General features: G+C 39.9%; 4 protein-coding genes across 4 annotated transcripts; 2 read left to right on the plus strand and 2 right to left on the minus strand.

The window, feature by feature from the left end:
• The first annotated feature begins 13,434 nt into the window (after positions 1-13,434).
• Positions 13,435-22,938, plus strand: LOC106093855 (chitooligosaccharidolytic beta-N-acetylglucosaminidase). Its single transcript, XM_059367667.1, has 7 exons — positions 13,435-13,581; positions 18,194-18,449; positions 18,634-19,034; positions 21,303-21,396; positions 21,466-21,684; positions 21,742-22,547; positions 22,615-22,938. The coding sequence occupies exons 2-7, from the start codon at positions 18,346-18,348 to the stop codon at positions 22,794-22,796; spliced, it is 1,806 nt and encodes a 601-aa protein (XP_059223650.1). The 5' UTR covers positions 13,435-13,581; positions 18,194-18,345; the 3' UTR covers positions 22,797-22,938.
• Positions 22,939-26,709: 3,771 nt separating this feature from the next.
• Positions 26,710-29,034, minus strand: LOC106090573 (uncharacterized). The gene is made up of 5 exons (XM_013256808.2): positions 28,940-29,034; positions 28,313-28,496; positions 27,846-28,236; positions 27,568-27,745; positions 26,710-27,508 (listed from the first exon to the last, which is right to left on the minus strand). Exons 2-5 carry the CDS (start codon positions 28,486-28,488, stop codon positions 27,006-27,008), a joined length of 1,248 nt encoding a protein of 415 aa, XP_013112262.2. The 5' UTR covers positions 28,489-28,496; positions 28,940-29,034; the 3' UTR covers positions 26,710-27,005.
• A 2,372-nt stretch (positions 29,035-31,406) lies between these two features.
• On the plus strand, positions 31,407-45,854 carry LOC106090574 (serine/threonine-protein kinase fused). The gene is made up of 11 exons (XM_013256809.2): positions 31,407-31,561; positions 38,878-38,936; positions 38,999-39,583; positions 39,646-39,821; positions 40,229-41,059; positions 41,125-41,275; positions 41,340-41,468; positions 44,299-44,859; positions 44,914-45,330; positions 45,426-45,632; positions 45,700-45,854. Exons 1-9 carry the CDS (start codon positions 31,510-31,512, stop codon positions 44,962-44,964), a joined length of 2,595 nt encoding a protein of 864 aa, XP_013112263.2. The 5' UTR covers positions 31,407-31,509; the 3' UTR covers positions 44,965-45,330; positions 45,426-45,632; positions 45,700-45,854.
• LOC106090571 (low choriolytic enzyme) lies at positions 45,139-51,398 on the minus strand. Its single transcript, XM_013256806.2, has 5 exons — positions 51,251-51,398; positions 50,997-51,170; positions 45,709-45,869; positions 45,374-45,649; positions 45,139-45,318 (listed from the first exon to the last, which is right to left on the minus strand). The coding sequence occupies exons 1-5, from the start codon at positions 51,396-51,398 to the stop codon at positions 45,139-45,141; spliced, it is 939 nt and encodes a 312-aa protein (XP_013112260.2).
• Between the last annotated feature and the right edge of the window lie 20,691 nt (positions 51,399-72,089).

Here is a 72,089-nt window from a genome sequence, read left to right on the forward strand (position 1 = left end):
TTGTAACTATTCTAAATATTCGTCTGAGACCCCATAAAGTATATATATTCTTGATCGTCGCGAAATTTTATGTCGATCGAGCCATGTCCGTCCGTCTGTCTGTCGAAAGCACGCTAACTTCCGAAGGAGTAGACGTAGCCGCTTGAAATTTTGCACAAATACTTCTTATTAGTGTAGGTCGGTTGGTATTATAAATGGGTCATATCGGTCCATGTTTTGATATAGCTGCCATATAAACCGATCTTGGATCTTGACTTCTTGAGCCTCTAGAGTGCGCAATTCTTATCCGATTCGAATGAAATTTTGCACGACGTGTTTTGCTATGATATCCAACAACTGTGCCAAGCATGGTTCAAACCGGTTCATAATCTGGTATAGCTGTCATATAAACCGATCTTGGATCTTGATTTCTTGAGCCCCTAGAGGGCGAAATTCTTATCCGATTTTATTAAAATTTTGCACGTAGTTTTTTGGTATCACTTCCAACAACTACGCTAAGTATGGTTTAAATCGGTCCATATTTTGATATAGCTGCCATATAACCGATCTGGGGTCTTGACTTCTTGAGCCTCTAGAGGGCGCAATTCTCGTCCGATTTAACTAAAATTTTGCACGTAGTGTTTTGGTATTACTTTCAACAACTGTGTTAAGTACGATAAAAATCGGTTCATAATCTGGTATAGCTGTCATATAAACCGATTTTGGATCTTGACTTCTTGAGCCAATTGAGCGCGCAATTCTCATCCGATTTGGCTGAAATTTTGCATGAGGTGTTTTGTTATGACTTCCAATAACTGTGCTAAGTATGGCGTAAATCGATATAGAACCTGATATAGCTGCCATATAAACCGATCTGGGATCTTGACTTCTTGAACCTCTAGAGGGCGCAATTCTCATCCGATTTGGCTGAAATTTTGTACAAGGTCTTCTCTCATGACCTTCAACATACGTGTCTAGTATGGTCTGCTTCGATCAATAGCTTGATACAGCTCCCATATAAACCTATCTCCCGATTTTGCATCTTGAGCCCCTACAAGGCGCAATTCTTATCCGAATGAACTGAAATATTATACAATGACTTCTGCAATGTCAACCAGCATTCATTTATGGCCCAAATCGGACTATAACTTGATATAGCTCCAATAGTTCTTATTCAATATTCTATGTTTGTCTAAAAAGAGATACCGCGCATAGAACTCGACAAATGCGATCAATGGTGGAGGGTATATAAGATTCGGCCCGGCCGAACTTAGCACGCTCTTACTTGTTTTTCCCTTATCAAATACCCAAACAAAAGCGATATGCTTGTTCATTGTTCTTGCTTTTTAGAGTGCGATGATCTCCATCCACCATCCATCGAGGAGTTGATTCTTATGAAATGAAAATATAATCAACAGATGTGTGATGTGAACATTGTTTAGTTGCAAATATTAATTTTAATATTTCTGATTACATATTCATCAACCGAAAACAAAGGAGAAATAAAGTGGTGGGTGGGAGAAAGGATACGATTCTCTCTCTCTAAACGAGGGTGCAGCACTGGTGGCCCGTGACAGAATCTGGACAATAGAGAATGTTGTAATGTTGGAGGTACAAACGACGAATGAGTATGGCTGCAGCTTAAGGGGTCAGGGATGTTTAAACCGTATGTGTGTATGTAAATATGCGAGAATGTGTGTGTGTGTGTGTGTGTTTCTGTGTGTGGCGGCATTATGATTACAATCATTATTAGAAGAATTATGCACCATAGTCATAGGACGGACATTTGGTCATATGTGATGTGTCCGAATGTGATTACTTTTGGTTGTAGGTTTCATCGCTTCTCATCTCATTTGGCCACACCACATATTTGTTCGTCCGTCCGTCTGGCCGTCGGTGCGCGACCATTCTTTATTCCCTGTTCATTGAGAGCTTTGGCTGTTGGCTTTCCAGCCCTCTTCTTTCAGTTCAGTCCATTATTATTTGAATACAATATCATTGGATAACAATGGAGGCACAAAAAAATAGAGATCTGATTCGATGCTGTGATTGCTGGAAATTGGTGTGGTGCTCTGTTTCTAGGTTGGCTGGCTTCATTGGATTTTTTTAGTGATTTTGTGTGATGATTTTTTGATTATTTCATTTTTTTTTTCTTCTTTTGTAAGTATTAATTTTTATTCTTGCTATCAATTACAACGATTCGCTGCTATAAATGATTCGCTTTTCAATGAAATAGTTGTTGGGTTTTTTTGAATAAAATAAATGTTATAGTTGGAAAAAAATAATTAACAATTCCCTATGGTTTGCTTGGAGACTTAATGGTAGAACAAATTTTGCGATTATCCTTTTTGGTCATAGTGTTTGTGGATATCTATATGTTCTTTGTAATAGGTTTATGGTCTGGTTTATTAGTCTTTCCAAGCGTTGACCAAAGTTTGGGAAAAGTCTTTCCCCAAATCAGGAGGAAAGGCTTTTAAAATAAAGCACAAACATTTTCAAAATTCTCTCCAAAGGTAAATGATAAAAAAAAATTTATTTGATTTATTTAGAAAGGATCATTGAATTTTTTTAAAGACCAACTTTAAATATAGATTTTTTAAAAGGTAAGATTTTTAATACTTCAAATTGATATTGTCTTCAATCAAGTTTACACTAATCATTTAAACCTGTTTTAGTGGCACAATCATCTGTATTCCCTTTATAAAATCAGCTGATGTGGGCTCTAAATCTGGATCTGGAATATGTCTAATTAAAATTTCTTCATTTGTGCTTTGAAGTTGGAATATTAGATCAATAATTATTTTAAGAGATTAAAGCGCATTCTCTGAGAGCGACAAGATCATCATAGTTTGTCGCTTATAGCCCATGCCTTAACTTGGGCGACCATATAGCACTGTAGAACAATGAAACGGTCTGAAGGACGAGCAACATCCTATATGGGGAGGCGGATCGTGAGAGAACGAGGCTATTACTGAGAGATTACTAAGAGAAAGTAGGAAGGAGAAAAGTATGATATTCTGTATTCTTACGGGTTAAATAAATAAACGACTACAAAAAAAAAACAAGTAAGAGCGTGCTAAGTTCGGCCGGGCCGAATCTTATATACCCTTCACCATGGATCGCACTTGTCGAGTTCTATGCTCAGCATCTCATTTCAGGCAAACAAAAAATATTGAATAAAAACTGTTATGCTATTGAAGCTATACCAAGTTATAGTCCGATTTGGACCATTAATGACTGTAGAAGTCATTGTGTAATGATTTCAGTTCAATCGGAAAAGAATTGCGCCTTGTAGGGGCTCAAGATATACCCGATTATGAATCGATTTGAATCATACTAAACGCAGTTGTTGAAAGTGATATCAAAACACTACGTGCAAAATTTCAGTCAAATCGGATGAGAATTGCGCCCTCTAGAGACTCAAGAAGTCAAGACCCAAGATCGGTTGATATAGCAGCTATATCAAAACATGGACCGATTTCAATCATTTCAGACTTTCAGACAAATCGGATAAGAATTGCGCCCTCTAGAGACTCAAGAAGTCAAGACCCAAGATCGGTTGATATAGCAGCTATATCAAAACATGGACCGATTTCAATCATACTTAGGGCAGTTGTTGGAAGTGATACCAAAACACTACGTGAAAAATTTCAGACAAATCGGATAAGAATTGCGCCCTCTAGAGGCTCAAGAAGTCAAGACCCAAGATCGGTTTAGATAGCAGCTATATCAAAACATGAACCGATTTCAATCATACTTAGCGCAGTTGTTGGGAGTGATACCAAAACACTACGTGAAAAATTTCGGTGAAATCGAACGAGAATTGCGCCCTCTAGAGGCTGAAGAGTTCAAGACACAAGATCGGTTTATATGACAGCTGTTTAAAAACTTGAACCGATTTGGCCCATTTACAATCCCAACCGACCTACACTTATAAAAAGTATTTATGCAAAATTGCAAACGGATAGCTTTACTCCTTCGAAAGTTAGCGTGCAGACAGACAAACAGACAGACGAACGGACGGACATGGCTAGATCGACTTAAAATGACATGACGATCAAGAATATTTATAACTTATGGGGTCTCAGATGCCTATTTCGAGGTGTTACAAACAAAATGACAAAATTAGTATAACCCCATCCTATGGTGGAGGGTATAACAAGTAAAAAGCGTTAAGTTCGGCCGGGCCGAACTTTTGATACCCACCACCTCGGGTATATATGTAAACCATCTTTCGTCAAAAGCCGGTGAAAATGCATACCTTATAGCAGCTATATCGAAATAAGTTTCGATTTGGACCAAATACTAATAAGTACAAGTCATTGTTTAATTGTGTATAACAAAATATTGATACCTTTAGTAGCTAGATCTAAAAATAAACCGATCTGAACCATATACGACATGGATGTCGAAAAGCCTAACAGCAGTCACTGTGTCGAATTTCAGTGAAATCGGATTATAAATGCGCGTTTTATGGGGCTAAGACTTTAAATCGAGATGTCGGTCTAAATGGCAGCTATATCCAAATCTGGACCGATTTGGGCCAAATTAAAGAAGAATATCGAAGGGCCTAACACAACTCACTGTCCCGAATTTCGACGAAATCGAACAATAAGTGCGCCTTGTACGGCCCCAAAACCTTAAATCGAGAGGTCGATCTATATGGTAGGTATATCAAAATCTGGACCTATCTGAGCCAAATTGAAGAAGAATGTTGAAGGGCCAAACACAACTCACTGTTCCACATTTCGGCGACATCGGACAATGAATGCGTCTTTTATAGGCCCAAAACCTTATATCGAGAGATCGGTCTATATGGCAGCTATATCCAAATTTGGACCGATCTGGGCCAAATATCAGAAAGATGTCGAGGGACTTAACCTTACTCACTGTCCCAAATTTCGGCGACATCGGCCAATAAATGCGCCTTTTATCGGTTCAAAACCTTAAATCGAGAGATCGGTCTATATGACAGCAATATCCAAATCTGGACCGATCGAGCAAAATTGAAGAAGAATATCGACTGGCCTAACACAACTAACTGTCCCAAATTTTGGCAAAATCGGATAATATATGTGACTTTTATGGGCCTAAGACCCTAAATCGGCATATCGGTCAATATGACAGCTATATCCAAATCTGGACCGATCTGTGCCATATTGCAGAAGTATGTCGAGGGACTTAACCTAACTCACTGTCCCAAATTTCGGCGACATCGGACAATACATGCGTCTTTTATGGGCAGAAAACCTTAAATCGAGAGATCGGTCTATATGGCAGCTATATCCAAATCTGGACCGATCGGCCCAAAATTGAAGAAGAATGTCGACTGGCCTTACCCAACTCACTGTCAGAAATTTCAGCAAAATCGGATAATAAATGTGACTTTTATGGGCCTAAGATCCTAAATCGCCATATCGGTCAATATGGCAGCTATATCCAAATCTGGAACGATCTGTGCCATATTGCAGAAGTATGTCGAGGGACTGAACCTAACTCAATGTCCCACATTTCGGCAACATTTTTAGGGTCGGAAATGGATATTTCGATGTGTTGCAAACGGAATGACAAAATGAATATACTCCCTTCCTTCGGTGGTGGGTATAACAAGTAAAAGCGTGGTAAGTTGGGACGGGTCGAATCTTGGGAACCCACCACCATGGAAATTTTGCCCATAATCATTCCACTATGAAACAGGGGCAAACTTCTCACATATCAATGAGTGCAGTCCGATTCAAGTTTAAGCTCAATGAAACGGGGCCTTCTTTTTATAGCCGAGTCCGAACGGCGTTGGTTAGTGAGACACCTCTATGGAGAGAAGTTTTACATGGCATAGTACCTCACAAATGTTGCCATCATTAGGAGGGGAATCACTGCTGAAAAATTTTCTGATGGTCTCGCCAGGATACGAACCCAGACGTTCAGCGTCATAGGCGGACATGCTAAACTGTGAGCTACGGTTTAATGGCATAATTTTACCCTACATAACAAACTTCTGTCAAACCAGCAAAAAATAAAGCTTCTAGGAACCGAACCCGCAAAGATAACCGGGAGATAATGAGAGCTATATAAGGTTGACGACTGACTTGAACAGTGATTCGCACATTTGTTGGAAGTCATAACAGAAGACTACGTGTGGAATTTCAGCAAAATCGGATAAAAATTGCACCTTGTTAGGGCTCAAGAAGTCAAATCGGAAGATCGGTTTATATGGGAACTATATCAGGTAATAGACCGATTTGGACCACAATTGGCACAGTTCTTGGAACTCATAAAACAACACTACATGCTAAATTTCATCCAAATTTGCCAAAAAATGTGACTTGTAAAGGCTCAAGGAAGCAGCTAGAAAGATCGGTTTATATGGGAGCTATATCCAAATCTGAACCGATATGGCCCATTTGCAATCCCCAACGATAATGGGAGCTATATCAGGTTAACGACTGACTTGAACAGTAATTCGCACAGTTGTTGGAAGTCATAACAGAACACTACGTGTAACATTTCAGCAAAATCGGATAAAAATGCGCCTTGTCAGGACTCAAGATGTCAAATCGGGAGATCGGTTTATATTGGAACTATATCAGGTTATAGACCGATTTGGATCACAATTAGCACAGTTATTGGAAGTCCTAACACAACACTACATGCTAATTTCAGCCAAATTGACCAAAAAATGCGGCTTGTAAAGGCTCAAGGAATCAACTAGGGAGATCGGTTTACAGGGGAGCTATATCCAAATCTGAACCGATATGACCCATTTGCAATCCTCAACGACCTACATCAATATTAAGTAACTGCGCATAATTTCAATCGGCTTGATTAACGCGTTCGACCGCTATCGTGATTTCGACAGACGGACGGATGGATGGACTTGGCTAGATCGTCTCAGAACGCCGAGACGATCAAGAATATATATACTTTATGGGGTCTTAGACGAATATTTCGGGGTGTTACAAACGGAATGACTAGTTTAGTATATAAACACAAATTTTGCCCATGAACATTCCACTAAGGAATGGGGTCAAACTTCTCACCTACCTACCCTGATAAGGGGCCTCCTTTTTATAGCCGAGTCTGAACGGCTTGCCGCAATGCCACACCTCCTTGGAGAGAAGTTTTACATGGCATAGATACTCACAAATGTTGCCAGCATTGGGAGGGGAAAACCACCGCTGAAAATTTTTTCTGATGGTCTCGCCAGGATTCGAACCCAAGCGTTCAGCGTCATAGGTGGACATGCTAACCTCTGCGCTACGGTGCCCTCTAGTTTAGTATACCCCCATCCTATGGTGGTGGGTATGAAAACAGTATTTATTGGGTTGCCCAAAAAGTAATTGCGGATTTTTCATATAGTCGGCGTTGACAAATTTTTTCACAGCTTGTGACTCTGTAATTGCATTCTTTCTTCTGTCAGTTATCAGCTGTTACTTTTAGCTTGCTTTAGAAAAAAAGTGTAAAAAAAGTATATTTGATTAAAGTTTATTCTAAGTTCCATTAAAAATGCATTTACTTTCTTTTAAAAAAACCGCAATTACTTTTTGGGCAACCAATATTTGTGGCTTTTAGTAAGCCAGTGTAAGTTGCGTTTATTCTCAGCCGATTAAAAAGTCCCACTTCAACCACGTTCTATGTATACATCTTGTTATGGCATGGGTATGTATAATTAGCAGTTCCACACGACTCGGTTCTGTCTTGTCCCTGTCTGTCTCTCTTACTGCTGTCGGATGACAAGTGTATATGACATGCTACGTTCTTCTTGCGGACCATTGAGAAGCGAGTGACCCGCATACATGTGTTCGTTTAGTCGATTAACGTCGAATGAAGTGTTCGTATTAATTTCATGTTAATGAAGATTTGATTTAATTTTTTGTAGCTTAAGGTACATTTAGATTACATGAAAGAAAAAAAACTCAAGAAAGAACAAAGTCGTAATGCTTTAAGTACGGCAGAGCTGAATTTTGGATACCTCCTCACAATGGATATATTTATTATTAAAAATGATAATAACAATCTTCCACATCCATATTAGAAACTAATTGTCATGGGTATAGAGAGGTCGAATGCCTCCATTTATTTAAAAACACCAGAGAATCCACTAAAAATAGGATTTTTTATGGGCTTAAGGCCCTAAATTTGTGAATTGGTCAATATGACAGTTATATTCATATATGGTCTGATCAGAACCATATTATACGAAGATGTACGGAGAGGCCTAATACAATTCACTATTCTAAATTTCAGCGAAAATGGTTCATAACTGCGCCTTGTTTTGAGCTTCAGATCCTCAAACGATAGATATATCAATTTGACAGCTACATACATCGAAATATGGTCCGATTTAGATCATTTTACTACAACTCCCCTGCGGCATGGAGTGTAGATACCTTTTTATTTGGTTTAATCAATTTTGAGATTCTTGTGTGTAAAAAGTAAATTATTTCAACAACTCTCATAGTTTATTCGAACCTTTCTCCCTCCCTTATTTAGGAATTTCATTTGAATTATTTTCTTCTTTTGTTTTATTGCCAGTCACTATCACTGAATGGCCTGCTGATTTGTCTGTCTTTGCGTGGTTAGTTGTGAATTGCGATGAGTGGAGTTGAATTAATTTATCTTTTATGTTGATATACGCATGTAGTATATCTGAACGCCCCTTTACCGCAAGTGGTAGGTAGATTCAACTTTTCGTAATGTTCGTAACAGGGGCTGTAGGAGAATTATAGCATATAAAGAAATGCTGTAAACATAACCTCAACATATCCAGAGGATACATAATCAAAATCCATAGACCATAATTGCGGTACTATAAGTTATTAGTGTTTTATTATACCCTCATTATACCCTCCTCCACAGGATGGGGGTGTACTAATTTCGTCATTCTGTTTGTAACTCCTCGAAATATTAGTCTTAGACCCCATAAAGGTTATATATATTCTGGATCACCATGACATTTTAAGTCGATCTAGCCATGCCCGTCAGTTTGTTTGTCGAAGGCACGCTGACTTTCGAAGGAGTAAAGCTAGCCGCTTGAAATTTTGCACAAATACTTGTAAGTGGGCCAAATAGGTCCATGTTTTGATATAGCTGTTATATAAACCGATCTTAGATCATGACTTCTTAAGCCTGTGGAGGGCGCAATTCTCATCCGATTTGACTGAAATTTTGCACGTGGTGTTTTGGTGTCACTTCCAACAACTGCGCCAAGTATGGTTCAAATCAGTTCATAATTTGGTATAGCCGTAATATAAACCGATCTTGGATCTTGACTTCTTGCGCCACTAGTTCTTATCCGATTTGGCTGACATTTTGCATGAGGTGTTTTGTTAGGACATCCAACAACTGTGCTAAGTATGATTCGTATCGGCACATAACCTGATATAGGTGGCATTTAAACCGATCTGGGGTCTTGACTCCTTGAGGCTCTAGAGTGCGCAATTCCTATCCGATTTGGCATGAAGTGTTTTGTTATGACTTCCAACTACTCTGCTAAGTATGGTGGAAATCGGTCCATAACCTGATATGGCTGCCATATAAACCGATCTTGAATCTAGACTTCTTCAACCACTAGAGGGCGCCTTGAAGGTGCCTTGTTATGATTTCCAACAACTGTTCTTAGTATGCTTGAAATCGGTTCATAACCTGATATAGCTATCATATAAACCGATCTGGGGTCTTGATTTCTTGAGCCTCTAGAGGGCGCAATTCTCGTCCGATTTGAATGAAATTTTGCACTACCTGTTTTGGTATCACTTCCAACAACTGTGCTAAGTATGGTTGAAATCGGTCCATATTTTGATATAGCTGCTAATTAAACCGATCTTGGGTCTGGACTTCTTGAGTCTCTAGAGGTCGCAATTCTCGTCCGATTTTGGTAACACTTCCAACAACTGTACTAAGTATGATTCAAATCGGTTCATAATCTGGTGTAGCTCCCATATAAACCGGTCTTGGATCTTGACTTCTTGAGCCACAAGAGCGCGCAATTCTCATCCGATTTGACTGGAATTTTGCATGAGGTATTTTGTTACAACTTCCAATATCTGTGCTTTATACGGCGCAAATCGGTATGTAACCTCTTATAGCTGTCATATAAACCGATCTGATATCTTGACTTCTTGAGCATCTAGAGGACGCGATTCTCATCTGATTTGGCAGAAATTTTGTACAACGGCTTCTCTCATGACTTTCAACATACGTGTCTAATATGGTCTGAATCGATGAATAGCTTGATACAGCTCCCATATAAACCTATATCCCGATTTTACTTCTTGAGCCCCTACAAGGCGCAATTTTTGTCCGATTTGGCTGAAATTTTGCATGCGATGTTCTGTTACGCCTTCCGCCAAGTACGGTTTAAAAATGCCAATAAAATCATACAGCTCCCATATAAACTGGCCTCTCGATTATCCTTGTTCGGTTCCTAGAACCTTTAAGTTTTGTTGGTTTAACAGAAGTTTAGTATGTAAAATGAAATGCCCTTCAATTAAATTTATTTTGTATAAATTTTTAGCAGAATCCATGGTGGAGGGTTCCTAAAATTCGTCCCGGCCGAACTTAGCACGCTTTTACTTGTTATACCCTCCACCATAAGAAGGGGGGGAATACTAATTTCGTCATTCTGTTTGTAACTACTCGAAATATTCGTCTGAGACCCCATAAAGTATATATATTCTTGATCGTCGTGAAATTTTATGTCGATCTAGCCATGTCCGTCCGTCTGTCCGTCCGTCCGTCTGTCCGTCCGTCCGTCCGTCCGTCCGTCCGTCTGTCTGTTGAAAGCACGCTAACTTCCGAAGGAGTTAAGCTAGGCGCTTGAAATTTTGCACAAATACTTCTTATTAGTGTAGGTCGGTTGGTATTGTAAATGGGCCATATCGGTCCATGTTTTGATATAGCTGCCATATAAACCGATCTTGGGTCTTGACTTCTTGAGCCTCTAGAGTGCGCAATTCTTATCCGATTGGAATGAAATTTTGCACGACGTGTTTTGTTATGACATCCAACAACTGTGCCAAATATGGTTCAAATCGGTCCATAACCTGATACAGCTGCCATATAAACCGATCTTGGGTCTTGACTTCTTGAGCCTCTAGAGTGCGCAATTCTTATCCGATTGGAATGAAATTTTGCACGACGTGTTTTGTTATGTTATCCAACAACTGTGCTGAGTATGGTTCAAATCGGTCCATAACCTGATATAGCTGTCATATAAACCGATCTTGGGTCTTGACTTCTTGAGCCTCTAGAGGGCGCAATTCTTATCCAATTTGAATGAATTTTTGCACGTAGTATTTTGTTATGATATCCAACAACTGTGCCAAATATGGTTCAAATCGGTTCATAACCTGATATAGCTGCCATATAAACCGATCTGGGATCTTGACTTCTTGAGCCTCTAGAGGTCGCAATTATTATCCGATTTGCCTGAAATTTTGTACGACGGATTCCCTCATGACCATTAACGTGTTTATTATTGTCTGAATCGGTTTATAGCCTGATATAGCTCCCATATAAATCGATCTCTCTATTTTACATCTTGAGCCCACAAAGGGCGCAATTCTTATTCGAATTGGCTAATATTTTACACAGGTCTCCAACATATAATTTAATTGTGGTCCAAACCGGACCATATCTTGATATCGCTCTAATAGCAGAGCAAATCTTTTCTTATATCCTTTTTTTGCCTAAGAAGAGATGCCGGGAAAAGAACTCGACATATGCGATCCATGGTGGAGGGTATATAAAATTCGGCCCGGCCGAACTTAGCACGCTTTTACTTGTTTTTATTGTATTATTTTTATTGTATTATATTTTATTCGTGTATCTTAGGGGTATCACCAATTCACTCTGAACGAGTTTGTTTTCTTTGAGCGTTTATTTTTTCTTTTTGCCATGTTGTTGCTTACTCGTTTATTCGAAAGTTTCATGTTGTGTGTAATTTTAGTTTTCTTCGTATCAATCGAACTTGTAAACCACAACAGCAATGGGCCAATAAAAAGCATTGATTGTACCAATGCCCTCAGCCTGACATGATATTTTTTGGTATAAGTTCTTAACTTCTAGTTGCCTTCTGAGTACCACGATTTGTGGATGATATCTCCCCATTACACTACGTGTGGATATTGGCTGGAGGATTTCCCTCTGCATTCTAGTCTTGGTAACATTCTGACCATCCAGGTCATATCATGCGCCCTTGGAAAAGGCTTATGGTATCGAGGTATGGTTTATACCATGGAGCGGGCAAGACTTTGGCATTATTCGGACTGAAGAGTTTTCTTCCAGTAGTCGGCATACTCTCCGGAGCAGAAGCCTTCCTACCAGTTCACAAATTCTAATATCCATTTCCCGTTCGTTCTACTATAGAGTTAAAAACAAGTAAAAGAGTGCTAAGTTCGGCCGGGCCGCATCTTGGGAACCCACCACAATGGATTCCGATAAAAATTTATACAAAATAGATCTAGTTTAAGGGCATTTATTTTATTGTACATACCAAACTTCTGTCAAACTAGCAAAAATTAAAGCTTCTTGGAACATAATAAGGATGATCCGGAGACCGGTTTATATGGGAGCTATATCAGGTTATAGACCGATTTGGAGCGTATTTGACATAGCTTTTGGAAGTCGTAACAGAACACCACATACAAAATTTCAGCCAAATCGGACAAATATTGCGGCTTGTAAGGACCTAAGAAGTCAAATCGGGAAATCGGTTTATATGAGAGCTATATCAGGTTCTTGATAACAGAACACTACATGCAACATTTCAGCCAAATCGGATAAAAATCAAATCGGGAGATCAAGAAGACAAATCGGGAGATCGGTTTGTATTGGAGCTTTATCTAAATCTGAACCCATTTGCAATCTCCCACATTGATATTAAATATCTGTGCAAAATTTCAGGCGGCAGCTTTACGCTTTCGACTTCTATCGTGATTACGAAAATTGGACGGACGGACATGGTCAGATCGACACAAAACGTCGAGACGATCAAGAATATATATACTTTATGGGGTCTTAGACGAATATTTCGAGGTGTTACAAACGGAAGGACTAGTATTCCCCCATCCTATGGGAGTTTACACATCTTCTCTACATCGAATTTTTCAAATCTAGCCCGAAAACACAAGTCTGCGCTAGAGAAACATTAACTAAAATCAGTGACATTTACTCACTTGTGTGTTGCAGACTCAAAATAGTATTTGAATTCTTTTACATTGTAATAAAAGCGCTTTTCAATGTCATGCATGTAATTAATTTGTATTACCGCACACCTCCACACTCTCGTACATGCAATACATTGCCTTTGGCAATCTCTGCTATTATTTTCTTTCTCACTGTTGAGTTTTTGGTTTTGCCTATCAAAGAGCACAGCTTTTGAGTATGTGTTTGTTGCTTTGCTTTTGCTTTTACTTTTAAACCTCAACCTGGGCTCAAATGTTTAGTTTCTTTTCGCCGCAACAAACAAATCCGCATCAGTACAAGTTGTGAAGCGTTAGCAATTACACTAAACAGCGTCCGTTTCGAAACGAGACGCCATCGAAATCGCTAATTGTTCATTCATGCAACGCTCTCAATCACTGCGCCATCTATCAGACACTGGTATGTTAATGTCTCTACGGGTTGTTATCGCGCGAAGTTTTCAAAGTCGGATAAACTACACATCAAACATTCGTTAAAGATTAACTCGCAACGAGTTTCGTTGCATGTGCAAGTGAAATTTTTGGAATTTGTGTGTTGAGCAAAATTTATATCCTAACGAAAGTGAAACTTTATCCAAAAAATACGCCTACCTTGTGTGTTTGTGGTTATTACAAAAAAATACAGCTACTTACATTCTATTCTAGCTAATAAAATTAAAAATAATTAAAACCAACAGATGATAGGGGCCAGCGCAAATAAAAAAAAAATCACATCACAACGTCATTATCAACACTCTTTGTGCCCAAGTGCTGCTTACAAGTGATACTAGAGATTTGCTGTGGGGATTTTTTCTTTTTTTTGGCGCGACAAATATAATTCGCCTTCTTACTTTGTCAAGAGTGCACATGTCATGATGCCATTGTTAGAAATGCACAAAAGAACTGATTTTGAGATAATGCGATGCAACTTAGTGGAATGTTGTTGTTGTTGGTGATCAACACTCACACTTTTGCACAATTTCCTTATAACGAACGCTTGCTGGAAGTGGGATTTATTAAGTAGAGTGAATTCAATACTAACACATCCGCTAGAGTGGTTTTCGAAACGGATACCCTCCAATTTTTTGTCCTTTTGATACCAATAAGCAGGATCATAAATAGTATGGGGATCAGTTACCGAAATCCCGTGCCGACACGACGTTAATGGGCTAGTTAATGCTAGTTCGACTTAAAATGTCATGACGATCAAGAATATATTGGGTTGCCCAAAAAGTAATTGCGGATTTTTCATATAGTCGGCATTGCCAAATTTTTTCACAGCTTGTGACTCTGTAATTGCATTCTTTCTTCTGTCAGTTATCAGCTGTTACTTTCAGCTTGCTTTAGAAAAAAAGTGTGAAAAAGTATATTTGATTAAAGTTCATTCTAAGTTTTATTAAAAATGCATTAACTTTCTTTTAAAAAATCCGCAATTACTTTTTGGGCAATCCAATATATTCTTGATCACCGTAAAAATCTAAGACGATCTAGCCATGTCCGTTCGTCTGTCCGTCTATCTGTTGAAATCACGCCACAGTCTTAAAAAATAGAGCTATTGAGCTGAAACTTTGCACAGATTCTTTTTTTTTTTTTGTCTATAAGCAGGTTATGTTTGAAAATGGGCTATATCGGACTATATCTTGATATAGCCCCCATATAAACCGATCCGCCGATTTAGGGTCTTAGGGTCATAAAAGCCACATTTATTATCTGATTTTGCTGAAATTTGGGACAGTGAGTTATGTTAGGGCACTCGACATCTTTCTTCAATTTGGCCTAGATCGGTCTAGATTTGGATATAGCTGCCATATAGACCAATCTCTCGATTTAAGGTTATGGGGCCATAAAAGGCGCATTTATTTTCCGATTTTTCAAAAATTTTGTGCAGTGAGTTGAGTTAGCCCCTTCGACATCCTTCTTCAATTTGGTGCATATCGGTTCAGATTTGGATATAGCTGCTATATAGACATATCTCTCGATTTAAGGTTTTGGGCCCATAAAAAGCGCATTTATTGTCCGATGTCGCCGAAATTTGGAACAGTGAGTTGTGTAGGGCCCTTCGACGTTATTCTTCAATTTGGCTTAGATCGGTCCGGATTTCAATATAGCTGCCATATAGACCGATCTCTCGTTTTTAGGTTTTGGGGCCATAAAAAGCGCATTTATTGTCCGATGACAGAAATGTTTATTTTTAGATATAGCTACTAAAAATATCAATATTTTGTTATACACAATTGATCAATGACTTATACTTATTAGTATTTGGTCCAAATCGGAACATATGGGGGCATAAGGTATGCATTTCTCATCAGATTTAGAGGAAAGGTGGTTTACATATATACCCTAGGTAGTGGGTATCCAAAGTTCGGCCCGGCCGGATCGGGAGTCATAAGAAAATCCTTCTTGATTAAAATCGGAAGTCATAAGAAAGTCCTCGAGAGAATCGGTTAACAAATGACCAATTTATTGCAATATTACTGCAAATTGGACGATCATATGTATATGGGAGCTATAACCAAATCTAAACCGACTTTTTTCAATATCAATAGGTTTCGTCTCTAGGCCAAAAAACATGCCTGTACCAAATTTTAAGACGATCAGATGAAAACTGTTACCTGCACTTTATATACAAATTAACATGGACGGACGGACAGACAGACAGACGGACATAGCTAAATCGAATTAGAAAGTGATTCAGAGTCGATCGGTATACTTATCAATGGGTCTATCTTTCTTCCTTCTGGGTGTTACAAACAAATGCACTAAGTTATAATACCCTGTACCACAGTAGTGGTGTAGGGTATAAATACACATTTGTATAGCATTTATGACTAAAAATAACCTGTACCCTGTATGGGGTAATAAACGCAGCTTCTAAACCATATTCGAGACCGATGTCGTCCTAAGATAGGACGACGCCCCATGTCATTATGGACATACACCTAAGCCAGTAATCGGCTTGTTGTGCGCTCTCAATACTAACAAGTAAAAGCGTGCAAAGATCGGCCGGCCGAATCGTGGGAACCCACCACCATCCTGGGATCCTGCTAAAAATGTATACCAATTAAATTTAGGTAATGCGCATAATTTTATTCTACATACCAAACTTCTGTCAAACCAGCAACAATTAAAGCTTCTAGGAACCGAACAAGAATAATCAAGAGACCGGATTATATGGGAGCTATGCCAGGTTATAGACCGATTTGGACCGTACTTTTGTTGGAAGTCGTAACAGAACACCGCATGCAAAATTTCAGGGCTCAAGAAATCAAATCGGCCGTTCGGTTTATATGGAAGCTATAACAGGTTATAGACCGATTTTAACCGTACTTGGCACGGCTGTGTGAAGTCCAATTTTTTATCCAAATCGGAAAACTTGTAAGGACTCAAGAAGTCAAATCAGGTTATTGACTGTTTCGCTGTTCAACAGAGTTGCATGCGCATTCGTCGCCCACACCCTTAACTCGGACTGCGTCGAACCGACAGGCTTTGGGTTAACCATGTTTATTGACGGCAGTCCTCTGGCCGTCACTGCCAAATCGTCTGCCCTTTTATTTCCAAACGATGCGGATTATGCCATCCTCAAAGAAGGCGTTTATATCCTTCTTATACTCCAAGACCTTTCGTAATCTTACCGTCCATATTGTTGTTGCCCTGATGGCAGGTTTACTGTCCGTTGAGATGTTTACACTCGACGTCCCCGCGTGAACACCACACCACCTCGCGCATTCCGTGATCTCCCGGATATCCGCCTGCAAGATCGTATTATGGTCAGGCAGATCTCAGTGCTTGGGTTCTCAATGTAGACCCCCAGGCCCACACTGTCCTCTAGATTTGATTCATCTATATAGCATGATATCCCAGATGGCAATACTAGAGTTCCGTCAATCCCAGATTGTGGTTATGGCAGCAGTGTTCGTTCGGAAATCGCTTCTAATCCATCCGGGGTTCCTATCATCGCCTCAATTATACCACGATTGTATGACCTGCTCCTATCCTTTATCCATTTTTCCATCGCCCCAAGTGTCATAGCCGCAGTGGCTGCCTTACAATTAATCTGTATGTCAATGGGTCGGATATCGAGAATAGTCTTCAGTGCCCTAGTGGACGTGGTCCTCATCGCTCCGCCTATTCCAAGACAACATGTTCTCTGAAACTATTGTCTGGTTCTTATGTTGCACTTTTTTACCATAGCAGTTCACCAAACTACTGAGGCGTAAGTAAGCATTGGTCTAATCACACTCCTTTAGTAGGCTAATCTCGGATTCAAGCCCCATTTCGAGCCTAGGGGCCGTCTGCATAGTGCCCAACATCTGTGAACCTTCTCCGTATGCTGTTGAATATTATATTTCCAATTTAGTTTTCTCTCTAAGATTTCTCCTAAGTATTTGACCTTGTCAGATATCAAAATCGTTATATTGACCCTCCTTGGTTTTCCACGTGAACAGGCAGGTTTCAGTCTTCTCTGGGTTAAAATTGAAACCTCTCAGTCTAGCCCTGCCGTATGCCTTCTCGAAGACTCTTTTGGCATTAAAGATTGGATCAGTGTATCGGTCCGCATATTATTAAATTCTATTTATGAATTATGCTCGTTGCTCTTTAAAGGAATGTTCGCGGCAAATTGTTATTTCTCTCGTATCGACAGAAAGGTCTTGAGACTATAGAAAGAGAATTTTTTACCAAAAATCAAGGATATTTCAAAAAGTGATTTTTTATCCCCCGGTGCCCTAATCAACTTCTTAACTTAATGATTGCTTTTTTTATTGGTAAATTTTCCCATATCTGCCGTACAGGAAAATTTCTCATATAAGACATACCCCTCCGCTCTAACCTGGATAGATGGCCATCTCAGTAATTGCAGCACTGCTAATGCTGCTCGCATTGTTTTTGTTTTGTAATTTATTATCAGTGAAACGTTAAAAGTCAATCACCATTTGACACCATTAAATCTATTTTAAATATTCAAATCATCCACGTACCATGGTTTCTGCGTGTACTGTGCTATTTCATGCATTCCCTCTTTGCAATTACAGGCCAGACAATTCTCTGCTCAGACAATTTTCTACTATAAAACAATACCACTGGGACGATATGGAATAATAGAATCAGTGCAGCAACAACAACCAGCAAGTGTAAATACCATCTATTCGGAAATTTTGCGAGCGGGAAAAGAAAGAAAGTCAAAATGAAATTTAAAAATGAGGTGGCGCTACTTTTGGCCGCCGCATTCATTGTGGCTATAACACCAGCAAGTGGTATGGGTAGTCCAGCAATAGAGCCAGATACCAGGTAAGTGAAATTCAAAGTAGATGCATAACAACTGACCATGGGCAATGAAGACAAAATTGGGGCAAAAGAAAGCTCAATGACCAACAAACCTAATAACATTCTTCGAACTTTGGAAGAGGTTTTATTTGAACGCCTTCTAACAACTCTTAAACGCTGAATTTTTTAACCCTTTTCTATTTTCAAGCGATAAATGGATTTGCAGTTCCACAGAGATGTGCCAGTTAGATGATGCCTCGAATATTGGCGATGCCAAGCGTTATGAGACCCAACACGATTGCCGCATGTCTTGCGGCAAGTATGGTGCCATCTGGCCCATGCCCACCGGTAATTGTGTGCTCGGTCAGGAGCGTATACATTTTGATCCATGGAAGGTACGCTTCAATGTAGTCGCTCCCAGTGCTGCCTCCACACAATTCATACGTGAAACAAATCGAATTTTTGTCAGCAACATCATCAAGGAATGCCTAAGAAATTGTACACTGGAACAGAGTAAAGAAGTATTGGTCAAGGCCACAATAAATTCAACAGATTTAACATTGGATTGGTCAACAGATGAATCATATCAGCTGACAATACGCACAACAGGTGAGTAAAAATCAAGTGAAAGACATTACATTCGGCCGGGTCGAATCTTGGGAACCCACGAGTAAAAATCAAGTGAAAGACATTACGTTCGGCCGGGTCGAATCTTGGGAACCCACGATCATGGATTCTACTAAAAGAAAAAAAATTTAAATTTGCCCATGAGCATTCCATTAAGGAACAGGGGCAAACTTTTCACACATCAATGAGGGCTGTCCTTTCCAATTTTAAGCTCGATGATAAGGAGCCTCCTTTTAATAGCCGAGACCGAACGGCGACACCTCTTTGGGAAAATATTTTTCGCATGACATTGTACCCGACAAATATCGCCAGCATTAGGAGGGGTAACCACCGACGAAAACTTATTTTCTGATGTTGTCGCCAGGATTCGAAATCAAACGTTCAACGAAATAGGCGGACATGCTAACCTTTGCGCCACGGTGGATTCTTCTGCAAAATCAAGCCAAAATTTTAGATTATAGGCGCCGTAGAGGACAAATCGGGAGATCGATTTATATGGGATCCATTAGCGAAGCCAGCCCAGCTAATCGGAAGATCGATTTATATAGGAGCTATTAGCGAAGCTAGCCCAGCTTTCTGGAGTGGGGGGGGGGGGGGCTAAAGCCCTTTAAATACCAATAAAATGAGCAAATTTTACCATAAACAATGTATTTTTTAAAATACTAAGGGGGCTAAAACTTTTCTGGGAGTGCTTTGCCCACCCCCCAGAGGGTTTTCTAAACTTATAGCTCCACTTATAGGAGCTATATCTGGTTATAAAGCGATTTGGACCACTCTTGGCGCGATGTAAAATACGGTCAGCAATCATTTTATGCTTATCACCAAAAACACTTAGAATAGCTCAACCAATTCAAAGGAGTATTTTATGTTTTGGTCGTTGAGAGTCGCAAGCATCAGTAACGATAGCTAGTATAAGATGTGAACTTGCCATCTACCTGTATCTGCACGTCTACCATGGGTACTTTATTTTAAGGTGGCTTGCTGTTGTTCTCTGATGTGAGCCACACCTAAGCCTCAAATTTTTTCTGCATTTCATATGACAATTCACAATTTCAGACTAAATCAATTTGAACCATGCAAGGATACACAATCTCGCAAGGGGTTCAAACCATTCAAAACCAACATCGGCCCTTTAAATTGAACCACCCTTTATATATTAAAGTGTGGTTACATTTTAAAAGCCGTTGATGAATGTAAACCGCGCTTAAATGTCTTGATTTTTACTGCATTTCATTTGACATTTCTCAATTTCAGCCAAACTTAATTAAAACCATAGAAAAATACAGAATCGATCAACACTCTAAAGAAATACAAAATCAATATCAGGCCTTAACATTTAACCAACCTTTATCTCACCTCTTAATAACTATATAACCGCATTTCACTCACTCACATTCCATTTCCACTTGTTAATACAACAATAACTATTTATAATTACTCCCTCATCTTACCACAAAGCTCAGTTAAATCAAACTATTAAGCATTAACAGCAGCAACACGTGTAACAATTATCTGACCTCTGGGTTCACAATCACCATGAGAGCTACATACAATACTCACCTAAACTTATATAATATGATACCCACCCATCATATCTGTCATACTCTCTTCTACACATCATTTCTTATATTCTACCAAAATTATTTCACCAAGCGAAATTGCTTTGCTTTTTCAACACAACCCACTTCACCAAATATATAATTCACCACCCTTTTATCTGATAGTTATGTTGATCTCAATTTTTTAAACTCTCTCTCTCTCTCTTTCCCCCATCCATAATCAATCCACCTAATCTCATTCAGTGGTTAACGGTAATTCATTAATAAACCACCCACACACAACACAAATTGTTGTTGGTACAAGATGGGTTTTACATTTTGTTGCCTACATATACACTCACTTGACATCCATTCATTCAAACAATCGCTGTCTCCCATAATAAATATTTGGTTATTGGATGGGTGAAATGTTTTTTAGAATTTCCGTTGAACTCATCAACAAATCAGATAATGACTCCGCACAGATTTGGGTAAATATTTGTCGATCAATATAATACTTGCCACAGTTTAATGCACAAAAAGCTGGCAATCGGTTCGAGATTCTTTTTCTATTATGATGATGGTGATGGGGAAGAGGGGAAATATTGCCACTGAAAACTATACTTGACAAGTCGATATCGTTTAGTCAGTCGTCCTTTAGCTTATATATTTTTCCCCTATGTCTTATAAACCAGCTCATTGTCTTTTACAGGTACTGCCACTTTTGTCGACATCAAAGCGCCAAATGTTTATGGCGCCCGACATGCCTTTGAAACTTTGAGTAACTTAATCACTGGGTGCAAGGGGTAAGTTGTCATTTCAATCTTTCAATACAACCACCCTATCTAAAACTGCCGCTTAAAATTTTCTTTAAGAAATGGTCTATTGATGGTTAGCAATGCTCAAGTGACAGATCGGCCCAAGTTTCCGCACAGAGGTGTTCTCCTGGATAGCTCCAGGAATTTCATGCCTCTAAAGCAGATACGAAATACCATCGATGCCATGGCAGCATCCAAAATGAATGTCTTCCACTGGCATGTGGTGGATACGCATAGTTTTCCCTTGGAAATAACCCGTGTACCGGAAATGCAACGGTAAGTGAATGGTCATAGAATTGGACATGGGTTATTGAGCTAACATTTGTTTTTCAGTTTTGGTGCATATGGTGCACCATACACCTACTCCAGCGCTGAAGCTTCAAATTTGATTAAATACGCCCGTTTGCGTGGCATACGTGTGCTCATTGAAATAGATGGTCCTTCGCATGCAGGCAACGGTTGGCAATGGGGTCCCTTGGCCGGCATGGGCAACATGGCGGTGTGCATTAACCAAAAACCTTGGCGCAATTATTGTGTTCAAGCTCCCTGCGGTCAATTGAACCCACTCAACTCCAACATGTATTCGATAATGAAGGAAATCTATGAGGATATTGCTCAAATTGGTCCTCCCGAAGAAACCATTCACATGGGTGGTGATGAGGTCTACATTGCCTGCTGGAACAATACCCCGGAAATAACCAAGCATATGCGCGAAATTGGCTATGATCTATCACTGGATAGTTTTTACAAATTATGGTCGAATTTCCATGAGAAAAACTTGGAATCTTGGGATGAAGTAAATCAACGCCAATATCCTCACTTAAAAGAACCCAAGCCCACAATTGTGTGGTCTAGTCATCTAACCGATCCTCAACACATTGAGAAATATCTGCCCAAAGAAAGATTCATCATACAGACTTGGGTATCCGCCGATGATCCTTTGAATAATGTTCTACTTGCCAAAGGATATCGACTGATACTCTCCACCAAGGATGCTTGGTATTTGGATCATGGTTTTTGGGGACGAACCCAATACTACAATTGGGCCAAGGTGTACAACAACAAAGTTGACAAGAATGCCAATATTCTGGGTGGGGAAGTGTGTATGTGGAGTGAATTTGTGGATCAGAACTCTGTGGGTAAGTCAAAAGGTTTTATTTTCTCGCTTGAAAATGTGGCAGTACTATTTCGCCTTTTTATTTACAGAGGCGCGCATTTGGCCCCGTGCTGGTGCTGCTGCTGAACGTCTGTGGTCAAATCCTAAAACGAGTTCCTTGCAAGCCCAATATCGTTTCTATCGCTACCGCGATCGTTTGATATCCCGAGGCATTCGTCCCGATGCTGTGGTCCCCAAATGGTGCATTCTCAACGAAGGCCATTGCATGTAGCCTGAAGACACAACCATATCAAAAGTTTGATTTTTTTGTTTTGTTTTATTTTTAGAAAGCCTTGATCTTTACAGATCAAAATTTAAGTGCCTTAACATAAGCCAAAAAATTTTACAATAAATAAATATTTATTACAATTTTATTCCAAAGGATATAAAATAAGTTGGATTATTTTCCGTTAGGTTCAAAGTATCTCTAAGGTCCGGCACCCAGGACAGGGATATTTTGTTATATTTAGCCATCTCGTTGAGGGATCCAAGTAAATAATACTCGGGGTTTGGCGCTGCTACGTTGGCATGCCATCTTGCAATAAGGCAGACTACGTCCGTGAATGCACCCAACTCATGTACCAGTTACACCTCTCTATACGGACGTTCTCCTCAGTTTTGGCACGAACCAGGAGTATACGAAGCAGGCACCCCGGGATGTGTTTTTTACAAGACAAACAAGTAAAGTTCGCGTGTGTGGAACCTTGGATATCCGTGAATATTTTTTATACCCTCCACCATAAGATGGGGGTATACTAATTTTGTCATACCGTTTGTAACACCTCGAAATATACGTCTAAGACCCCATATAGTATATATATTCTTGATCTTCATGTCATTTTAAGTCGATCTAGCCATGTCCGTCCGTCTGTCTGTCGAAAGCACGCTAACTTTCGAAGGAGTAAAACCAGGCGCTTGGGATAGTAAATGTAAATGTCAGTCCTTGTCTTAATATTGCTGTCTTATAAACCGATCTTGGAACTTGACTTATTGAGCCGTTAATTTGGCTGACATTTTGCAGGTGGTGGTTTGGTATCACTACCAACAACTGTGCTAAGCATGGTTCAAACCGATTTGGTATCTTTATTTCTAAGGCCTCTAGAGGGCGCAATTCTTCTCCGATTTGGCAGAAATTCTCCATGAGGTGTTTTGTTATGACTTCCAACAACTTTGCTAAGTATGGTCTAAATCGGTACATAACCTGATATAGCTGCCATATAAACCGATCTGGGATCTTGACTTCTTGAGCCTCTAGAGGTCGCAATTCTCATCCAATTTTACTGAAATTTTGTACAACGTTCTTGGATATTGACTTCTTGAGCCTCTAGAGGGCGCAATTCTTATCCGATTTGGCAGAAATTCTGCATGAGGTGTTTTGTTATGACTCCCAACAATTTTGCTAAGTATGGTCTAAATCGGTACATAACCGGATATAGCTGCCATATAAACCGATCTGGGATCTTGACGTCTTGAGCCTCTAGAGGTCGCAATTCTTATCCGATTTGGTTGAAATTCTGCATGAATTGTATTTTTATGACTTCCAACAACTGTGCTAAGTATGGTTCAAGTCGGTACATAACCTGATATAGCTGCCATATAAACCGATCTGGGATCTTGACTTCTTGAGCCTCTAGAGGGCGCAATTCTCATCCGATTTGGCTGAAAGTTTGTACAACAGCTTCTCCCATAACCTTCAACATTCGTGTCCAATATGGTATGAATCGATCTATAGCCTGCCATATAAATCAATTTCCCGATTATGCTTGAGCCCCTACAAGGCGCAATTCGTATCCTAATGCACTGAAATATTGCATTACCCAATGACTTCTACTATGGTCTTCAACATTCAGTTCATTTATGGCCCGAATCGGACTATAACGGCCGAACTCAGCACGCTTTTACTTGTTATAAAAGATTTCATCTCAGTTTATTTTTATACCCACCACCGAAGAATGGGGGTATATTCATTTTGTCATTCCGTTTGCAACACGTCGAAATATCCATTTCCGACCCTTTAAAGTATATATATTCTTGATCAGCGTAAAAATCTAAGAAGATCTAACCATGTCCGTCCGTCTGTCTGTTGAAATCACGCTTCAGTCTTCAAAAATAGAGATATTGAGCTGAAACTTTGCACAGATTCGAAGATGGGCTTTAGCGGACTATATTTTGATATAGCCCCAAATATAGACCGATCCGCCGATTTTGGGTCTTAGGTCCATAAAAGCCACATTTATTATCCGATTTTGCTGAAAATCAGGACAGTGAGTTGTGTTGGGCGAGTCGACATCCTTCTTCAATTTGATCCATATCGGTTCAGATTTTGATATAGCTGTCATATAGACCGATCCGCCGATTAAGGGTCTTAGGCCCATAAAAGCCACATTTATTATCCGACTTTGTCAACAATTTGGGACAATGAATTATGTTATGGCCTTCGACATCTTTCTTCAATTTGGCCCAGATCGATCCAGATTTGGATATAGCTGTCATATAGACCAATCTCTCGATTTAAGGTTTTGGGCCCATAAAAGGCGCATTTATTGTCCGATATCGCTGAAATTTGGGACAGTGAGCTGCGTTAGGCCCTTCAATGTTCCTCTTTAATTTGGCTCAGATCGGTTCAGATTTTGATATAGCGGCCATATAGACCGATCTCTCGATTTAAGGTTTTGGGCCCATAAAAGGCGCATTTATTGTCTGATTTTGCTGAAATTTAGGACAGTGAGTTGTGCTAAGCCCTTCGACATTCCTCTTCAATTTGGCCTAGATCGGTTCAGATTTGGATATAGCTGCCATATAGACCGATCTCTCGATTTAAGGTTTTGGGCCCATTAAAGGCGCATTTATTTTCCGATGTCGCTAAAATTTGAGAAAATGAGTTGCGTTAGGCCCTTCGATGTTCCTCTTTAATTTGGCTCAGATCGGTTCAGATTTTGATATAGCTTCCATATAGACCGATCTCTCGATATAAGGTTTTGGGCCCATAAAAGGCGCATTTATTGTCCGCATTCGCCGAATTTTGGGAAAGTGAGTTGCGTTAGGCTCTTCGAAAACTTTTCTGCAATTTGATCCTGATCCGTTCAGATTTGGATATGGCTGCCATATAGACCGATCTCTCGATTTATGGTTTTGGGCCCACAAAAGGCGCATTTATTGTCCGATTTCGCCGAAATTTGGGACAATGAGTTGTGTAAAGCCCTTCGACATTCATCTTCAATTTGGCCCAGATCGATTCAGATTTGGATATTGCTGGCATTTAGACGATCTCTCGATTTAATGTCTTGGCCCCATAAAAGGCACAATTATAATCCGATTTGACTGAAATTTGACACAATGACTTATGTTAGACTTTTCGATGTCCGTATCGTATATGGTTCAGATAGGTCTATATTTGGATATGGCTACCAAAAAACCAATATTTGTTACACAAAATTAAATAATGACTTGTACGTATTAGGCTACTCAATGTCCGTGTCGAATTTGGTCCAAATCGGACCATGTTTCGATAAAGGTGATATGGGGGCATAAAATATGAATTTTTCACCAGATTATGACGAAAGATGGTTTACATATATACCCGAGGTGGTGGGTATCCAAAGTTCGGCACGGCTGAACTTATCGCCTTTTTGCTTGTTCATTGAAAATTTCTTCGAAATTTTATTTTCATAATTTTTTTTATTTTTTTTGAGGCCACCGTAGCGCAGAGATTTGCATGTCCGCCTATGACGCTGAACGCCTGGGTTCCAATCCTGGCGAGAATATCAGAATAATTTTTAAGCGTTGGTTATCCTCTCCTAATGCTGGCGACATCTGTGAGGTACTATACCATGTTCCCAAAGAGGTGCGACACGCCTTTCGGACTCGCCTATAAAATTGAGGCTCCTTATCATAGAGCTTACAATTTGAATCGGATAGCACTCCGTGATATGTGAGAAGTTTGCTCCACTTCTTTTATGGGATGTTCACGGGCAAATTTGTAATTTGCAAAAAAAATTGTTGGAAATTACATTTTTATAGAAAATTTTGTTGAATTTGTGGAATTTTGATTTTCATTAAAAAATTTTTGTCGAAATTTGATTTTGATACAGATTTTGATTTTTGATCAGAATTTGATTTTTACTAAAAATTCAACTCTCAATAAATTCGGTGCGTTTTGGTAATTAATTTATTTTGGCTATTGCAGGAACGATTGCTATGAAATATAAAATAATTTGTACCCCAAGAGATTTAAAACAAATTTCTTCTATGGTTAAACTTATTGGCTTAAAATATGTAAGTATAATTTGTACATTTATATAGAAACATGTAATACCTCCATTCCTTTATACATTTATAACATCTATCAATTGTCAGAGCAGTGGTAGTGTAAAGGTTTTAATATCATTAAATGATATTATATAAAAATATAAAAATTATTTATATATAAATTATATAAAAATTATTTTATATAACCCTGATCTATGGCATGTTTGAACATATCGGCAATACGTTGACGTTTTTCCGGTTGCTCGAATGGTTTCAAATTCCAAACATCAACCAATACTGAATCGGCAGTGATTTCATCTAAATCGGCAATCTCATCTTCTTCCAACATGGACATGGGCAACGATTCAATGCCCATGCCACAACCAAAGCGGGCAAATTCTTTCAATTCATCCATTAACGCCTGCCAAGGCAGTACTGTGTCGGGATCAGCACCCAGATCTTTGATGAGGTCACAAGCACTCTCGTGATAGGCTTTGAGCAGTGTGTCATAGTCTTTTTCACGCAACTCTTGACTGGTACATGAGTATATGAAAAATGAAATATCCACAACGACTGAAGCGCAGCGGGCCAATTGGAAGTCGATAATCTTAATGGCCTCAGGTTGTCCTTCGGCTGTATAGCGTGTCAGGAAATTCGGGGTCCAACAGTCTCCATGGCCAAAGACAGATAGTTTGGCTGTGAACAAAGCAGAAACATGTTCAACGGTTAAGGTAAACTACAAATTGTTAACTCACATCTGGTGGATACCAAATTGATTTGATCATCGTATAATTGTTCTTGCAAATAATTGCTGGCTATTGTCTCATATTTAGAGTCAGGATACATTTTCGTAACAGCATCTTTGGCCACATTGCAAGCCAGCTTTAGGAAGTCAATATACCAAGAGCGATTGGTGTCAGAATAATAAGTTTCCTAAAATTGAATACAAATCAAATCAAAGTCTCTGTAACCGATCACCGGTATTAGGCTACATTAAGTTTTGCGAATACGACTAAATATCAACAAGTCTTACCTCTAAGCATTTGGCAGTTTTTTCAAATAATTCTGGCTCCAATGCCTTCATGGCCAAAGTTATGCCATGGAATCTACCCAAGGTGCGCATAGTCAGCAGACATTCCTCCAGGCTAATATAACCCTGACGATCGGGTGAGCCATAACCCAAAAAACTGACATCTTGTAATGCCACAAAATCATTTTCTCCATCACAGTGCGTAGCATAGCATATGGGATATTCATTAAAAGGATTTTTCGGTTTATGACGACTTTGGAATTCCTCCCAAGCAGGGACAATTTTATTATAAAAATTTATTTCGTTGCGGAAAAAGTCTGCAGAGCGAAATACTTTGCGGCGGGCCATATTGTCCGGCATGCCTTTGCATATCAGGTTAACTTCGATATTGGAGCTGTGAGGGAAAAAATGAAACACTAGTCATACTTCTTCCGAAATAATGGTAAATAAGTTCCTATAACTCTACTCACCCACTGTCCTCGTTTATACCATACACACACAAGCGGAAGACACGGCTCAAATAGGAATCGCCTTTTTTAAAACCCTTGCCAAATTTGTGTGAGGTATATTTAGTGCCTCCAGCTTTCTTAATGATGTCCTCCAACACCGCCTCAGTGAATTTGCTTGAGATATCAGATAAACTCATTTTGTCCACTGAAATAAAAGAAAATATATTTTCAATACATTTTAACAGGTATTTTCCCTAAATGGGCACTATCTAATCAATCTTATCTCGAGGGCTTCAATTTTATAAGTGGTCAGATTTTTAAAATGCTACATGGTCTATGTTGTTGTTAAATGTCTCTGTTATTTTCCAAAAGGTTCATGCAACGGATAATTGTTTAATTTACTGCCTCAAGAGGCCGCCATTAATAGTGGTTTATAAAAAGCCTAAAACAAAACCAACTACCAAAAGCGTATACTGAACCGCCGCTATAACTGTTTTTTAACGCCGTTACCGGCATATTGAAGTTGGCACTGTTTTCCTTCGTCTCAAAGCACAATTGGAACCAAAAAACAAAACTGGCAAACAAATGTAAGCAACCAATACACACAAAAATCCACTACACAATAACTTCGAATATCACATCACTTGCCTTTGTATACAGTTTAAATGAGTAAAATTGTATTTGGCTTTATTTTATTAAACAAAAATCCAAACTGTGGTAGTTTAAGTCCACATCAGCTAACAACTCAGCAAACAATAGTTCTAACCACGGTTGCTAACTTTCGTACTATTCTAATATGAATATAATTATTGTGAATCGTTTATTGGTTTAAATTAATTTTATTGTGAATTATTACTTTTTTATAATGGATTAAATTGTGAATTGTTACCGTTAGCTTTAAATGGTATTAATATAGTCCACTTTACATGACATAAGATGCAGTCGTCATTCCGGCACCTAGAGGAGAGCCACTCCCAGGAGTTGTATACATGACCAAGGTCCTCAAACTAAGGTTCCTAGAGCAAAAAAGAAATGTTAGACTAATCGGACAAAAATTGCGCCATATATGAGTTGGTATTCTATTCTGCTTTCGGTATAGCTGCGGAAATTTGAAATTGTTTCGCGATCGAATGTTTTTGTTTGCATACCAAAATACCTTTATTTATCTGCACTTATTGTTTACTCTATTTAATAATTTTTTTACAAATAAATAAAGAAATATGAACCATTGAAACAAACAAAAATGATGCCGGCAATAGTTTGAAGTGTTGCCTCTATAATATTTTTTGCCACTTTCCACTCTATAAGCAGAGTACCACTTATCCGCATATTTTTAGCCAACATTTCGCCGACGTTTTATTTTATATGGAGTTTGACAGCATTCCGCTCGAAAAGCTTAGCACAATACTCAGCTTATAGGTTCAAGAAGTAAAAACGGGAGATTTAATAAGGAAGCTATATCAGCTTATGGGCCGATCCGAATGGTACTTGAAATACACAACAAGACGTTTGAAAAATTTATGAATGAGATACATTCACTATCGGATCGCTAATTTTTTGTTCAATTTTACAAATAGTGTAACTTTGCCGATAGTATCGATATAAAAAATACCAATCGATATTTAGTTATAAACTAAAATATCGATAGTGCCATCGATATTTTGCCAGCTCTAGGGCACACAAAAGGTGCTCCTTCTTCTCGTTATCGCACACCCTGCAGAAGTACGCCACTCTTTGAGGCCATAGTGATGTCAGAAACCGTACGTTGCAATAACTATTCAGGACCAATCCCATGGCAGCCGGTTGTACGTACCGGATTGACCCGATGAAGTCCATAAAACAGTACAAGTACAACAAACTATTCAGGACTCCTTTCAGCAATCCGAAGTCATGCTCCCTCCACTCTAGTATAATCGATGTCCTGTTTCGCAAACTACTCGGGTACAGAGCCTTCGACGTTTCATTACAGAAAGCGCACTTCCTACTAAGAATCCCGCACAGGGACCCGCTGCTTAAGCCTTCAGCGCGCCTAACTCTCGTGACAGTTCGATTGAGCCGCAACTCCTGCATCGACATCCAGTGCCTTCAGGATAGCGAAAATCTCCGCCTGAAAGACGCTAACCTGTTCAGAAGCCTGTATGGTTTTTAGATTCGCGGGAACTCGATAAAAATCCTGCCCTCCTCATTTAGACCCAATCGTGTACTCAGAGGATTCCGGAAAGGGCGTAGTACCCCCCGTCCATAAACTACGTCCAACCCGTGCACAGTGAAAGACTCCCCTATGCCTTATATAACATGCCAACTACCATGCAACACCTCCCCCCAACTAGACAGAACAAGCCCAAAGTCTGAGCACCGTCAGGTTTCTGACCCTCTCAGTCCAAGTAAAATCTTCGCTGCCATGCACGCAACTGTCAAATAAACCAACTTAAATTTTGTGAATTAGGCCGTTATTATTTAAATTTCTAATTTGGACTTCTATAATCTTTAAATCTTGTGACCGCTACACATGATAATGCAAATAAAAACTAAAATATAGAATTGACAGTATACAAAAATTTGACAGCCTAATGAGAATTTGTATACTTGATTTCGTTGTTTTTGGGATAGCGACTTGACTTTGTTTAATTTGCCTAGCAGTGGATTTGTAAGGTGGTCTCACATGGACTACTGAAAACAGGCGGCCAGTTTGACGGTATTAAGATGTCAGAGTTTTGTTTGCATTTCATTTGGTATCATCATATTTTTGCTCATGTTTAGATTTTTAATTTTTTTTCACATTTTGACAGAAATTTGACAGCCTAGTGGGAATTTGCTCCACCATTGCCACAGGGTTGTATCGTTGATTTCGTTGTTGTTGGGCAAGTGACCCAACCTTCTTAATTCAACCTGCTAGGTAAAGCGCAGAATGCTCTTGTACAATGGTAGAGCGTATTCATTCCTGACGCGAGTATATTGCGCTGTTACGTTGAGTATGCGTTACATTTATAATTACAATCCGGCTATTGTGAATGGCCTAAATTTTATCCACAGTGATTTTTGCATTTCTCCGTATTTCGTAAATAATTGTGCCTTCCGTCATTTTCTCAACATTCGTAAATAGACTTAATAGAAATGCAACAAGTTAGCTAGTTTAACTAACACTGACGGTAAAAAGTTCAATAAATTGTAAAATAAAAACAGATATTAGAACAAAAGAGAATTGAAAGACCAAGAAAATGCATCGCTACAAGGTGAATGCCATGGTGGGCGAGGGTTCTTTTGGTCATGTCTAAGTTATCATGAGGAACCCTCGTGTTCCCGTATTCCCACAGTTTAGCTGCACCAAGGCAACCAAAAACCCCACACGAGCTGCTAAGTCAGCGCATTGGACACCTTATTCTAGACACCTTATTCATTTGGTTGCACCCAAACCAACTACTTACAACCATTCATGGGAAACCTTCATGCTCCCGTATTCCCACAAGTAACACGAGCCGCCTATTCAACACCCCACTACAGGTTAATAGCCCAATATTCTACACGGGCCACTGTGTCAGCAAGAAATGCAATGGCAACGTTGGCAGAGCGACAGCGGCGCAACATAATGTGGTGGCTTAGTTTTAAGTAACAGCATTATTGTAAGTTCAGTTTTTAACTCATACTCAATGAATAAAGTTTAATTCATTCATTAAGAATAATTGGCGCCCAACGTGGTTCACTTCGCGAAAAGAACTCTAAAAAAAGTTAGAACTGCGAAAAGTGAAACTACAAAATATAAAATAAAAATACAAATCCTAAAAAAGGAAAAGTAAAAACGTACGTGGTTCACTTCGCGAAAAGAACTCTAAAAAAAGTTAGAACTGTGAAAAGTGAAACTACAAAACATAAAATAAAAATCCTGTGAGAAAAAAAATATAAATAGGAAAGAAAGCTCAGTCAAAACTGTACCAAAATACCCTTAAGAAAAAAGGACTCAATTGAAAGGACTCAATTCGAAAATAAGCTTAAGTCACCAAGGAACGAATATCCTTGGGCAGCGAAAGGCAACATCGAAGACGATCTACAGAATCACCAAGGAACGAATATCCTTGGGCGGCGAAAGAAAGTGAAAAACAATCAGAGGGCTCATCAAGAAACACACATCCCGAGCCAAGAAGTGGAAGAAGCTACCGAAAATCAACAACAGAAATTAATTTTAATTAATTTACCTAACATTTAAGGATGATAAGGTAAGTGAAGTGCCAAGTGAAAATTGAAATAAAAAAGGAGAAAATTTAACCAAATTCATTCAAATATATTTTTTTTTTTTTTTTTTGGGAATACTCCATTTTTTGCGAATAATTTATGAGTCAGGAATTAGAAGACTTATTAGGCAAGTTAAGTTTAGAAACAAAAGAAACCATGAACGCCGAACAAGTAAGTGAGCTAGTTAGAGCAGAAGTGAGCAGAGCATTGGCCGCTCAAAAATTAGAATTCGACAGGAAAATAACTGCGATTAACAGTAGACTTGCTACTGACAAACCTAAAATTGAAAAGTTTACGAAAGTTCGGATAAATCCGCTGGTACCTTGTGATATCACCTTAGATGCCATAAAGTCTCTTCCGGAATTTTCGGGACAGCCAGGCACCTATGTGTCATGGCGCGAGGCAGCGCACAATGCATACGAGTTATTTGAGAAATACGATGGCAGCGAACGCCACTATCAAGCGGTGATTATTCTTAGAAATAAAGTGCGAGGTGCCGCCGATGCAGTACTTTCATCCTTTAGCACGGTATTAAGTTTTAAAGCAATCATTGCCCGTCTCGATTTTACTTACGCGGACAAACGTCCGATATATCTGATCGAACAAGAACTGTCCACGCTGAGGCAGGGTTCGATGCAGTTACTAGATTTCTACGATGAGGTAGAAAAGAAATTAACCTTGTTAGCCAATAAGACAATCATGTCATATGAAAATAGTGTAGCAGACACTATAAACGAAAAATACAGAGCCGATGCACTTAGGGTTTTCATATCAGGTTTAAGGAAACCCCTTTGTGATATCCTGTTTGCCTCAAGACCAACAGACCTCCCTTCTGCATTGGCCTTAGCACAAGAAGTAGACGCTAATAACGAGCGCTACGCTTTCGCGAAAAATTTCGCAAATAGATCTGATAGTTCTTACAGCAGAAAGGCAAGTTCTGCCCAAAATTCCCCTAATACGGATCACAATGTGGGACAGAAGAACCCACATTATTCGGTTACCAAACAGAAACAGGCTGGTCAACCGCAGAACAACTTAAATAACCAAAAGCCACACACCAGTGGTAACTTCGCCGATCATAGACGTGTCGAACCTATGGAAGTAGACCCTTCCCTATCCCAATTTAGACAAAAAAAAAACTACCAAAGTCATGACTATAATGACAGGTCACAGGGAAATACACAGAAACGAGCGTCAAATTCAGGGCGATACACAGGACCAAAACTACAACGTGTGAATCATCTTAGCGAAGAACACGAATCAATGGACGAGCCAACGTATGATGAAGATGCGGAACAGGCCGTAGACGAAATTGAGAGCGACGAGCTTAATTTTTTAGGGGAAGGTCCCTCCTGCCTTGGATTTCAAGGTCAATAGGAGGGAAAGAAATCAAACTCCTTGTCGACACGGGGGCTTCAAGGAGTTACATCAAACCCTTACCGGAACTAAAGGGAGTAAAGGAGGTCCAAAATTCATTTGCAGTAAAATCAATTCATGGAGTTACTCCCATCAAACTTAAATGCAAAATTAGAATTTTCGGCGTTACAGAAGATTTTTTTATTTTACCCGAGTTGAAATCATTTGATGGCGTTATTGGCCTTGATTTATTGAATAAGGTACACGCATCCATTGATTTAAAAACTAACACAATTACACATGACCATGGAAAAGAAGTTATTTTATTTATTACCAGCCAGGATATAAATCATTTACAACTTCAGGCTAAGTCGGTACCAAGGGAGTTCAAAGACGCATTCTTTAGAGTAATTGCCAACGTAAACGGAGTATTTGCAGACCCCAATGAAGCACTCCCATACAATACGAATGTGGTTGCGACCATCCGCACGGAGAACGAAGACCCAGTTTACTCAAGACTGTACCCGTACCCACTGGGCGTTGCGGATTTTGTTAATAAGGAAATTCAGGATTTACTGGCAAACGGTATCATTCGAAAGTCTAGGTCCCCCTATAACAACCCAATATGGGTCGTTAAAAAAAAGGGCTTTGATGAAAATGGACAGGAAAAAAAGCGATTAGTTATAGATTTTCGAAAACTTAATGATAAAACTGTCAGTGATAGGTACCCGATTCCAGAAATAACGGAAACTCTATCCAACCTTGGTGGGAGTAAATTCTTCACTACACTAGACCTAAAATCAGGTTTCCACCAAATTCAGTTGTCTGAACCCGATAGAGAAAAAACCGCATTTTCTGTAAAAAACGGAAAATATGAATTCTGCAGACTGGCCTTCGGTCTGAAGAACGCGCCCAGCATTTTCCAAAGGGCGATAGACGATGTGTTAAGAGAACACATCGGTAAGAGATGTTTCGTCTACGTCGACGATGTCATTATATTCTCGAAAAACGAGCAAGACCATTTAACAGATACGGAAGTAGTGATGCGAAGTCTATTCGAAGCCAATATGAGGGTATCGGCAGAAAAATCAAAATTTTTCCAAACCGAGGTCGAATACTTAGGGTTCTTAGTTTCACAAGGAGGAATTAAAACTTGTGCTGAAAAAATTGAAACAATTCGGAATTTTCCTGAGCCCAGCACCTTAAGAGGTCTAAGGTCATTCTTAGGCTTAGCGGGATACTACCGCTGCTTCATACGCGACTTCGCCAAGATTGCGAAACCACTATCAAACATACTGAGAGGAGAGTACGGCCGAGTTACTGCAACACAGTCGAAAAAAATCAAGATTGATTTGACTAGTGAGCAGAAAAAAGCCTTTATTAAAATAAAAGATATACTTGCCTCCGAAGACGTAACCTTAACATACCCAGATTTCCGAAAAGCGTTCGATTTAACCACAGACGCATCCTCCCATGCTATAGGTGCTGTCCTTTCACAGGAGGGAAAACCTATAACCATGATTTCCCGCACTTTGACAATTAGCGAGGAACATTACGCTACTAATGAACGGGAATTATTAGCCATTGTCTGGGCACTTAAAACGCTTAGAAACTACCTTTATGGTGTATCAAAATTAAACGTATTCACGGACCACCAACCATTAACCTTTGCCGTTTCGGACAGAAATCCGAATTCTAAAATTAAAAGGTGGAAAGCTTTCATTGATGAATGCAACGCAAAGCTAATCTATAAACCAGGCAAGGAAAACGTAGTTGCAGATGCGCTGTCCAGACAGCACATTAATGCTTTAGACAATGCGAGTGTTGAAACAATCCACAGCGAAGAATCATCTACCAACACGATTGAGAGAACCGATAAGCCGGTAAATTGCTTCCGTAATCAGATACTTGTTGAGGAAGGCACAGAACCCCAGAAAAAAACTTTCATTATTTTTGGGAAAAAGACGAGACACTTGATTTCATTCCGAACCGATGACGATTTAATTAAAAATCTCCAGGAAGCCGTGAACGTAGATGTAGTAAATGCTCTGCAGTGTGATCTACACACATTGGCACGATTCCAGCATAAATTGATCGAACTCTTTCCAACCGTGAAATTCAGGCACACAGAAAAGTTAGTTATTGATATATCAGATCCTAACGAACAACAGGAAATTATCGCAGCCGAACACAATCGAGCACACCGAGCAGCCCAGGAAAACGTGAAGCAAATAATTGAAGACTATTTTTTTCCAAAAATGGAAAAGAAGACTAAACAATTTGTAGCAAATTGTCGCGTATGCTCTCAAGCGAAGTATGACCGCCATCCAAGAAAGCAACTCATTGCTCAAACGCCCATACCCACATATTGTGGAGAAATTCTCCACATTGATATATTTTCAACAGGGTCGAAATATTTTTTGACTTGCATTGACAAATTTTCAAAATTTGCAATAGTACAGTCTTTAAAGTCTAGGACGATAGTAGACGTTAAGCCTCAGCTTCTGCAGTTGCTCAATGTGTTTTCAAATACGAAAACTATTTACTGTGACAACGAGAAGTCGCTCAATTCACATAGCATCAAGGCCACGTTAAAGAACCATTTCGACATCGATATTGCGAACGCTCCACCCTTGCACAGTACCTCAAATGGACAGGTAGAGCGATTTCACAACACACTGATGGAAATATCTAGATGTCTTAAACTTGACAAAAATTTAGATGATATCGAAGAGATAGTTCTTTTGGCTACCATCGAATATAACAGGTCAATACATTCGGTAACTGAGACGAAACCTATTACAGCCTTTCATTCCTCGGAAGCCGACGCACAAATAGTATCGCGTATAAAAAACACTCAGATCAAAAACTTAGAAGCGCACAATAGGAATAGGCAAGATAGGGATTTTGCCGTTGGGGAGAAGGTGCTCGTAAAAAATAACAGAAGGCTAGGTAATAAACTTACACCTCTTTACACCGAAGAGGAAGTTGAAAAAGACCTGGGTACCACCGTTCTCATAAGGGGGAGGAGGGTCCATAAGGACAATCTCCGCTGAATTTTCTTCCTTTCTAGAATTAACACAACGTTATATGCGGGAGACGATTAAAAAAAAAAATTTTTATAACTTACGTTTTCAGAATCGCTTTAAAATTGGTTATAGCCATATTGGTATCAGCAACATCTGGACGACTAATAGACTACTCAAATGCAGGATACATTCCGGTGGCCGGTGGTGACCTTGTTATCTGGGAAAGTTATGGACACATCAAACATGTTACGAACCTGACTCTGTACGAACGACTAAAGGACGAGACAGCTAACGCTGCGGACCATTTTCCTCAAACACACATGAGGAAGTTGCTAGACGCAGACATAAATCAGATAAGTAGACTAATACAGACAGTAAATACTCATCACAGACAAGCGAGAAGCTTGAACTTTATAGGGACGGTACTGAAATATATTGCAGGGACCCCAGACCATGACGACTTTGACAGACTAACAAACAAGGCAGAACAACTAATCGACTCCCAGGACAGACAGTTTACTATCAACACGGAGGTACAAAAAGAAATTAATAGTCTCACCATTACAGTAAATAAAATCTTGAAGACAGAAAAACACAGAGAAATAGACACTAGCCACCTTTACGATATTCTATTAGCTAGAAACAGAGCAATAATAACAGACTTAGACAATCTTATCACTTCTATCACATTCGCAAAAATTGGAGTCTTGAACCCCATCCTTTTAGACAGTAACGAAATAAACTTCATAATAAAAAATGAGCACTTCACGAACCTCTCCGTGGCCGATGTTATGGCTGTAGCTAATATTAAGATTTTGCAATACGATAATGTAATTTACTTCCTAATAAGATATCCTATTCCTAAGCTTAGATGTAAGAAAATTACTATTTTACCAGTAGCTCACGGCCACCAAATGCTCCACCTACAAGAATCCACCTTAGCGGTATGCCATAATCGTACCTTAGCGGTGAGGAACTGCAGCGACACGATACCAACTTTTTGCCTACCGTCATCAGCCACATCATGCGCTCTACAACTACTGACAAGTAACACTGCAAGCTGCAGCACCACATTCAACAATCTCACGCCGATTACACCAATAGGCGATGGATTGGTAGTCATAAATGACCAACTGGCAATAGTAGAAGAAAGTAATGAAGCTCCTGTTACAATTAATGGCACTTACCTGGTCATTTTCAAAGATCATGTAAAAATCAACGATTCGGTATATTACAACGAGAATTCGACGACTCCTCTGCAACCTGAAACTCCATGGGCTTCTGAGATCAACCTGACACAACACACTGAGATACTAAGTGCCCCCTATCTGCATCACGTGAACCAACGGAACCTCCAACACATCCGCCATTTACAACGTGTGGTCGATCAGGGCCAAATCGCAGGTTTATCAATCATTGGTGGTTTTGCGATTGTGGGACTGGCAGGTTACCTATTACGACGAAGAACCATCACAAAAAAGAAGATCATCATAACCAGGTCAGTTGAAGATGCAATCAAAAACGCTATTACAAGGACCGAGGACGGCCCCCACTTAGAAGGGGAGGAGTTATCATGAGGAACCCTCGTGTTCCCGTATTCCCACAGTTTAGCTGCACCAAGGCAACCAAAAACCCCACACGAGCTGCTAAGTCAGCGCATTGGACACCTTATTCTAGACACCTTATTCATTTGGTTGCACCCAAACCAACTACTTACAACCATTCATGGGAAACCTTCATGCTCCCGTATTCCCACAAGTAACACGAGCCGCCTATTCAACACCCCACTACAGGTTAATAGCCCAATATTCTACACGGGCCACTGTGTCAGCAAGAAATGCAATGGCAACGTTGGCAGAGCGACAGCGGCGCAACATAATGTGGTGGCTTAGTTTTAAGTAACAGCATTATTGTAAGTTCAGTTTTTAACTCATACTCAATGAATAAAGTTTAATTCATTCATTAAGAATAATTTCTACAAGGCAGTGCGTAAAGATGACAATCAAATTGTGGCCATAAAAGTTATATCCAAGGTAATTGGGAGAGGGTGAAAATTTTATATGAGTTTTTTTTATTACATTCTTTGCATTTAAAGCGGGGCCGTACTAGTCGTGATTTAAAAACCTTAAGACGCGAGTGTGAAATACAGGCCCATCTCAAGCATCCCAATGTCATTGAGATGCTGGAGTCATTTGAGACAAAACATGATTTGGTAGTGGTCACGGAATTTGCCACCATCGATTTACATCGCTATATGGAACGTAATGGCTATTTGCGTGAGGATAAAGGTCAACGTTTGATTTGCGATTTGGTATCGGCCCTATACTATCTACACTCCAATCGTATACTTCATAGAGATTTGAAGCCACAAAATGTTTTGCTGGACGAAGAGCTGAGAGCAAAGCTGTGCGATTTTGGTTTGGCACGCAACATGACCATGAGCACCCACATGTTGACTTCAATAAAGGGCACACCCTTGTACATGGCCCCCGAGCTGTTGGAAGAGAAACCCTATGATCATCAGGCGGATATATGGTCTTTGGGTTGCATATCCTATGAATGTTTAATAGGTCATCCACCGTTTAGCACAACCTCCATATTGCATTTGATAAAAATCATTAAAAAAGATGAAGTAACCTATCCGGGATACTTGAGTAAGGATAGTCGCTCATTTTTGCAAGTAAGTAAATTATTTTAAAAGAAAATAAAGAGTAAAGGTTTTATTTATATTATTCTTTATAGGGCTTATTGGAGAAAGAGCCCACCATGAGGGCTAGCTGGGCCCAAATCTTGTGCCACCCCTTTGTCGAAGGCAGGTTGTACATAAAGGCTGGAGTTAAAGCAGAGAATTCTCCCTTTGTAAATCCTCAGAATATAAAGACCAAATCCACCAAAGCGTCAAATTTGAGCAAGGAAAAGTAAGCAATACATACAGTAAAGTCCAATGAAATAGGTTTATTCGACCTGTCAAATAGAACTGTCAAATAAACCTATTTCAAGGCTTCATAAAGTTTTGTAAATAAGGCCGCAAAAGTATGAACACAAAATCACATAACCTTGATCGGTTTTATGTTGTTGTAGCAGTGTGTTGTACACTGAGGCGACAGCCCTTGCCGATGAATGAATCCATCGAGTCAGTCCAGTTCGTACAATCGCAAGGAAGCTGTTTAGCAAAATCCACTGGCCAAAGGTCGTTATCCCCATATGCAAGTATGAGGCTCCAAAAATAACAATGACACAATTTTGTTTAATACTTTTGACCACCTTTCCTTTGTAATGCTACTCTATGTTTTTTTATATCATATTTTTATTTTTACTTATGCAGCAACGTAGCTCAGCTCAATAATAAGCTGCGTTCCATTAAATTGGATGAATCTCAAGACAACATGACTTGCTCTCGTGATAGTATCAATGCCATACCTCCCAGTGATGTGGAGAATTTGGAAACCGATCTTGAAGACAATATCATTGTGCCATTTGCCAATGAATCATTCCAAGGAGATAGACTGGTGAATAAAATCAATAGCGATAAAAATTCCACACATTTAACAAGGCCACCCACCATAGGTGGTGATATGTTTCAAATACCTGGAGTCCATATGCCCATCATTAATTCACAAACATGTTATGTTAATGGCAACAATAATATGATTCTAAATAATCTCGAAGATAATTTCACATTTGGCAGCGACTCGCCAGAGGAAACTTTAGACAAGGAAAACGAAATTAAAGAGCAAAACAACAGCAATATGGTTGTTAATACCTTGCAAGAGAATTTCGCCTTAAATGATGTTACCAATAATGGGGATAATCTAAGTTTCTCACGTAGACGCAGTGAATCGGAAGAACTTAAAAAGACATCACCTAGAAAAAATCAATCACTTGATGTAGTAATGACAGAGAAACCTAAACAAACCCTACATTTGGAAAAAGACTGCTTTAGGGAAAATACCCATCGTGTTAATAATGAAAATTTACAACAACAAACATCACAAGAAAAAATGAAGCAATCCAAAGCAGGAAACCAGGCAGGGGAAAATGAATGCCCAAAATTAAGACATTCAAAGAAAGAACAAGAGAACTTGGGAAACAGTGAACAAAGGACTATCTCAGTGAAGGTCTCAAATCAATCGTTGGAGGGAAAACATAATACACAGTAAGCAACTCCCCTTTTTTACCCTTTTACCCTTTTTAGTAAAATTTTTTTTGTTTTTTTTTTAGAAACACTCCCCCTTGCCTTATGCCTGGCTGGGATTCTTGTGATGAATCTCAAAGTCCACCCATGGAAAGTGACGAATGGTTGGCATTTTTAGAACGCACCATACAAGAAGTTCTGGATGGTGAATTGGATTCATTAAAACAAAAGAATTTGGTACGAAAAGTTTTTATGGTGCTGGAACAGTTTTTTTTATTAAAGTTTGTTTTTCCTTTACTAGGTGAGCATTATTGTGGCTCCTTTGCGTAATTCCAAAGCAATACCCAAGGTAGTGGAAAGCGTGGCTCAATTGCTGTCGTTGCCATTTGTACTTAACGAGCCTCTAAGTATTATGGAATCCATTAACAAGGTAATTTGATAGACATTCTGTTAAAAAAATCTCAGATCTGAAATCGATTAAAATAGATTCATCCTGGCCTGGCGAATACCTGCCATGAGACCATATTTTCCAGCCGAAGATGTGAGATTAGCAAATGAACGTGATGAGATTTTCCGAATTAACACAAGAGATTAAATTAACATACTAGGATAAGTGAACTTAAGCAGGAGACTATCAAGTTGGTCAGTGATCCCAACAGGAAAATATGGTGGGAGCATTGCGGAAACTGCTAAATAGGATGCGGAGCCAATAAGCTGTGGTCGATGGTCTAATAACTTACACGTCGCGACAGTCTTCAACCGACAACAGGAATCGGATTCGAAACGATTTGCAAGACACTTTAGCTGCCAATTTGTCGAGCACCCAGTAAGAAACCAAATGAATAGGAGATTACTAAGGAAGACAAACAATATATAAGTCATGTTGGAGTAAGCTACCTGATGGAAACCCTTTGTTCTGTCCACATCCATCCTAGTAATATGAAAAATGGTTCGGGGGCCCCGGCGGGCCTATTGAGGGCAATCCATCTTCAATGAAGTCATAATCAGCCCAATCATCCCTGCCCTCAATAAGTGATGTGGGAACCTCCCCTATGACACACCTGGACATCTTCGATCAGCCATCCAAGACTTTATTCCAAGTAATGTCGAAGACACTGACTGAAACGTGTACACAAAGAAGCGGTAACCCTGTGTTAGGTCAATTGTAGGTTTAACTGAATACAGCGATCCACGATGAACAAAACCATAGCTCAGCTTCCATCATATTGGAGATCCTTGTTGGAATATTACTAAACTCCAGTACTATTCAAATAGAAGCCCAAATTTTTCGACTATCAAAAGGTTGTTGTTGTAGCCACACATCTACATGTGGAGATGGCGATCCTTGTCTAGCTCCTATAGGTGAGCAAGCTCGTATCGGTCCAAAAGACCAAAAACTTTGGTTATTTGAAGACGCCAAAAACTCGCCTTGCCATATCGACCATCATAGGCACTTAGTTTTATGCAAGAGCCGCTGCCGCCCAGCCACTCACTGAGACTCTCCGCTCAATACCGCCGATTGTCCGCCACTGCAGTTGCAGGTACTCCGCATGGAGCATTCCACTATCCGCAACCTGTAGACGCGCCCGGTAGCTCATAGCTAAGTTTCTCGTGGTAGCAATTAACACCACACAGGCCGGAGCTCAAAGTTCCGGCCTGAGTGGTGCTCGTAGTTATCCAGTGCCGGGACTATCAAATGGTTACACTGTGCAATTTGTTGTAACAGAATGCTGTGTTTTCATCCTATAAATCGATTTATGGGATGGGATGTTGTCATCCCATAAATCGTTTGCTGGATATTTAGATGCAGGAAACATGCGACTTGGGTGGGATCTATCCAGAGCGATCAACAGGTGACTCGAGACACACATCCAACACGTTGTGTTCACCGCTTCCATATCCTCGTTAATCTTATTTAGATTCGCCGAAAATACTGCTTGATTTGGAAGATGCCTTTAACAAGCCGTAGAATCTCATCCTGTCAGACACAGTTACCAGCTCTTTTTTAGGTTTTCTGAATTCGTTCCTGATTATTCTTTATGATTCCTTATATACCTACCTATTTCGACTTCTAGAATAAAAAGCCCGTTTGGCATCCTTCCTTAGTGGCCTATGGTCTCCGTTTCAACACCTCTTGTCTTTCATCTTTCTTGGCCTCCTAACCGGAAAAGCCGATTTGTAAACTGAAGTCATGTTACCGTCCAGAACCCAAACTAGTCCATCCATATTATCCTCCATGGCTCCAGCATTCCATTAAGTGCCGAAAAATATGTCTACCATTTAGCGCTCCTAGAGTTCCGGATTTATGTTTTCCTATTTCATCTACATTAGAGTTTTTTATGTTCCGAGAAGTTAACACGGCTTTAAGGACCATCACGGGCTGTCCCCAGGAAGTAAAAATGGACCATCTATACGAGCAGAAGACTTGAAGACTTGTATCTTAACAATTTCTCCTGCCATCAGAGGAATCAGCTGAAATTCCAACACACCAAATTGGTACACTGCCCTAGGGATAAGAAGCAGAATTTTTGGATGTTTAAGAACGCGATTCGTTAATACCTTGCAGTGGGAATCAGTCCTAGACCAAGAATGATCCTGGATCGATACGGGTACGTAAACCCGGCTGCAATTGTGTTCGATTGCCCATAGTAAATTGTGATGGTTATTGGAGACCATTCATGCGACGAATGGCTTTGGCTTATGTTTTTTACCAGCCCCTCTAACTTCCAGATGCAGTTCCCTGTTTCTAGTGTAGTAGGATCGAAGCGAAAATTCCGATCACATTCGTCTGCGCCGGGAAATTGGGCCTCACCTAGAGTATTCGACCAGCTGGTAAAAAGCGCGTGGCTGCTGCGTTAATTATGTCGGGGAATTTCTTCTCAGCAACACTTACATTTGAGAAACGGCGACTGTTATACTCTCTGAAGTTATTCCAATGGGCTTTATTTTGTTTGAAATAAGTTAGGCGCTCTGAGGTTATGAAATCGAATGGCCGGTCAATAGTGAAAATTACGGGAAAATGATCTGATCCTTAAGAAATTTGGACTACCAGGATAAGTCATTTAAGAGACCAGATGACGCAGTGGAAATGTCTGGCGAACTGATCCAATCATTCATAACTCTGATAAGAGCATCCAGATTCGCCGGAGGTTTTTTCTCCGGAAATTTTATTTGTAACGAAAATTTTATTATTTATTTATTGAAATGATTATCCTTTAACTCGTTTTTTTCTTTCGTTTTTGTGTCAATCCCTCCCTCAGGTCTATGTCGATTGCAAAATAGTTCCTAATCTCATGTATGCTTCCAAGTTACTCATCTATGAAAGACTGCAAAATGATTCGGTGACATCATTACCTCGCAATATTCGTTCGATAAATGAAATGAATAATGAAGAAATCAAGTGCATCTCACGACTCTATGAGTTGATATGTCATTTTGTGCATTTAAATTTGCAATTTCTCAATCAATTCTGTGATGCTGTAGCTATTTTATCGGCCAATGAATTTCTCATAAATTTTTTAAATCAGGAATTTAGAAACTCTCATGCTCTACGTATAGCAAATAATATTTTGGCTCTTTTGGGATGTGTGTTGCGTGAGCTGCCCGAAAATGCTGAGCTGGTGGAAAAGATAATATTTTCGCCAAAAGTGGATTTAAGCTCATTGATGCATAGCAGTGATGATCTCTTGCGTTTGAGAATTTGTATGCTAATGCGTCTATTGGGCAGATACAGTTTAAGGGCATTGCAAGCTGCTTGGACAAAAGAGGTGAGAGAAGCTATTGAGTTGTTGGCCGAAGATGACAACGAAGAGGTGAAGCAGGTATTTCGCACAGTGCAATAAAAAATCTTGTATTGATTTACTTTTTGTTTACAGGAAGCTGGCAATACTGTTGAAGAGCTTCACAAATTCTCATTTTATTCCTAAACTTAAAGTATTATTGAGTATTAATATTCTTCCATTAGTTATCTTTACTTAGAGTAAAGTTCAATTCTAAGCATTTATATTTTATTTCAAGAAAATGTTGTTTACTACGCACTTTTATCATTTACAAACTTTTTTATATACTATTATATTAAGATATCGACGCATTATAATGTACTAAGTAAAGATTTTATCAAGAGTTCCTTGTACATAGTCAATCATTTCATTTAAATAATGGCCGAAACGATCAAAATCGAATAGGCCATCTCCTACACAGTCTTCTTCATACATTTCATTCAGCTTGGCAATATCCTTATCCGAAAGGCCACGTCGCTGGCCCAAGCTGGCATAGGGATCCTATAAGAAAAGGTAATTGTTTTATTTAAAAATTTGTAATAATTTTTTTACTTACCAAAGGTTCTATGGTGTTTTTGCCATTTTTTGTAAATGCCTTGGAACTATAGTGCATAACACTTAGATAATCATACTCCACCCCGAAACTGCTTATATGCGTCCTGGCGTATTTGTTAAAATTATGGGCATGTCCTGGTATTATATTTTCCCAATTAATTTTGACATAATCATCCCTTTCAGTTGCCGATTGCTGATGATAGAATCCCAGGGCATGTAATATCTCGTGTACCACAACACCATGTGTAACGCACTTTGGGGTATTTAAATTTAAGACCTGTAAATGTTTTATATGGTTTTTTAATAAGTTAAATTTTTTATTTTCAGCGTACGCACTTGTCCACCTTGCCGCCTACCCACACTGGACCAACAACCAGAATAATTGCCTTTAAAAACTATCCAATTTTTGTCTCCCTTCTCATAGGGACGAAAACGTATGCAAGTCTTATCGTGATATTCTTTAAAGGCTTTTAGGATGGTCATCATCTGTGTTTGGTCTAAAAAAAATACGACGGAAACGTAAAATCAATCAATTTTTGTTCTCAATAAAATTCAGAAGATAAAATCTCAAAGGTGATTTAAAATCCTTAACGGTCTAAACATGGATACTTGAATTGCAGAAAAAAATATATATATATTTTAGCTGTAGCTGAAGATACATATATAATAAGTAACAAGTAAAAGGCGTTAAGTTCGGCCGGGCCGAACTTTGGATACCAACCACCTCGGGTATATATGTAAACCACCTTTCATCAAAATTCGGTGAAAATTTCATACCTTATGTCCCATATCAGTTATATCAAAATAGGTTCCGATTTGGACCAAATACTAATAAGGATACTAGCTAAATCTTAAAATAAACCGATATGAACTATATACGACACGGATGTCGAAAAGCCTAATGTAAGACACTGTGTCAAACTTCAGTGAAATCGGATTACAAATGCGTCTTTCATGGGGCCAAGACTTTAAATAGAGATATTGCTCTACATTGCAGCTATATCCAAATCTGGACCGATTTGGGACAAGTTGCATAAAAATTTTGAAGAGTCTAATACAAAGAACTGTCCCAAATTTCGGCGAAATCGGACAATAAATGCGCTTTTTATGGGGCCAAGACTTTAATCTCGATTTAAAGTCTTGGCCCCATAAAAATCGGTCTATATGGCAGCTACATCCAAATCTGGACCGATCTGTGCAATATTGCAGAAGTATGTCAAGGCCCTTAACCTAACTTACTGTCCCAAATTTCGGCGACATCGGACAATAAATGAGCATTTTATGGGCCCAAAACCATAAATCAAGAAATCGGTCTATATGGCAGCTATATCCAAATCTGGACCGATCTGAGCCAAATGGACGGATGATGTCGATGGGCCTAACACAATTCACTGTCCCGAATTTCATAAAAATCGGATAATAAATGTGGCTTTTGTGGGCCTAAGACCCCAAATCGGAGGATCGGTCTATATGGCAGCTATATCCAAATCTGAACCGATCTGGGCCAAATTAACGGAGGAAGTCGAAGGACCTAACACAACTCACTGTCCCAAATTTCAGCAAAATCGGTTAATAAATGTGGCTTTTATGGGCCTTAGACCCTAAATCGGAGGATCGGTCTATATGGCAGCTATATCCAAATCTGAACCGATCTGGGCCAAATTGACGAAGGATGTTGACGGGCCTAACACAAATCGCTGTCTTAAATTTCAGCAAAATCGGATAATAAATGTGGCTTTTATTGGCCTAAGATCCTAAATCGGCGGATCGGTCTATATGGGGGCTATATCAATATATAGTCCGATATAGCTCATCTATATGGCAGCTATATCCAAATCTGAACCGATCTGGGCCAAATTGACGAAGGATGTTGAAGGGCCTAACACAACTCACTGTCCCAAATTTCAGCAAAATCGGATAATAAATGTGGCTTTTATTGGCCTAAGATCCTAAATCGGCGGATCGGTCTATATGGGGGCTATATCAAGATATAGTCCGATATAGCCCATCTTTAAACTTAACCTGCTTATGGACAAAAAAAGAATCTGTGCAAAATTTCAGCTCAATATCTCTATTTTTAAAGACTGTAGCGTGATTTCAACAGACAGACGGACAGACGGACGGACATGTCTAGATCGTCTTAGATTTTTACGCTGATCAAGAATATATATACTTTATAGGGTCGGAAATGGATATTTCGATGTGTTGCAAACGGAATGACAAAATTAATATACCCCCATCCTTCGGTGGTGGGTATAAAAATACGCTAAGTTCAGGTTGGGCTGAATATTCGAAACCATCACCATTCAACTAAAAATGCATACACGTTTACATGGTATTTGAAGTTTGAAGAAATTGGGGCATCGATTTTTGTTGGGGCCATATCTATTGATAGACATACCTGGGGTCAATATGGTCAGTGCAAAATGTCCAGTCGATACCTTTATTCGTTCACCCAATATCGTGATTTCGATTATATGCTCTATAGGGTCGCTGATCAATAATTCAATGTGTAACAAACGAAATAACTACCTTGGAATATCCATCTAGTAACACGTCTACCTTGTAGATATTGCTTTTTATTTCGGTGCAAGAAATTCGAAGATATCTGTCACCAAATCTTCAGTCACATTGTTCACGACGTTGGCAGCGGAAGAATGTCGGCAGCTGAATTAATTTAAAAACCTTACAGGTCCTCCACACATGCTATGGCAATTTATGACAAAGTCAGAAGCAAGGCACGGGATAGCTGTGAGCACCACACAGGCTGGAACACTGAGATACGATCTGTTTGGTGTTCATTGTGTCAAGAGAAGCGGTAAATAGCTACAGGGTGAATGCATTCCTTGGAGAACGACCGCATCCCATTGCATCTGAAGAAATTAACCTCCCCCGGGAAATAAGAGTAGTTCTGGCTCAATTACGATCCGGCAGATGCAGCCGCTTCAATTCCTACAGAGCAAGGATTGATTGACCAGGGACCACACGTCACCCGTTTAAATGGTCAGCCACCCACTTGATTTAGGTGTGCAAACACTGGACGGACCCCATCTTAGTAGCAGAGTTCCTGGATCTGGACATTCAACAGAATCAAGCAGACGAAAGATAGAACAACAAACTGCTACAACAACAACAATAGAGAACAATTCGTACCTTTAGGGGCTTAGAAAGTCAAATCTGGAAATAAGTTGATCAAATCCGGTTATCCAACTATTTGGACCTTATTTAGCATGGATGTTAAAAATCATTAGAAAACGAGTAAGGAAAGGCAAATTTGGGCGGTGCTTACTATATAATACCCTACACCTATCCTAAAGTACAAAGTGGGAACTATATATAATTCTGAACCAATTTTGACGGACCTCGGCGGTTACTTTTAGATGGGTTATTAGATAATCCGTATAAAATTTTGAGCAAATTTGTTCAAACTGTAAAAACTACGGTCAACAAAAGACTACATTATTGCAAATTACTCAAAATCGGACGAATATATATATATATGGAAGATATATCTAAATCTGAGCCGATCTATATGAAATTCACCAGTAATGTGCAGAAACAAGAGAAAATCCTTCCTGCCAAATTTCCAAATCGGACGAACATATATATGGGAGTTATATCCACATCTGAACCGACTTTTTTATACCCACCACCGAAGGATGGGGGTATATTAATTTTGTCTTTCCGTTTGCAACACATCGAAATATCCATTTCCGACCCTATAAAGTATATATATTCTTGATCAGCGTAAAAATCTAAGACGATCTAGACATGTCCGTCCGTCTGTCTGTTGAAATCACGCTACAGTCTTTAAAAATGGTGATATTGAGCTGAAATTTTGCACAGATTCTTTTTTTTGTCCATAAGCAGGTTAAGTTCGAAGATAGGCAATATCGGACTATATCTTCATATAGCCCCCATATAGACCGATACGCCGATTTAGGGTCTCAGGCCCATAAAAGCCACATTTATTATCCGATTTTGCTGACATTTGGGACAGTGAGATGTGTTAGGCCCTTCGACATCCTTCGTCAATTTGGCTCAGATCGGTTCAGATTTGGATATAGTTTCCACATAGACCGATCCTCCGATTTAGGGTCCTAGGCTCATAAAATCCACATTTATTATCCGATTTTGCTGAAATTTGGTACAGTGAATTGTGTTAGGCCCTTTGATATCCCCCATTAATTTGCAGGTCGGTCCCGTTTTGGATATAGCTGTCATATAGACCGATCTCTCGATTTCAGGTTTTTGGCCCATAAAAGGCGCATTTATTTTCCGATGTCGCCGAAATTTGGGACAGTGAGTTAAGTTAAGCCCCTCGATATAAATCTGCAATATGGCACAGATCGGTCTCTCTATTTAAGGTTTTGGGCCCATAAAAGGTGCATTTATTGTCAGATGTCGCCGAAATTCAGGACGGTGTATTAGGTTAAGCCCTCCGACTTCCCTCTGCAATATGACCCAGATCAGTCCAGATTTGAATATCGCTGCCATATGGACCGATCTCTCGATATAAGGTTTTGGGTCCATGAAAGGCGCATTTATTGTCCGATTTCGCCGAAATTTGGGACAGTGAGTTGAGATAGGCCCTTCGACATTTTTCTGAATCTTGGCCCAAATCGGTTCAGATTTGGATATAGCTGCCATATAGACCGATATCTCGATATAAGATTTTGGCACCATGAACGGCGCATTTATAATCCGATTTCACAGAAATTTAACACAGTGACTTATGTTTGGCTTTTCGAAATCCGTGTCGTATGTAGCTCAGATCGGTTTATTTTTAAATAAAGCTACTTAAAAGACCAATACTTTGTTATACCCAATTGAACAATGACTTGTACTTATAAGTATTTGGTCCAAATCGGAACATATTGTGATATAACTGCTATGGCACAAAAGGTATACAATTTTCACCGGATTTTGACGAAAGGTGGTTTACGTATATTCCCGGGATGGTGGGTATCCAAAGTTCGGCCCGGCCGAACGTAACGCCTTCTTATGGCCTGCACCAAACAGACGGACGGACATAGCTAAATCGAATCAGAAAGTGATTCTGAGTCGATCGGTATACATATCAATGGTGTCTATCTCTGTTAATTCTGGGTGTTACAAACAAATGCACTAAGTTATAATACACTGTGGAGGTTTTGGGTACAATAACACATGCGAGTTTTAAACCCAATCGGATAGAATTAAAATAAATAAATTCGTTCGGAAGATAGGGTGTTTTTGACAAACGGACAGGATAGGGTTTAGACCATAAAGATCAAGAAGGTATATACAATTTAGGATTAAAGACCAAGGTTTTGTGGTCTTGCAAATGGAATGATGAATAGGTGAAAGAAATTTCTTGTCGTGTGGCATACTTTACATTGCTTTCTTCATTTGTAGAGCGATCATTATGGCGCATAGGTTCCCATGTTTGCAGATGCTAAATGCCTAAGATCAAATCCAAAAATATATTTTTGCGCCTACGTCATGAATATTCCATTAAGGAACAGAGGCATAAGACATTTATTAGGCCTTTTTAACTTCTTTAGGAAAGGTTGTCATGGGATATTAGTTTTTAAAATTATCATATTTGTTCACAAAAGCAGATATTTTCCAGTCATACTCACTGAAATCTTGGCTATCAATATAAAATGGGACGGTAGCTTCGGGCCATGTCGCCTTTTCATTCAGCAATCCATTGCGTAAATATTCACGATGCAGCATGATATCACCTTCAAATAGACCACTATGCTCCCAAATATTATCCTCATGATTATCATTCCAATATTCAAAGGCAGGACCTAGAAACGATATGCAAAGGTTACCAAAACAAATGCTAAGCATTTGAAGTAAACGATGTGCATTAATAGTTACCACATACTGTTGTGTTGTCTCAACATTTGCATATTTGGACCCCATCGTGGCTTTGGTGGCTGCACCGAATTCCAATTGGGCGCAGCAGCCTGGCACAGAGTCAATGCAAATGTCAAGAATAGAATCAAATGTAATCGATAACGCAACGAATGCATTTCTCCCACAAGGTTGAGCACTCTTTTGGCTTGTCACCAAACCAAGTTATTTTAGCTTTCTTTTATATAAAACACACAAAATCAAAATTAAATAAAAACAACTTCACTTTCTTTGTTGAATGACACAAACCTAAAGAAAGGCTTTTTCGATTATCGTGGGCCTTTTATAGTTTCGGTAGTGCCGCTGACAGCTCTTCATCACACTCCACGCTTCATTTGCCATGGAATTTTATAATAAGAATTTACAATTGTTTTACGATTGAAGAGTACCCTCCAAAAACAATGTGTTAAAGTTTTTTTGTTTTTTTTTTTCAACTAAACACTTAAGCGCGCAATTGAGAATGGTAATCAAAATCGTTTTGGAATATCATTAAAAATGAAAAGTACAATTGCGCGAGGTTTACCTTTTGCTTGAGTTGGGTAGTGTGTATTTGAATTGAAAGTTGTCAATGGGTAGCGGTTTTGTTGACATTTTTTCTTGGAATGCTATTATATGGTTGGCCATAATGTAAAGGAAGTGGCGGCCAAAAAGCTTAAGAAGCAGTATTTTAGGTTATTTAGTTATAATTGTGCAACTATTTTTGGCTATGGTGTGCAAACACTTTAATATGGATTAGTAAAACAAAAGATTTAAGACACGAACATCATAAAAATGGCAAGCTTTTAACAATGAAAATGAATACGAATTGTAAGTTGAATTGTATAAACAAAAAGATAGCCCAAACCATCAAAATCATGACGGAAATATGAATAAAGACTTATATACAGGGTAGCTGACACGAAGTGTTACCAAGTTCACACTGTTAAAATTTGCAAATTTGCCCCTTAACATTCCATTAAGGAACAGGGGCAAACTTCACACATACCAATGAGTGCTGTCCGATTCCAGCTTAAGCTCAATGGTAACGGGCCTCATTTTTGTAGACGAGTCCGAACGGCGTGCCGCAGTGCGTTACCTATGTTACCTAACTTTAAGCGCCTTAAATTTTATCATATTCGACTTGAGAGTCTAACGGTCATATTCACAAAACTTAATGAAGCATTAAAATAGATTGATTGATAGTTCTATAGAGGATTTTTTGCCATATTCCATAAATATGTCCAGTTTGAGGGATAGCCCAAAGAAATATCAGCATCGTGCTCTACTATTTACTTCCTTTTATTTGAGCAGCAATTGCAATTGGTTTAGGGGGAGTTTATAGGGTGAGATCACCCCCAAACACTTGGCCTCACTATTGGATATCAAATTCGTCTTCTTCTCAAATACCTATTATTTGAGCCCCTTTGTGCCATAGTAGGCAAACATGATGGTTTGAAGGGAGCTTAGGTTACGAATATTATCAGCATCGTGCTAGAGCACGATTTTGTTTGAGCCCCATGATGTCAAGCAATTTGAAGGATAGTTCAGATCCAAATTCTTATAACAGCTAGCCGAACCGGCCCGCTTCTCTGCGCCTTCTTTAATATCTTTTTAGTGTGGGGACATTTCGCCCAGACAGCCAGGAAACCATTAAATCCCTGGAGAACGTATTTCTGAACACAAAAACCGCCCTCGACTGTCGCAGATCTCTCAACGAGATGGCTGAACATTTCAAAATTCAACTGTTCTGGGTGCCGGGCCACAGAGATATCCCAGGGAACTGTAAAGCGGAGGAGCTTGCAAGACTAGGAACTACCCTAAATATTCCAGGGATACTGGAATTTGTGGGTATGCCTCTAGCAACATGTAAGCTAAGTTTTCAGGACTAGGCCCGAAGGACAACGAATTATAGATGGTCTCAAAGAGGGGCTGTGAGCATTTCAAAACTATGTGGCTTAATCTAGACTTGAAGTGGTCAACGGCTTTGCTGTCATTGGCTACAACAGATGTCTCAGTCATTGTGTCCGTCGTGACAGGTCACTGTCTAATCAAAAATATTCGGAAGTTATTGGGCTTTTTAAAGCGATCTGGATGGTTTAATGGTAGGAACTAGATGGCATCTTTCTTCTTCTGTTCCTGCGGTATCACAATTGACGAAAACGTCAAAGTGAGTCTGATGGCAGACTGCCACTAAAACCTAACCTAACCTAACCACTTTGCCCTGAAAGTGAATATCTAATTCGTGCCACTGTAGCCTATGTCCGTCTATGATGCTGAATGCCTGCGTTCGAATGTTGGCAAGAACATCGGACAAAATTTAAAGTGGTAGTTATCCCCTCTTAATACTGCCGACATTTGTGAGGTACCATGTCATGCATGGTCATGTACAAAATTCTTCCCAAAGAGGTGTCGCACTGCGGCACGCCGTTCGGACTCGGCTATAAAAAAATACTTATCATTGTGTTTAAACTTAAATCGAAAAACACTTATTGTTGTGCCATAAGTTTGTATCTTTCTCGGTTCTTAGGCAAATTTTTACTCTTCTCTCAAATGTCTTGTCTATTAAGACCTATATTACTATATTGGTAAATATTTCCGGTTTGGGGGGTATTTCGGGGGTGGGGTGGCTACTCAGACTCTTGGCCCTTTAAGTTATAAGATTCATGATCTGTTTCAAATACATTTTATATGAACCCCATAATGGCATCATCGGTAAATAAGATCTGTTTGAGTGTAGGGTGGCCCCAGGGTCTTTGTCCCGAAAATGAGTGTATTTACCGGTCAATTTACCTTTTTGACTTGTTTTAGGTGGAAAAGCGAGAAAAAAGAAACCTAGACTTGAACGCAAATTTTAATGTCATATTCGTAATCTACTACCAAATACCTTTTCTTTGAGTCCCATACAGCCATGGTCAGCTAATATGCTCATTTGGGGGTCGGACTCTCCCATTACCTGGACCTAATTTGTTAAGCCATATTTGTAATCTACTGCTGACTACTTTTCATTTGAGTCCCATATTGACGCGAACGTGGACCCAAATTTTAATACGATATTCGTTTTCTAGTTTGCAATACCCTTCATTTGATACCCATATTGTGCATAACGGTCCACTTTTGGATTTGGGTGACGTTTTTCGGGCAATGTTTTTTCCAGACCTACCTACACAATCTGTGAAAATTATAAGAAAAACTATTCAGCCGTTTTTGATTCTATGGAACAAAAAAACAAACCGTGTCCCATATAGTCATGAAGGGTTCATATGCCTATTTGGGTCGTTTTTAGGGGGTGGGGTGACCCTATAATTCGATCTGATTTTGTATGCCAGATTCGTAATCTACCTTTCATTTGAACCCCATATTGATATGGAAGTTAAATTTGTCTGCATTTAGATATTTTACGGTTAGAGCGACTTTCTGGGTACTTGTACCCAATTTTTAATACCATATTCGTATTCTACTCTTCAATACCTTTCATTTGATATTCATATTGTCTTTATCGGTCCATTTGTGATTTTGGGTGGACTATGATTTGCGGATCTGCACCTGGAATGTCAGCACTCTTTATAGAGAAGGTGCAGTATACGCGCTGGTGGATGTATTAGAGAAGTACAAGGCATATATTACAGCTTTACGGGAAGTGCGATGGACTGGGAGTGGCGTCACTTCAACACCAAATGGTGACGAACTATACTAAGCTTCCATAACACGAGGCATGAATTTGGCTGTGGATTTGTGGTTAGTCGGAGACAGAAAAACCTTATCTCTAGCTTTACTCCGGTGGATGAGAGGCTAGTCACAATCAGCATAAAAGCCGAATTCTTCAACATCAGCCATATTTGTGCCCATGCCCCGACGGAAGACAAAGACGTGCAGACCAAGGATATTTTCTACGAGCGGCGAGAGAGAGAATATGACCGCTGTCCCGCCCATGATAGTAAAATCGTTCTGGGAGATTTTAATGCGAAGATAGGGAAGGAAGACATTTTTGGTCCAACAGTCGGAAAGTTTAGCCTCCTCGAGATAACGTCCAGTAATGGGTTGATTTCGCCGCGGCAAAAAACATGGTAGTTAGTAGCACAAGAATACAACATAAAAATATTCACAGAGCCACATGGCTGTCACCCAATCAAAACACGAGAAACCAAATTGATCACGTTGTTATAGATAGAAGGCATTCATCCAGCGTGTTAGATGTGCGATGGATCCGTGGAGCGAATATAGATTCGGATCATTACCTTGTTGCAGCAAAGGTTCGCACCCGTTTGAACATGGCGAGGAATGTACGATTTGACACTGCACGGAAACTGGACATTGAAAATTTGCAAACACAACAGATGACAGCGGCATACTCCACTCGACTGACCCAACTGCTTGATGAAAGCACTCCTTTTTCCGATAATGTAATGGCAAACTATTACTATATTGGAAAATCCCGCGAAATCCGTACTTGGGTACCGGAAGCCTCCTCCAAGAAACCCATAATACGGCCAAGAGTGTCGAGATGCTACTGAAGCCAAGAATGCGGCATATAGAGAAAACTTGTAATCTGTAGCAACGTGCCAGGTGAAGGAGAGGTATCGGGAGAAAAGGACAGAGGAGAAACGTCCATTCCGCAAAAAGAAAAGGGAAATGGAAAGACGTGAGTGTAAGCGAATTGAGATGTACAGGAGTCAGAATGAAGTCTGGAAATTCTACCAAACAATTAAACATCAAACCGGTGGAGTTGGTGCAGGCACATCCTCCTGCAGAGACAAAGAAGGAAATCTGGTAACTGACACAGATAACTTGCTGAGGATATGGAAACAACATTTTACCCAACTGCTAGTGTCCGACGATGGCGGCGAAGAGGATACTGCAGAACTAATCCCTGATAATGGTAAAGAATGTTTACCTCCTAGTCGGCATGAGGTCCAAGTAGCAGTAATCCGACTAGAGAACAACAAGGCGGCAGGAGCCGACGGGTTACCCGCTGAATTATTTAAGACCGGAGGCGACACGCTGATAAGGCGTATGGATCAGCTTATCTGCGCAATCTGGCTAGAAGAACGCATACCCGATGATTGGAACCTCAGCATACTATGCACTGTACACAAGAATGGAGACAAGACGGAATGTGCCAACTATAGAGGAATAAGTCTCCTCCCCATCGCATACAAGAGACTCTCGAGGGTACTGTGTGAAAAATTAAACCTAAAGTCAATGAGATAATTGGGCCCTATCAATGCGGCTTTAGACCTGGTAAATCCACCCTGGACCAGATATTCACACTGCTTCAAATCCTGGAAAAGGCACGAGAAGGACATATCAACACCTTTTGGTTGACTACAAAGCTGCCTTCGATACTCCTTTACGTTCAAAGGTATTGCAAGCCATGTCTGAGTTTGATATCATTGCAAAATAAATAAGATTCTGCAGAATGACACTTGCTGATACGCGTTCCTTAGTCAGAGTAGGAAAGAATCTCTCCGAACTATTAAATACATTTTATTTTATTTTTGGGTGCTCCTTTTGGGGTAAGGGGGACGGTCCGCCCCCTTCCGATATCAAAAAATTATATAGCCTATGGTAAGGGGGACGGTCCGCCCCCCTTCCGATATCAAAAAATTATATAGCCTATGTTTCCAATCTACACAATCTGTGAACATTTCAAGATAATCGGTTCAGCCGTTTTGGAGTTTATACGGTACAAACAAACAAACCGACAAACAAACAAACAACCAAAAATCCATTTTTATTCCTTTTATTTAAAAAAATTAAAAAAAGGAAATAAACTCCTTTTTTGTGTTTGGTAGTGTATTGTTACGGTCGACTTGGCTCCATGTTAGCAAATTGCTGTTAGCTCATTTTTGGGTTATTCAAATTCTCCGATTTATGCTTAAAGCTTTCTTTATGTAGGACACTGGGTTAGTACTGTCATTCTCCATGCGGTCGGTCGTGTGTTCGTTCACTCGGTCGCCTGCATACAAATCAATTTCAATTTTGTTAATCATAATCATATGTTTTTTCTTTCTTTTGGCTTTTTTTTTTGGATGGCTGGTTGCTTGGTTTTGGAGTTTCTTCACATGTCTGGTTTTAGGTGATGTTTGGATATTTTTAGCTCGACCAGACAGACTAGTAGACAATCAATTGTACGTTCGTCTGTTGGTCTATCTATGCCTCCATATTAAATATGTATGTTCGTATAATTAATCATTCATGCCGAACATGGTCATCATGTTGAATTCTTAACGATATCCATTCGTATGTAGTATACGATAATGTTTCCAATTCTCTCGTCATCGTCGTCGTCGTCACATTATTAGATCTCATCCCATGCAATGCATCAAATCAGAAGCGCCAGAGCGCCATTATCAAACATTTCTGGGTTGATTGGATTGGCTGGTAGTGGAGTGTTAGCGAGCAGCTAGTGACACAATTTGAAAAATTCGTTACATTTCGATGTCAATTTGAATTGATTTTACTTTTGCAGCTGATATTACCCATCATACGTCAGTTGATCAAGAGGGGGTTAGAAAAGTATTGGCTAAAAGCTAGCCAATAAAGTTTTCAATTGCCATACTAATTGCTGATTGCCATGTCCGTCTATATTTTGTTTAGATTGGTTTTATTTTTTAGTTGGTTGCATGTTGTTTGATTCTGGCAGATCTCTGTTAATTGCCTTTACATATCTCATTTGGTAATACTTGGCAAACTTGGAGAAAATTTTGTGGCCCATCTTCTTTTTCTTCTTCTGGTGGTTCGTTGTTGGCCAGTTGGTCGCTGTTGGCGTTTCTCCATATGCTTTTCACTGTCTTGGCTCTGCTGTCGTTTGTTGGCCTAAAGAAAGTTCTGCCCAGAGATCTTTGAACTTTAATGGTGTAAAAAGAAAGCACTGTGGTTTGTTGGGAAACTTATCCGCTTGGTATGTAAAACAAGTGAAGGGCAAGGTGTAATTTGTGGTTAAATTAAGTGCAACCAATAATATCAATGATGTCTACATATACGAATAATTGGTATCAATACATATAATTTAGTTTTTTTTGTAACGATCCAAAAAAAAAATTCAACTATCAAGTAAGAGCTTGCTAAGTTCGGCCGCACCAAATCTTATATACCCATGGATCGCATTTGTCGAATTCTTTGCGCGATATCTCTTTTTAGGCAAACAAAGAATAATGAATAACAAGTAAAAGCGTGCTAAGTTCGGCCGGGCCGAATCTTATATACCCTCCACCATGGATCGCATTTGTCGAGTTCTTTTCCCGGCATCTCTTCTTAGGCAAAAAAAAGGATACAAGAAAAGATTTGCTCTGCTATTAGAGCGATATTAAGATATGATCCGGTTTGGACCACAATTAAATTATATTTATGTTGGAGACCATTTTACACAGGTCTCCAACATAAATATAATCAGCCAATTCGAATAAGAATTGCGCTCTTTGTGGGCTCAAGAAGTAAAATAGAGAGATCGATTTATATGGGAGCTGTATCGGGCTATAGACCGATTCAGACCATAATAAACACGTTTGTTAATGGTCATGAGAGAATCCGTCGTACAAAATTTCATTCCAATTGGATAATAATTGCGCACTCTAGAGGCTCAAGAATTCAAGACCCCAGACCGGTTTATATGACAGCTATATCAGGTTATGAACCGATTTGAACCATATTTGGCATAGTTGTTGGATATCATAACAAAATACGTCGAGCAAAATTTCATTCAAATCGGATAAGAATTGCGCACTCTAGAGGCTCAAGAATACAAGACCCCAGATCAGTTTATATGGCAGCTATATCAGGTTATGGACAGATTTGAACCATACTTGGCACAGTTGTTGGATATAATAACGAAACACGTCGTGCAAAATTTCATTCCAATCGGATAAGAATTGCGCACTCTAGAGGCTCAAGAATTCAAGACCCAATATCGGTTTATATGGCAGCTATATCAGGTTATGGACCGATTTGAACCATATTTGGCACAGTTGTTGGATATAATAACGAAACATGTCGTGCAAAATTTCATTTCAATCGGATAAGAATTGCGCACTCTAGGGGCTCAAGAAGTCAAGACTCAAGATCGGTTTATATGGCAGCTGTATCAGGTTATGAACCGATTTGAACCATACTTGACACAGTTGTTAAATATAATAACAAAACACGTCGTGCAAAATTTCATTTCAATCGGATAAGAATTGCGCCCTCTAGAGGCTCAAGAAGTCAAGACCCAAGATCGGTTTATATGACAGCTATATAAGGTTATGGACCAATTTAAACCATACTTGGCACAGTTGTTTGGTATCGTAACAAAACACGTCTTGCAAAATTTCATTCCAATCGGATAAGAATTGCGCACTCCAGAGGCTCAAGAAGTCAAGACCCCAGATCGGTTTATATGGCAGCTATATCAGGTTATAGACCGATTTGAACCATATTTGGCACTGTTGTTGGATATCATAACAAAACACGTCGTGCAAAATGTCATCCCAATCGGATAAGAATTGCGCACTCTAGAGGCTCAAGAAGTCAAGATCGGTTTATATGGCAGTTATATCAAAACATGGACCGATATGGCCCATTTACAATACCAACCGACCTACACTAGTAAGAAGTATGTGTGCAAAATTTCAAGCGGCTAGCTTTACTCCTTCGGAAGTTAGCGTGCTTTCGACAGACAGACGGACGGACGGATGGACGGACAGACGGACGGACATGGCTAGTTCGACATGAAATTTCACGACGATCAAGAATATATATACTTTATGGGGTCTCAGACGAATATTTCGAGTAGTTACAATCAGAATGACGAAATTAGTATACCCCCCATCTTATGGTGGAGGGTATAATAAAAAAATTAGATTTTTGTACCCTCCATCATAGGATGGGGGTATACTATTTGATCTGAGACCCAACAAAGTATTTATATTTTGATCGTCTTGATGTTCTAAGTCGATTTAGCCATGACCGTCCGTCTGTCGAAAGCACGATAACTTTCGAAAGAGTAAAGCTAGGCGCTTGAAATTTTGCAGAAATACTTCATCATTGTTTTGGTATAGGCTATATAAACCAATCTCGGATCTTGACTTCTTGAGCCTTCACAGTGGGCAATCCGATGAGGCTGAAATTTTGTTGTTGCGAGGTGTTTTGTTATGACTTCCAGCAACTGTTCGAACTGTATGGTTTAAATCGGTTCATCGGCGCTGCCATATAAGCCGATCTGGGATTTTGGCTTCTTGAGCCTCTAGAGTGCACAATTGTTAACCGATTTGACATGAAGAGTTTAGTCTTTGTTTCGTCTTCCAACAACTATGCCAGGTATGTTGGAAATCAGTCTATAACCTTATATAGCTGCTATATAAACCGGTCTACCGATTCTTATCCGATATGGCTGAAATTTGGCTTAATGGTTTGCAATGTGGTTTCCAACATCCAAACCAAGTATGGCCTCAATCGGTTCATAGCCTGATATAGCTTTAGTAGCATGGCAAATTTTATCTGTTATCCTTTGATTGCCTACAAAAAGATACCGGGCAAAGAACTTGACGAATGTGATCCATGGTGGAGGGTATATGAGATTCGGCCTGACCGAACTTAGCACGCTTTTACTAGTTTAAACATAAAATGGGTTCAGAATACCAACGCATATCTCAAATAATTGATGGCAAAATTTCGATTTTGCATAAAAATCCTGACTCTTGTCCTTCATTCTGTTACAAACAAATGCGAAGCAAAGTATTAGCAAATTGATGACATTTTGGGCAAAGTTCTTGGAACAATCTGCACAATTCAACCCTAGAAATAATTCTTCTGCGGCTGCCAACTTTCCCCCTTCCTCGTAATATTAAAAAAAAAATACTACGTCTCTGGTAACCCTGAAATATGACAAACCCCATGAAATATGCAAAGCAGGCAAAAAAAAAAAAAAAGAAAATCTCACACGCAATTGCAAAAAGGAAAACAAGCGCAATATCTACAGCAACAGCAGTAACAACAATTAACAGCTCTTCCTTGCCATGGACAAATCATAAAAGTTGTTGCAACACACAGACGCCAATAATGACGATGGTGGATGTGGCATGGCATGTTGGCCATGAAGAAAACTGCAAATTATGTGTGATGCGTTGTCGTTGGTAGCCTGGGGCGGCTTCAACAACAGCATAAGCGGCAGCAGCAGTACAACACTCTCGACAGTGAGATGAAGGAGGTGAAGAGGCAAACCAGTAGAGTTAGTTTCCTTCCGGATTCAATTATTTTTCTACTTGTTGCCACATGCGATGACGACAGCGACGTTAACGGCGATACAATATTTTCCCGTATTTGGCGCCGCCGCAGTCTTCAATATTTTCTTTTCGAGGCCCCAGTGTATGTGTGTGAGAATGTGTAGAGAAGTGTCTCTTGGCTCTCTGTTGTCTGTTTTTAGTGTAATTTTGCAATTGGCCATTACCATGTTTTCCATTCATTGCCTCGGTTGCTGATGATCATGACGAAGTCAAGTATGGATGTAAGTTGAAGACAAGACACTCATGATCATGGTTGCAATGCGGCAAAAAAAAAAACAGTAGCAAAACTTCAATGGAACAGTTAGCAGAGATCTATTGCAAGGCAGTGTGTCAGTAGTGTGTGCTTTGGGGAACGGACAGACACACAGACAGACAGAGTAACCACTAGGCCAGAAATGCCGTCACATAAAGATGCTAATAATATGGTTTCTCCCAGAAGCAGCATAAACATCAAGTTGACTAGCGATGCAGAGGAGCAGAAGGAGGAGCATACATGGTGGTTCACTTGGTGGCTTTTCTTCCTTTTGAAGTTATTTTTGAAAACTAAACTATTGCCCGTTTAAGGCATTTGTGCGTGAGTTTATTTTTTGTCCATACCAGAAATCAAATGGAATTCGTTATCTTATCTCCAGCGCAGCGATGGAGTTGTACCAAAGAAGCTCTACTCATGGCCAAGCATAAAGAAATTAGTTGCTGTTGTTACCGATGATGATGCGGGCGATGGTGGTGTTGTTGTTTGCGGTTTCCATTGCCAAAGCAATCAATAATCAATTAAATTTAGTTTAATTGAGAGAAATTGGAGAAATGTCTCAAAATATGGTGCAATTTTACATCGTGAAGACATCAGCGCAAAAACTCGGCTCAGTGAACCAAACACCATTGAAATGATAGCTGTCCAGCACTGCGTCTGGTGGTGGTGGTTGGTGGTTGGAATGATATGGATGCTTCTACATGGCCATCAAGGCGAAAGTGTTAATTGACATTTTTTCTGTGTGGCGCGGAGATGCGTTGCGTTTGGGAAAGTCTTTGTTTTTTTTGTCGTATTTTTCCTTTGGTTTTTGAGACTTATCTTTACCCATCATCCACTTGGTTTTCCGAAAATACAGAAAATTTTCAGCGACCACACACGCTCTCACTGGCTTGCGTCAAATGCGTATATCATCTCTAAGAAAATGAAAAAAAAACGAAGAAAATTGAACGTTTTAACATTTATAATTATTGAAGCAGCGACAACTTCACTGTTTTTCTTTTCGATTTTTAGTGTGTTTCTCTCCTTTTTCGAGCTTTTCCGAGAAAAATATTCCATCAATAAAAATATTTCAAGTGAAAATCATGTATAAATAAACACAGAACGAAGGCATGACAGAGGAAATTATTTTGCACTCGCACAAAATGCGCCACACACACACACGCGCACGCACACACCAATAATAGTGTGCAGGGAAACTTTTTGTTTATTGAGGGAAACGAAAGACTTAAGACACAAACCTGCTGAGTTCAATCATCTGTATCACAATCATCATCAAGTAGAGATATTAGAGATTTTGTTGCCGTCATTGGTCTGTGCAGTTAATTGCTGTCACATGAGGAGCTTCTCGAAGTTTCATACTTTCCTTTGATTTCATCATGATTTAGTGGATAATAAAAACACACACACACACACACAGATATTTTTGCTAACTTTGCTTTGCTTCGTTGTTTAAGAAAATACAAATTTATTGAAGTTCAAGGGGTTAAAAGATTTGGGTAGAACAAAAATCAAAATTGATCTCAGTTTAAGGATAGAGAGCATATGATTTGGCCAAGAGGGACAATATCCCTTCTAGACCAATGTAAAATTTGTTCGTGAACGTATTATTGAGGAATTGGGGCAAACTTCTCACATGTCAATGAGTGTTGTCCTTTTGGGTTTAAGCTTAATGATAAGGGACATCCTTTTTATAAGCGAGTCCGAACGGCGTGCCGCAGTGCGACACCTTTTTGTGGAGAAGTTTTTGCATAGCATAGTATCACGCAAAAGGCACCAGCTTTAGGAGGGCATAACCACAACCAAGTAAAAAGGCGTTAAGTTCGGCCGGGCCGAACTTTGGATACCCACCACCTCGGGTGTATATGTAAACCACCTTTCATAAAAATTCGGTGAAACTTTCATACCTTATGCCCCATATCAGTTATATCAAAATATGTTCCGATTTGGACCAAATACTAATAAGTACAGTAGCTATATCTAAAAATAAACCGATCTGAACCATATTCGACACGGATGTCGAAAGCCTATCATAAGTGACTGTGCCAAATTTCAGTGAAATCGGACAATAAATGCCTCTTTTATGAGCCCAAAACCTTAAATTGAGAGATCGGTCTATATGGCAGCTATATTCAAATCTGGGCCGATCTGAGCAAAATTGAAGAAGGACGTCAAAGAGCCTAACTTAACTCACTGTCTCAAATTTCTGCAATATCGGACAATAAATGTTTCTTTTATGGGCCTAAAACCTAAAACCTAGATATCGGTCTGTATGGCAGCTATATCCAAATCTGAACCGATCTGTGCGATATTGCAGAAGTGTGTTAAGGGGCTTAATTTAACTCACTGTCTCAAATTTCGGTGATATCGGACAATAAATGAGCATTTTATGGGCCCAAAACCATAAATCAAGAAATCGGTCTAAATGGCAGCTATATCCAAATCTGAACCGATCTGAGCAAAATTGGAAAAGGACGTCGAAGAGCCTAACTTAACTTACTGACTCAAATTTCAGCGACATCGGACAATGAATGCGTCTTTTATGGCCCCAAAACCTAAAACTTAGATAACGGTCTATATGGCAGCTATATCCAAATCTGGACCAAATCTGGGCAAAATTGGCGAAGGATGTCGATGGTCCTAACACAATTCACTGTCCCGAATTTCAGCAAAATCGGATAATAAATGTGGCTTTTGTAGGCCTAAGACCCTAAATCGGCGGATCGGTCTATTTGGCAGCTATATCCAAATCTGAACCGATCTGAGCCAAATTAACGAAGGATGTCGAAGGGCCTAACACAACTCACTGTCCCAAATTTCAGCGAAATCGGATAATAAACGTGGCTTTTATGGGCCTTAGACCCTAAATCGGAGGATCGGTCTATATGGCAGCTATATCAAAATTTTTACCGATCTGAGCCAAATTGACAAAGGATGTCGAAGGGCCTAACACAACTCACTGTCTAAAATTTCAGCAAAATCGGATAATAAATGTGGCTTTTATGGGCCTAAGACCCTAAATCGGCGGATCGGTCTATATGGGGGCTATATCAAGATATAGTCCGATATAGCCCATCTTCGAACTTAAATCTGTGCAAAGTTTCAGCTCAATATCTCTATTTTTAAAGACTGTAGAGTGATATCAACAGACAGACGGACGGACATGTCTAGATCGTCTTAGATTTTTACGCTGATCAAGAATATATATACTTTATAGGGTCGGAAATGGATATTTCGATGTGTTGCAATATACCCCCATCCTTCGGTGGTGGGTATAAAAATGGAGATAATGTACAACTTGAGGGGGTTGTGAAACGCCTATTCCTTACGGAAACACGTATGTGCCTTTGCCGGATCTTATCGCTCACTCCATCGATACTATCCCGTCCACAAATCTCAGAAGACCTCCCCAAATTTACATGCGCAAGATCACCCAGATCACAGAGAACGGAGCAAGTGCTCTATAGTCTCCTCCTCCTCAGGAAGAATGGACAGTTAAAGCGGGGCTGAAACGCCTATCCCTTACGCAAGCACGTATGTGCCTTCGCCGGAACTTATCGCAGCCTCCATCAAAATCATACCGCCCTGTACTCAAAACTCAGGACACCTCTCAGAGGTACGTTCGTAAGATCACCCAGATCGTAGAAGAATCGCATTCGCAGAAAATAAAGCCTGCGTCGTTGAGGAGCAAGTGCTTGATAGTCTCCTAAATAGTTTGCTTCTCAGGAAGAATGGACAACCAGAGCGGGGGGAGAAACTCCTATCGCTCATGCAAGCACGTATGTGCTATCGCCGGATATTATCGCTCCCACCGTTGGAACCATACCGACCCCTCAACAAATCTCAGGAGACCTCTCAGAAGTACGTTCGAAAGATCACCAAAATTGCAGAAGAACCACTTCTCCACAAAATAGAGCCTGCGTCCGTGAAGGCCCGGACAAGAACAGATCAAGTGTTCGATAGTCCGCTTCTCAGGAAGAATGGACAGCCAGAGCGGGGGGCTGAAAAGCCTGCCCCTAACGCAAGCACGTATGTGCCTTCGCCGGATCCTAACGCATACTCTGTCGGACCGTTCCCAAACCATCCACAAATCTTAGGAGACCTCCCAGAGGTACGTTCGCAAGATCACCCAGAAGGCATAAGAACCGCCACCCTAGAAAATAGAGTCGGCGTCCCTGAAGACCCGGACAAGAATAGAGCACATGCTCTATAGTCTCCTCGATAGCCCGCTTCTCAGGAAGAATGGACAACCACAGTGTGGGGAGAAACACCTATCACCGGATCTTATCGCTCCCTCCGTTGGAACCAAACCAACCCGTCTACAAATCTCAGGAGGCCTCCCAGAAGTACTTTCGCAAGATCACCTAAATCGCAGAAGAACCACCTCTCCAGAAAATAGAGCCTGCGTCCCTGAAGACCCGGGCAAGAACAGAGCAAATGCTCGAATGTCTCCTCCTCATCCACAGCAATACAATTTCGGCAGAAGTTGTTGAGCGGCATTCCCATGCGCGCCTTTATGCTGCCTTTTGCACAGTGTCCGCTTATGACCCCCGTCAATGCGCTCAGCTAACTCTTATCGAACGCCTGTTACTTCTTTTTCCTCCTACCGTAGATCACAGACCAGAACACCTTTGTGGTCCGCCAACCATCCGCTGGGTCCTATCTCGCCACCAAGGCCGCTCTGGCTACCTCATCTACTATATTCTGTATCTCAACAAATGGTATGTAGGCAAGACCGGTTAGTTCGGCACAGACGAACCCCTCCTTGCAAACTCGTCCGCCTCTTCATTTTCTAGAATTTCTTCATGTCCGGGCACCCATATCAGCGTCACATAGTAGACCCGAAGCTTATCCAAGAACTCCAAACAATTCGCCATACACCTAGACTTCATTGTCCTTGATCCCAAGGCTTTGAGCGCTACCATACTATTCACATAAATGCAGAGTTTTGAGGGCGGTTGATCCATTGCCAGAATTTCTCTTACGGCTACTGTAATGGCATCGACCTCCATTCCAGTCGCTCAATACATAAAATTGGGAGATATAGACCGATTTAAACCGTACTTGGTACAGTTTTCGAACGTCGTAACAGAACAGTCCAATCGGTTAACAATTGTGGATTCTAGGGGTTCAGGAAGTCTACTCGAAGGTCCCTTTTATATGGGAGCTATATCCAACCAACTCCCCTATAGCCCATTTGCAATACCCAATAACCTACAACAAAAAAGTATCTGTGCCAAATTTCAAGTGGATAGCTTCACGCGATCGACCGATATTGTGATTTCCACATAGAGACGGACGGGCTTAGCTCGTTCGGCTTAGAATGTCAGACTGGAGCTGCTTGATCATTTTCCCACTCTCTTCAGCATTGGTGAAAATACTGCCTACGTGATCGCTTTGCTAAACAAAAAGAAGGCTAATTGGAATGTGTTTTGGCAAACATTCAACAGAGGTGTGCCTAAATTATTTGAAAAGAAAGCGAAAATTGCTGCAAACATTGATTTTACGACGGATCGAGCGGATCACAAGAGCCCCGTAAGACATGCTTAAGTCTGCAAGTCCTAGAATTAAACTCAGGGAAAACTCCGACCGCTTTGGGGGTGCACAGTACTGGTTAGTCTAAGAAAGGTTTGCAAAATACTCTTTTAAAAAGGAGAAAGCTATGGAGGCCACCGTGGCGCAGAGGTTACCATGCCCGCTTACGACGCCAAGCACATGGGTTCAAATCCCGGCGTGAACATCAGAAAAATTTTCAGCAGTGGTTATCCCCTTACTAATGCTGGCTGTGAGGTATCCTGCCATGTTAAAACTTCTCTACCAAGTGGTATTGCTATGCGGAACTCCGTTCGGACTCGGCTTAAAAAAGTAGACCCCTTATCATTGAGCTTAAACTTTAATGGGACTAAACTCATTGATATGAGAGAAGTATCCCCTGTTCCTGAAGTAATGTTTTTGGGAAATTTAAAGTGAAAGCCACAAAGAAACCAGAGTACAGGTTGAGTTAACTAAAAATACCAGGGCAAGCTGAAAATGGCTTAGAACAAATCCTCGGTGGATTTCTGCAGCTTCGTGAAGGATACAACCGAGTCCTCTAGGCTAAGAAAGATCCTATCCTGGCGCCAGAGGAGGTTGCCACTAATATGCATTCGTCGGAGGTTGTTGGGAAAATGATGTCTGAGTCGAATATCATTTGGGCAACAAAAAGTTTTGACTCCTTAAAATCGCCCGCCACTGATGATGTGTCAGCGGTTGAATTATACGCTCTGTCCGATAGATTGGCCCCTTGGCTAAGGGATATATATTTTGCTAGGATCACCATGTATATGCTGTTGTTATAGCCACATTTGTGTGTACATGTACTGATCCTCGTGAAGCTCCATAGGTGAGCAATCTCCTTTCGGTCCATAGGATCGATCGCCGCGGGATCGTTATGGCCTTTGGTTATTTACAACAGCCAACAACTCGCCTTGTCAAATCAACTATCATAGGTATTTAAGCAAGATCCAGTACCGTCTGGCCTCCAATTGAGAGAATGCACTCGAAACTACTGATTGTCCGCTACTACAATTGCAGCCACACCATATAAAAAGCATTCCACTATCCACAGCCTGGGGACGCGTCCGGTGGCTCTCAACTGAACTTCTAGTAATGACGATGAACATTACGCAAATTGGAGCTCAGAGTTGCAACCCATGTGGTGCTCAAAGCCATGTCGTGCTGTGTTGACCAGAGTGTCGTATATAGCTGTGGCATGGAGAGACACAAAGGCCATTTTTCATTCCAAGAACAGGAAAACACTTCCACACAGAGGCGAAAGATGTGCGTCCTATTAGTTTGTCTTCCTTTATGCTGAAGACTCTAAGAGATTGGTAGAAACATATCTTAAGGCAAAGATCCCAAGAAATCGCCTCGGTCACAGCATGCATACTAGATCCACGTTTCGCTACCTGAAAAGATTTCATAAACCCATTTTGAAGCAATGTGATTGTATTATCTCTACATTTGTTGGCTCAAATGGACGCGAGCCTTTTTTTGAGCGAATGTCAAATTGGGCAGAATCCAACGAGAACCAACTTTTTTTTACGACAAGGTGTTCATGCAACATCGAATGTATGGTGGTGGAAGAATTGTCGAAGTATGCCCACTTCTCACGGTATGCCATCTGACTATCTTGCGATGATGCCTAAACCAGACACCTATATAGCAGCCCTCGTACCGAAAGAAAGTTCATTCATGACTTACTTACTAAAGGATGCATTATTGCAGGCTTGAGATCAGTAGATCTAAAAAGATGAGTCAGCAGAGAAACACCTCAAAGAGGAGTACTGTCTCATCTACTTTGGAATATAGCCATTAACAATATATTATTGTCTCTGAAAGAAAAAGGTTTAAAAGTGCTCGCGTATGCTGATGACGTTGCAAATGTGGTAAGGGGAAAGTTTTATGGCATTCTTAGAAATATACTTCAGAAAGCTCTTCGTGCAACAGCGAAGAGGGCTACGGTAAGTGGTCTACCGAAAGTGGTCTAGGCGTAAATCCGTCTAAGACGGAAGTAGTTCTTTTCAGCAGGAGATACAAGTTACCCACAGTGGCACCTGTCTCTTTGAGAGGAGAACATTTTCCATTTACTAAAAGCGAAAAATACCCGAGTGTTTTCCTGGACAGAAAATTTAATTTCAAGAGAGCCATTGGCAAAATTTGGGGGTTTAAACCGCGTGTTATCAGACCTATAATGCTATTGGGTTGCCCAAAGAGTAATTGCGGATTTTTCATATAGTCGGCGTTGACAAATTTTTTCACAGCTTGTGACTCTGTAATTACATTCTATCTTCTGTCAGTTATCAGCTGTTACTTTTAGCTTGCTTTAGAAAAAAAGTGAAAAAGTTTTATTAAAAATGCATTTACTTTCTTTTAAAAAATTGGCAATTACTTTTTGGGCAGCCATATTTACTGAAAAAGCAGGTTGTCCAAGTTGTTTTCCCGGACAGAAAATTTAATTTCAAATCGAACATTTTGGAAAGGGCAAGAAAGGCAACTCATGCCCTATACACCTGCAAGAGAGCCATTGGCAAAATTTGGGGACTTAAACCGCGTGTCATGCAATATGAATATATTGCAGTTGGCAGACCTATAATGCTATATGGCGTAGTAGTGTGGTGTAGGGCGCTTCAAAAGTCCACCTACTGTTCAATACTCAACCGGATCTAAAGGATGGCTTGTTTGTGCATCACAACCTCACTGAGGACGACACCATCTGATACACAGAATTTAATGCTACACCTAATGCCTCTGGACACTGTGGCGAGGCAAATTGCTGCGACTACTGCTGTGAGGCTAAGGGAGGTCACATCGAGAAGGTTACCCGACCACTGCAGTGTGTATCAAGCGGAGATTCTTAAGGAAGTGGTGGAATGGCTATGATACAAATATAATGTCATTGGCATAAATATCTTCTCAGACAGCCAGGCAGCCTTTACACGACCAACAAGATGGCTGAAGAGTTCAAGATTTACCTGGTACGGGTGACACAGAGATTGGACAGGGGACTGAACAGCAGACGAGCTTGCGAGACTAGGAACTACTCTACACATTCCAGGGTAACTATTGGGTTGCCCAAAAAGTAATTGCGGATTTTTCATATAGTCGGCGTTGACAAATTTTTTCACAGCTTGTGACTCTGTAATTGCATTCATTCTTCTGCCAGTTATCAGCTGTTACTTTTAGCTTGCTTTAGAAAAAAAATGTTAAAAACGTATATTTGACTAAAGTTCATTCTAAGTTTTATTAAAAATGCATTTACTTTCTTTTAAAAAATCCGCAATTACTTTTTGGGCAACCCAATAGAATCTGTGGGTATGCCTCTAGCGGCATGTAAGCTATGTTTTCAGGATCAGGCCTGAAGGGCAAGGAATTATAGATGGTCACAAAGTGGGGGTTGTGAACACCCACAAATTATGTGGCCCAATCTAGACTTGAAGAGGTCTACCGCTTTGCTGTCGCTGGCTAGAACAGATGCCTCAGCCATTGTGTCAATCATGACAGACCACTATGTGATCGGTTAACATGCTGACAGACTGAGGGTTGCAAGTAACGACTTGAGCAGAAGCTGTGAGAAGGTCGAGGAAGAAGAGACTAAAGAACACCTTCTGAGTGTGTGTCCCGCTTGACAGTCAGAAGGAGTTCGACTTTAGGTTCTCATTTCATTGATAACCAGTCTGATTTAGCGGATGTGAACATTTGTAAGATGTTGGGCTTTTTAAAGCGATCTGAATGGTTCAACGCTAGAAATATGGGAGGTAATCTTCCTTCTCCTCCTATGGTATCACAACGGACGCAAACGTTTAAGTGGGTCTGATGGCAGACTGCCACATAAATCACACGCAACCTTTGAACTTGGCAATTACATTATTTTTGACCTAGAGACGAAACCAATTAAAATTGGAAGAAGTCGGTTGAGATTTGGACATAGCTCCAAACATGTGTATGTCCATCCGATTTGGACTTATATTGTAATAATGTTCTCATTTGTTAAAAGATATTTGCGAAATTTGGTACCAAGGATACTCTTAAGGCTCTTCACAATATAGGCAAAATAGAGATTTTAATTAAATTTTTACTTCATTCATCATGTCATCGTTGGTATAATGATGGATTATACTTTTTCATATGTATGCAATTAGAAAATGTTCAATTTGCTTTAAAACGAAAGTTTTAAGACATAAAACATGACAGTTACAATGCAATTGTCTCGAAATAAATATGAAATTACATACTTTCTATATATTCTTTAATACTGAACAAAAAAGAAAAAAAAAACGAAAGACTTAAGACACAAGCACTATGCCACATAATAACATAGATCATCAGGCTGTCTGCTCACATTACAAACTTTCATTGATCTATTCGCACGACGATGGAAAAGAAATCTCTAGAAAACTATTGGGGAAAAGTGCGGTTTTCCATACTGCCAGTACTGATTGCTGGTAGTGGTAGTACTCGCCGCAGTAGTAGTAGTAGTCATCCGTCATACTAAGCATTATTCTATTTGTGTGCGGCTGACAGTAATTACATACAAATAAAAGCTGATGCATTTTGCATGCTGCCACTCGATGAAGAGCGTTTTAGGTCGTTGCAAAATGTCGCTACTGTCGGCTTACTTTTCTCCCATCACTGTCGCTGTCTACTTGCCTGTTGGGAGGGGGTTAGTGCAAAACCCTAATTTCACTTAAATCCGACAAAAAAAAAAAGATGGCCAGAAAAGATGGCAATCAATTCCTTCTTAGCTTGCGCCCATGGAAAGCAATGACACATGACTAAGAGATGTT

Source organism: Stomoxys calcitrans, chromosome 4, assembly GCF_963082655.1.
Source record: "Stomoxys calcitrans chromosome 4, idStoCalc2.1, whole genome shotgun sequence".
In the NCBI taxonomy this organism is placed as follows: Eukaryota; Metazoa; Arthropoda; class Insecta; order Diptera; family Muscidae; genus Stomoxys; species Stomoxys calcitrans.

Bases quoted from the DNA above. Each gene is read 5' to 3' on its own strand.
- LOC106090574 (XM_013256809.2), top strand. From the start codon at position 31,510: ATGCATCGCTACAAGGTGAATGCCATGGTGGGCGAGGGTTCTTTTGGT. The intron at 41,060-41,124 runs GTAAGCAACTCC...TTTTTTTTTTAG, and splicing joins GAGGGAAAACATAATACACA to AAACACTCCCCCTTGCCTTA. The intron at 41,469-44,298 runs GTAATTTGATAG...TCCCTCCCTCAG, and splicing joins TTATGGAATCCATTAACAAG to GTCTATGTCGATTGCAAAAT.
- LOC106090573 (XM_013256808.2), bottom strand. From the start codon at position 28,488: ATGAGTTTATCTGATATCTCAAGCAAATTCACTGAGGCGGTGTTGGAG. The intron at 28,237-28,312 runs GTGAGTAGAGTT...TTTCCCTCACAG, and splicing joins GGTATAAACGAGGACAGTGG to CTCCAATATCGAAGTTAACC. The intron at 27,746-27,845 runs GTAAGACTTGTT...ATTCAATTTTAG, and splicing joins AAACTGCCAAATGCTTAGAG to GAAACTTATTATTCTGACAC.
- LOC106093855 (XM_059367667.1), top strand. From the start codon at position 18,346: ATGAAATTTAAAAATGAGGTGGCGCTACTTTTGGCCGCCGCATTCATT. The intron at 18,450-18,633 runs GTAAGTGAAATT...TCTATTTTCAAG, and splicing joins GCAATAGAGCCAGATACCAG to CGATAAATGGATTTGCAGTT. The intron at 19,035-21,302 runs GTGAGTAAAAAT...TGTCTTTTACAG, and splicing joins GCTGACAATACGCACAACAG to GTACTGCCACTTTTGTCGAC.
- LOC106090571 (XM_013256806.2), bottom strand. From the start codon at position 51,398: ATGCATTCGTTGCGTTATCGATTACATTTGATTCTATTCTTGACATTT. The intron at 51,171-51,250 runs GTATGTGGTAAC...TATCGTTTCTAG, and splicing joins AATGTTGAGACAACACAACA to GTCCTGCCTTTGAATATTGG. The intron at 45,870-50,996 runs GTGAGTATGACT...TATTTTTTTTAG, and splicing joins TATTGATAGCCAAGATTTCA to ACCAAACACAGATGATGACC.